This window comes from Scleropages formosus, chromosome 25 (assembly GCF_900964775.1).
Source record: "Scleropages formosus chromosome 25, fSclFor1.1, whole genome shotgun sequence".
In the NCBI taxonomy this organism is placed as follows: Eukaryota; Metazoa; Chordata; class Actinopteri; order Osteoglossiformes; family Osteoglossidae; genus Scleropages; species Scleropages formosus.
The window spans coordinates 8,239,318-8,300,265 of NC_041830.1; the positions used below are offsets into that span (position 1 = coordinate 8,239,318).

Below are 60,948 nucleotides of genomic sequence, written 5' to 3' on the forward strand. Positions count from 1 at the left end.
CAGGAAGGTCTACAATGAGTATAACTGCAGTAGAAAGACAGACACTGGTAAGATCAACACCTTGGAGATCAACTATGAGATGATTAACGCAGAGGAAAACAACACTGACGAGACAACACTAAGGAGAATAACACCAGGAAGATCATCAATCTGAAGGCGAACACTGAGAAGGCCAACATTGAGTACAACACCGGGTGGAACTGGTCTCCGAGAGCCAGTGAAGGAAGACCCGTGAAGACAGGGCAAGAGCTGCTTATTTTTTATTTAATATAAAATGTCAAAATGTTCCATTCAACCACTGTGAAAAACAGCCCGTTGAAGGCAGGCTGCGGTGATCCAGAGTCCATCGAGAAACAAACCCGGGACACGAGGCAGGGTCCACAACTGTCCATCACAGGGCAGTCACACACACACACACACACACACACACACACACACACACACACAGACACTAGGGGCAATTCAGAGCCACCAAATCTGAAGCCCATGTCTTTGAGCACAGACTAAATACTGATTTTTATCATTCATTCTGTTCATCTGACACCTCTCGCCACTGTGACTTACAATGTTAGATGACAACCTTTACAGCGATTTACCCATTTATACACCAAGATATTCTTACTGTATCAACTCTGGGTAAGTAACTTGATCAAGGTCAGTACAACAGTTGGGGGATTCGACCCCACAACCTTCAGACTGTACACTCACATCCCTCAACGCTACACTATCCAGTAACCATGAACCAAAATAATCTGGGGCAATGGCGCAAATCAGTGGCAAACAAGAAATAATGCATATTTAGTAGATGAAATGCACATGTAAGTCATGTAACACACATATAATAAATATACTGCACATGAATGTATTAAGCTGTATGTGGCTCCAGTTTGTTGTCCACTATGAGCCTCTGCCTATGAACTATTACCATAGTGAAGTTCTGCTGTTAAAAGGTCGCTCCGTGCCATGCGGTACCGTACCCCACAGAGAGCTGCTCGAGGGTTTTTTTACACTAATATTTCCGGTTACACCAGTGCGGTACTGAAGGTCAGAGGTACTGGAGCACCGGAGAAAATTCTGGATTTATAAACGTTAATTTATGCGCAAGAAAGGCTTCATTAAAGAGTGACCGTGGGCGGATTGGCACCCTGGAAAAGGCCCATAGTGGTAAACAAAGTAAATTACACTGAATTATACTGTGCATCACCAAGATCCTGTAGCCAGAAAATAACCAGAAGGGAATATTAAAGAACTTCCACTGTATTAAAAATAAACGTTAACGTCGTGTGCTGTGGCATCACCGGTGTCACGCGGACGTGGAATTTCATGGAATTATAGCATAATAAAATGCAAACATGGTTCATCATCTCTGCAATCAACTTGCCATTGAAAAGAAAAATATTTTACAGAGGGTGTTTTCATAAGGTATCCTGAGATCAATCCATAAACAAATAATAAATGGATTGTTTCACATTCAGAATATATACTATGGATCACATTAAATTTTGAGGCAGTTATGCATACAACACAACCACAGTCAATTTAAAGAGATAGATAGATAGATAGATAGATAGATAGATAGATCTGTATTAATCCCAAAGGAATAATAACAAAGCTACAGCAGCAAATATTGTAACAATTAAATACATTCTCATAACTGCCAACATATTAACCATAGTAACAATGTGTTTAAAGTTTAAATAATTAAATTGTTAGAAAACCTAGTAACAGGTCTACAGCTGTCTGTTATACACTGTTACACACTTGTTACATTCTAATAAAACTGAAACACTTGTGGAATCAATAAATAAATAAATAAATAACTCTGATGGGGGGGGGGGGTCAATCACAATTAAAAAAACAACTCTGGGATTGTCAGTATCAATAAATATTTAATAAATACAGATGTATTTTCCTGTAAATACACTTCTGAAGTCTCTTAAAAGACCTTTTCCCAAAATTTCTCCCTTTCTGCAAAAACGCGTGTTGATTTCCACATTTCCGGTGTTTTGTGTTGTGTCCCTCTGCCCTCAGGCCGAGACCAAACACACCTTGTACATTCCCACCATCTGGAGAGTACAAATAAAACAGCACGGTGTGATAGACACACACACACACACACACACAAACGCAAAGTCAGTCCTTCCTTCTGCATGCTGCTACTTTGTGGTACATAACTGGACTTGGTGTGTGTGTGTGTGTGTGTGTGTGTGTGTGTGCGTGCGCTCGCGCAATCATTTTCCACCCATGCAGGAGCTTCACGCAGAAACCCATCCGTCTGTGTGACGCGGAGATGGTCGAGAAGAAGCCTTGCGCAGGAATGAGGGGGTGGAGGTGACCGGGGAGCGAAGCAAAAACAGGAAACGCATTCCTTCACCGGGCTGCCAGCATGTGGCCCGAATCTCGGCCGCGCGGTTAAAGCGCCGCAGAGCAGCGCTGCAGCGGTGCAGGCCTCAAACATCACTTCTTCTGAAACGCGGCATTACGAGGAGCTCGTTCCTAGACGATTCGTAACAAGAGGACGGTGTGAGTGTTCATACTCCAGACCCAATGCTATCATAATAGAGATTACTGTACATTAAGCCATAACTTTTACGGCACACAAAACAAATAGGGAAAACAAAGGAGCAAACGGAACGGACCTTGAACACGTTCGTCACGCTCATTCCTTGGATGAAGGCATGAACCCAAATAACGTTGCTGCGAGATAATATTAAATTGCAATCATCAAATTGTACCTTTATTTGCACAGCCGTGTTCAGAAAGGCCCCAAATTCAATGCAGAAGAGTTCAGATGTGACTCATCGTGTAAATAAGTCTCCTATCTATCTATCCATCCATCCATCCATCCATCCATCCATCCATCTATCGATCATCCATCAATTCATCCATCCATCCATCCATCTATCTATCTAGTTCTCCTAATGGGGTTCCATGGTGGAAAAATTTTACCTCTTTCTGTACAAATAGTTTTATGCTGGTTATATTTCTAACGGACATACACAAGAACGTTGAAACAAAAAGAAGCACAAGAACAGAAGATATAAATTCAATAACAGTTTGAAGAGGCTGCGAAACACAATTGATCCTATTGCCTTTCCTAGTATTTATGAGGGGTGTTTAGTTGAGTATTTAGTGTCCTCATTGTGCAGGCCGGTTAAAAGAGAGCTGAAGCTTGGCAATCATTTTAAAAAGAATAGACTTTGCACAGTCATCTGTGTGGAATAATATTAAAATTTAGTATTATGACGCGTAATTAATATTAATGATAACATATCCTAGAATAAAGGTCATTTTCATATCTAGTGCCCTTTCACGCCTCGTGCGTTTTAAAAAAAGTGAGGGAGACGCGCCATCTAGTGGCCGCTGATGAGATTGAACTCCCTGTTTCAGGTTTCAGTAATAAAAAAATCATTTTACATTTACACACACACACACACACATTTTCAGAACCGCTCGTCCCTCACGGGGTCACGGGTAACCGGAGCCTACCCGGCAACACAGGGCGTAAGGCCGGAGGGGGAAGGGGACGCACCCAGGACGGGACGCCAGTCCGTCACAAGGCACCCCAAGCGGGACTCGAACCCCAGACCCACCGGAGAGTAGGACTGCGGTCCAACCCACTGCGCCACCGCACCCCCCTTTACATTTACATTTTACATTTATTTATTGAGCAGACACTTTCCTCCAAAGTGACATCCAATGAACTCTGTGTAGTTTTATGAGCCCACACACCTTATTCACCGCGGTGACTTACACTGCTAGATACACTACTTACAATGAGTCACTCTTCCATACATCAGTGGAACACACACACTCTCTCTGTCACTCACACACTATGGATGAACATGAACAGCATGTCTTTGGAGAGTGGGAGGAAACCAGAGCACCCAAAGACTTACACTGCTAGATACACTACTTACAATGGGTCACTCATCCATACATCAGTCAAACACTCTCTCTGTCACTCACACACTATGGGGGAACCTGAACAGCATGTCTTTGGACTGTGGGAGGAAACCAGAGCACCCAAAGACTTACTCTGCTAGATACACCACTTACACTGGGTCATTCATCCATACATCAGTGGAACACACACACTCTCTCTGTCACTCACACACTATGGGTGAACCTGAACAGCACATCTTTGGAGTGTGGGAGGAAACCCACGCAGACACGGGGAGAACATGCAAACTCCACTCCACGTTTTAATGCCCGTGGTCACTGTTTTACATGTTGTGAAAATACCTGTGTACTTACCCCCTTCGCCTGAAGGGTGTTTCCAAAATGAAAAACTCGTCCATTCCCGAATGAATGACTCATACACAGCAGAGATCTGCGTCTTTTAATTCATACTGTGTACTGTAGTTTTTTACATTCATCATACTGCACAAAGATTAAAAAAAAGAAAAACTCGGCACAACATTGAAGCGGTTTAAAAAAGCACAAGTAACACGAGATGTATACTGCGTACACTTGACGCCATAACCTTTCGACGCAAAACGTGAACATGAGACATGAAACAAAGCCTTTTTGACGCGGCAGATGCCGAGGCGTCACGCTGACATGTACGCGGGAGTGGAGATGCGTGGGTTTACGGTGTGTTTTGTGGCTCCAGGTTTGCATTCATCACCACTTGCTGCCCAGCAATGGCCTTTGACAGCAGGTTTCGCTCCCTGTGCTTTCAACGGGGGGGGCAATAGCGTTACCCTGATTGATGTCACTATAGTGAAGAGCGTGTGTCGCCCAGTGTATCGGGGGCCTCAACTGTAAGAGGGCGCTTGTTCGCTCCATCGAGCACAGGGACACGATTCAGTACCGCAACAAGGTGCACGGGGGGAAGGCAAACTGCCTAAACGTCAAAGCTCGCTGTGATTTTCTTTACACGCGCAAACTAAAGCAGCGTTTCGAAGCGCAAATGACTGATTTCGCTCAGCCGCTGGCCTCCAAAAAGTTTGTGCTTTCATCTTGTTATATTTTTATGTTGTTTATCATTTCATTTTAAAAAAAACACCACCAAGACGGGATGGTGCGACGCAGCCGTGACCCCGGCAATCTTTAAAAGGCCTTTCGACCGGGCCATGCAGCTTCTACCACCTCCTAAATCACTGATTGTGCCTAACATCATCCGATAAACCGTTCTTTCCTGAATCTAATTTTTCCTTGACATATTTAGTAAAAATACTGGCGGAAAATAGATGTGTGCAGCTTCACACACCTTTATACAGGGTGTCAATAAAGTCCTGGTGTAGCTTGAATTTTTAATAACCTCACTTGTATATAAGATGTAAGCAACGTGTACGACGCAAAGGAGAAGCAATTTATTCAACTTTTAGCACAACCGATTGTGGGAATACTAATTTTCAACACATCGATCATCACTTTGGATACAATTGACCTTTTTTTCCATTGATTCAGTACAGTGTGTGCTTTATGATCTATCATTTTTTTTTTAGAGAATTCAGCACCAATTAAAAATTTTAAAATCTTATTTTTTATTATATATATAGAAATTTATTGATATATATTTTTAATTTTATTTTTTAAATTTAATTTAAAAAATACATTTATATAGAAAAAAATATATATAAATAACTTTATTCTTAAAATTTTTTTAAAATTATTAAAATCCTGGATAAATTCCCTCTGCATTGCATTTGACAAATTGTTTAAATCTTACATCAAACCAATTATATTACAATTGAGCCTGCAGGAGGACTTCACAGACAACCTGTATTATTAGCCAGGATGCTGCTTGCATTTTGTTCATTTCACTAATTTACAGTGGAGGGATTTTTTTCCCCCACTATGCTACTTATATTTATTCATTTAGCTGATGCTTTTCTCCAAAGCAACTTAGAGTGTTAAGGTTACAATTATCAACCCTTTTACATAGCTAGGTAATTTTAGGGTAAGTACCTTGCTTGAGGGTATTAGAGCCAGAGGGATGGATCAAACCTACAACCTTGGGATTCAGAGGCAGGAGCTCTAAACACTACACTACCAGCTCTCCCTTGAGTGGGTGACCCATGTGACAGATGTGAGATCTACTCAATTCTCCAGGCTATACCTCCTCTATACCCTTTTGTTACATTTTGGTGAAATTAAAAAAAAAACACTGACAGCTGGTTATAGTTACACATCATCACGTGAGTCCCAAACCTGGACCAAGATGTAATGTGCCCACCTTCCCATGTGCGCATCACTCAGGGCGCCACGTTTATCTGTGAACATGTGAGTGCTCTGTGATACGTACCCCCTTATCTAAGCTCTGGTTCTTCCTAAAGGTCCCTCGTTAAGGGACGTTTTAGAGGTGCACACGAAAAGCAGACTCGAGGACAAGGACATTAAGGTGGTCTACAGAGGAGGCCATGAACCACGCACACAGAACATTCGGTACATGTATAGGCTTGGGGTTGAACCCGCGCCGTTTTAGAGGCACCGTACGTTGGGCGCCAGCCGACCGCGGAGCGGCGCGGCCGCAGCTTGTCGCGTACGAGCACGTGCGTTTCGGTGAGTCCGAGGCGTGTGTCAAGGCAGAGCTCGGAGGAGGGGGCCGGACGCTCCCCTTTATGTCTGCAGCTCCAGGAGAAAGTTCTTATTGCGCGACCGCTCCGCCTCCTCTTCCACGGCTTGATGTGCATCCTGTAGGTCTTGAAGGACTTTGAAGAATCTCCTGACCCCATCCAGCCTCTCCTCATCTGCAAGAGACGGGCAGCAAGTGCAAGATGTCAGCGCCGGCTCGTTACATTTCCCTTCCGCTCTGCTTTCCATATAATCCACAGAAGCTCATCCCAATGTCCTCAAAGAGCTCAGGAAAAGCACTAAATTCTCCTCGCACCTTAGTAGGGAATGTATCTGTGACATTAATTACTCAGCGCTTTCACGCCTATTACATACCGTACACTTAAATGCTCGCAAAGCATGCATAAGGTTCACGCCCAATGTTTATGTGTTAATTCAACCTTTAATGCAAACAAGATCAGTGAAGAGGTGAGAAATGAATGGAAAGAATGAAAATGAAGCGACACTAAGTGCAGAGGTTGACGTGGTGTGGAGAGTCCAAACGGGGACACGGTCGCTGACACTATGACGGGGGACGGTGGCACAAGGGCCGATGGAGGGCGAGAACTAGACAAGCTTTAACTCAGAAGGAGGCCCCACGATGGCGCTGGTCTCGAACCGTCCAGCTGCCGGGCGGGACGTAAAATCCAAATCCGACGAAATTCTCCGTATACCGAAGTCGGGGTACTAAACGAAACTCCCCATAAAGTCAAATTCTCATAACCCGGATGGATGTACCTCGGGGGGAGGACTGTAAAACGCTTTCAGCAAAGCCACGTAGAATCGGGTATTTAACTGCCCAGCTGGATCAAAATCATTGGATTTGTCCCTGCAGGCCCACAGGCTGAAGAGCCCTGAGATGCACCATTACCCACAAATTCCAATGTTTAAAAATTTACTGGGGAAAAAAAACTGTAATAAAGTAGAACTGAACCCACCAGCTATAAAATCCTTCTCATGGCCTTCCTCCGTCTTGATCTTCTCCAGGTACTTTTCCCTTAAGAAGGCCGCAACACCACAGTCAAGTCAGTATAAATCAAAGCACTTTCAAGAACATAATCGGCATTGATTGGACAGTAGGAAGATTTCGGAAGAGCAAACAAATAAACAAGTGGGGTGCGGTGGAGCGGCGGGTTCGGCCGGCGCCCACCGTGCGCTGGGCCTGTTCGAGCCCCGCTTGGGGTGCCTTGCAATGGACTGGCGTCCCGCCCTGGGTGTGTCCCCTTCCCCTTCGGCCTCGCGCCCTGTGTTGCTGGGTCAGGCTCCGGCTCGTCGCGACCCCGCTCCGAACAAGCGGTTGACAATGGATGGACATGGATATGCAAGGAGAGCCAGCGTACCTCATTGCTTGCCTGACCCCGATGAGGTGCCGGAAAATGAGCTGCGATTCCAAGTCGGGGTCCAGCGGGTCGTACCATTCCTGCAAGGTGACCCCGTGTCTGGTTTTGTCACATCCTGCATCTGCACGGAGAGGAGGTAACAGTGCCACGAGATACAGAGAAATGCAGACCCCCCTCGCCTCCCGCCACATCCCGAGCGAAATGCCGTCACTGCAGTACCGGCTTTGTCCTTTTGGTGGCAGCAGCTCCACCTGTCGCCCTTATAAATTCCCGGGTGGTAGGAGCTCATGGTGTCCGTGTTGTGGATGCAGGCTTTCCTGAGGGCCGAGAGCCACTGATTCAGCTCGTTGACGCTCTGCGGAATCGAGGGGAGACGTCAGCGCCGAGGTTCGATCCGACTTACGCGATCGCGGCTACGCGACGCCCCTCGTTCCGGACCTCAACGCTTCCCGGCGGGGTCTCTCATCGGTCCCTTCGAGAGCCTGACCTTACAGTCCAAGTAAAGCGTCTCCATCTGGCCGTTGTCTTCGGAGATGATCTGCATGACGTTGGCACTTCCGAAGCTCTTCTCCTCCACTTTCTCCACGGCTCTGATCTTGGGCAGAGGAATGAATGAGCTCTTCTGCAAAAAAAAAAACACACAAATGTTTAACAAATTTCAAAGGCAAATATAACACCTTCCTCGTGTAAAATTTAAACTCCACTTCTGACACCATGAAAGTATTTGATGGGCGTTTTCAAGGTGTTTACTTTGGTAGCTGCTGGAAAATGTATGATTTTTGGAACTCTGGCTTGCTTCTAATGTATGCGCCTTATTATAAAAGCAGATGCGAATACCAAAATCACAGCATTTTTTTTTCCTGAAAGTCTTTCGCAGCACATGAGGTACAAGAAAAAGCAGAGTACTTTTTAACGTATGGATGGACTGCAGTCAAAAAGAGCCAGATTTGACTTTAAACAGATTTGTAAGCAATGCTCCAGCATTCATCCTAGATAAAGGCGAGCCTAAAAACTTACACTAAACTTATTTAACACTTATTCAACAACAATAATATTCAAACTTCTATAAAACTAAGAAGTGAAAGGTGGAGTAGTGGTTACAGCTGCCCTTTTAACCCACCACCACCCACCAAAAGGACCAAAGTTTGAATCCCATCCTGCTGCAGCACCCCTGACCAAGGTACTTATTTTGAAATGACAGAGTAAAAATTACCCACCTTTATAAACGGGTAACTCACTATGTGGTTTAACACCTTGGAGAAGAGAAGCAGATAAATGAATAAACGTAAAACCAATATATCGCCTCACTTTATCCACACACCATGAACTTTACTGATTTCCTTCAATGAAATTTTTCTTAATTATAACGATTTTTTTAAAAATTCCACGGAACTTGATGGTGCCGTCAAGCGGGAGCGATCTCTTAACCCTGGCATTCTGGCTACAGGTACGCCAGGGAGACAGCGGGGGCCGCCTTCGATGGGCTTTTTCCAGGCCGGACACGGGGGATGGGCGGGGAGAGCGAGTTTTCATTACGCGCAACATTCAGGCGAGCCGTGATCTGGCACAGCAGCGCAACTCAGTCAAGAGCGGTACGCATCGTTAATCAGCAAAATAATTTCGGCAGGCGCAGCGGCGGGCCTACCGCGGTACACGCAAATGAAAACACTGCCCGCATGAACCAAAAAAAGAAGCGACGCAGACACACAGGTTAGGAAGAACAGGCACACAACTACACTCCTCTTCTTCAAAACAAGGCTGTTATGCCATCATCATCATCATCATAAACCGCTCATCCCATACGGGGTCGGGGCAAGCTGGAACCTAGCTTGGCAACACAGAGCATGTGACTGGAGGGGGGCACACCCAGGACGGGATGCCAGGCTCTCGTAAGGCACCCCAAGTGGGACTCGAACCCCAGCCCCACTGGAGACCAGGATCTGGTCAAACCCACCGCACCCCGCAGGAAGTTAAGTGAAAATGTAAAAATAAGACAGAATGGTGCATCATAGTTAAACAACATTCTGAACAATAACATCAGGGTCTTTGTGAAAATGTTTTTAGGAATAAATGACGAAATTAAAAGTCATGAGCTGTCAGCACAGAGCTGATTTATCTTTATGCCTTGATTCATGTTGCCAGGTTTACACTGTAATGGGTTATTTGGTGACATTGTATTAAGCGAGTGGTGGTGTGGTGGGTTTGGTTGGGTGCTGCTCTCCGGGGGGGTCTGGGGTTTGAGTCGCACTTGGGGTGCCTTGTGATGGACTGGCGTCCCCCCCCGGGTGTGTCCTCTCCCCCTCTAGCCTTGAGCCCTGTGTTGGCGGGTTAGGCTCCGGCTTGCCGCGACCCTACTTGGGACAGGCAGCTTCAGCCTGTGTGTATTAAGTTAAATTATGCATAAAACTATAGACAGTTATTAATGAAAACTTTGTTAGATGCAGCAATGTTTGGTTTGCCTGGATTAGTTTAAAGGGCAAAGCAGGTAAGACACGATACATGATGTGCAATTTCAATACGCTGTTTGTTCTCAAATGTCCAGACTAATGGAGGGGGGGGGGGTCCCCATCATATCAAAAACATGATTTTCAAAATCAGTCTTACCTGACAATAACTGTGTTATAAGTAAGCATTTTTTTTTATTTGAACAAAGTTTAATCTGATTTTTATGAATGTTTTACCGCTTCACTGTGTATTTAGAATTGTATGCTTGCTAATTACTTTAAATATTTAAATTAATTTCCCAGTTTGGCTTTTTTTTTTTTTTTTTGTTTATTCTTGTTTTTTTGGAAATTCTGGAAAATACAATTTGCCACACCTGGAGCTAATAACCGCTACGTCAACCCCTGTGCCCGACAGCGAGAGGCAGAGACGGCGAAGGAGAGAGAGACGGAAGCCAGACGCGCGCACTCGGAGCACGAATCACAGACGACCTCGCCCGACCCCACTTCAAGACCCCCTCTCGTTGTACTCGCTGATCCGTTGTCCGTGTTGAGCGAAAATAAAGGACGCAGGAGCACGCAGCTGCGGTCTCCGGCATCTTGTGTGTCACATACAAGTATATTAAAAATGCACCCATTGCAATATCTGGTCTCCTGAGGTTTCAGGCATGTGTGGATGACCTGTGTAGTGGAGTAGTGGTCAGCGGTCAGTGTCTCACACTGATACATACCGGGCTCCAGCGTTCCATGAAGATTATATTCCAGTAGTATTTCGATCCCATTCTTGACCTTAAGACTAGTTTTTGAACGAAATGGGCAGCACCAAGGAGCAGTAAGGCGCTGGGAAAGGCGACACGCTGGAGCTGGACTCACCTTGGAGTGCTGAGTACGAGCGTACGACAGGGTGTCCTTGCCCAGAGTGACGAAGTACTTCTTGAAGGGCGACGTCATGAGCATGCACTTGTCCTTGGTCCTGTGCAGGAAGAGGAAGCCCTCCTTCTCCATGGAGCCGCACTGAAGGCTCATCCTGGCTTGCAGGCCAAGGTCTAAAACCCACAGTGGCGAAGCACAGGGGTTAATGACTAACCCGAATGTTGCTCCAGTCCCCGGAGGTCTACCCTGCCAGATACCCTGAATCCAAATTGCTCCATAAAACATCCAGCTGAACAATCCCATAAAATTCTCTCACTTGTACCATGTGTCAAGACCCATATAAAGACTAGGGATGACTTCTGTATTCAGACAAATTGCAATAACTAATAATTGAAAGAAAGAGGATATATTTTTGACATTGAAAAAACTCTCACATGCCTTAAAAATAAATCCTGCTATAGATTACAAAATTAATATATCACTCCCAATGTTCATCATTTACTAAGTACTTCAGGCCTTTATCTAGTAAGACTTAAAAATATTGAATTTGCATTCCAAGCTACTTAGAATGATTTATCCATTTATACAGCTGGGTGTTTTTAATGTATTAATGTACCACTTCAGGGTCGGTACTTGATCAAGTGTGCTGCTGTGGGAGTGGGGAGTCAAACCCTGGTGGGTGAAGTGCAAAGTGACACCTTTAACCGCTATGTCACCTAATGACCCCAGCTACTGTATAACAACTAGGTTCTTCTGCAAGAAAAATACACTGTAGTATAAAAACGTGAAGTCAGTGGCTGTATCACGGAGGAAATCCTATTTTTCCTTGGGGTTTTCACAACACGGGCAGTTGACAGCATAGTGGCTAGAGCTGCTGCTTTAGGCTCTGAAGGTTGCTGGTTCAAGTCTAACCTACTGCTTTAGTACTCTTGAACAAGGTAATTTCCCATAAAATGACCCAGCTGTATGACCAGGCAAATAACTATAGGTCCCGTGGACGAAAGCATCGGCTAAACGAATAAATGAAAATGCGCCGAGCGGTCGTCCTCTTCGAAAGCTTCCAGTTCTTTAATTTAACCTTTGATTGTCGCATTGAACTTTGCGCACCGAGCGAGGCACGGCGGAACTTGGAGGCGCTCACCTTCGCTGTCGTCACAGCTCACGAGCCTGGTGATGAAGTCCTTCAGCTGGGCAATTCCCTGCTGGATAGCCGGCTGCAGGGGCACCATCCAGGGCTCTTTGGAGAAACAGGCCAGAGTGTCCAGGTTCCCGATGGTCTGGATGGCCTGGGGAGAAGAACACGAATGACCGGACTCAAGGACAACGCAAATGGGGACAGGTGCGCAGTGGGAGATGTGACTGTACGAGGTGGAGGTGATCCTATCCCAACCTTGGCCAGCAGCAGGAGTGTCCGGCTGGTCCGGGCATCGGCGTGCTTCTCTCGGAGATGGAAAAGCTTGGGGGACATGATGGCCGGAGAGATGAAGCGCAGACACAGGAAACTTGTCACAGCGATGTACTTCACCTTCTGCAGATATGGAACACGGGGAATTTCCGATCAGCATTTGATCTGAGATGTGATGATTTTTCTATTTAACCATTTTATCTACTTAACCATTTTTTGTATACAGAAATGATACACTCATCTCCTTTATTCAGTCTTCTGATGTCCAGGTTTTCGCATACCTGGTCCAAGATTATTAATATCAGTTATTGCTAATCAGTCCCGATTGTCATTTATATGGTCTGTTGCATCTGATGTGGTCTGCGGCATTCGGTCTCGTGCAATACACTTAAACCAATTTTAAAAACTGTCAGTTGCATTGTAATGAAGAATCACATGGGGAGAATGTATTTAAAAAGTGCTTCGCTTTAAATATCAACTGAGTGACTCCCGGTAAACTTCACCAAACTGGCCACCGGAAAGCGACAAATCACACAAATGTTCGTCAGTATCTGGTTAATTTAAACTTATTGTAAAAATAGAGTAATAACAGAAATGCACCTCTGTTTATTTGCTAAGCTGAATCTGCAATATGAGATAACAAATTAAATATGCACTAACTTTGTGTGTTCTGTGAAGCCGCCCCCTACCTTCCCTCCACAGCTTCAGATCGTATTTTGAGTGTTTTGCTGCCCTTAGTGGTAGAAAGTAGAACTGCGGGCTATTTTTGCTCTGCAGCAATTCTTGAAAACAGGTAAAAAATGCAACTAAAACTAAAAAAAATCTGTCAACGTCTGTCCATCCTCCCAATTTCAATAAGAGCTTCTCCTGACCAAGGTCAAGGTAAATCTGGAGCCTACTGCAGAAGCATTGGGTGTAAGGCTGAGGGGGGACACACTGGATGGGATGCCAGTCCACCACAGGGCAGCCATTCACACTATGGGCACTTTAACATCACCAATCCACCTGAACTGCGGGAAGAAACTAGAGCACTGGGAGAACATGCATGACTACATCTTCATATTAAGCAACATTTGGGGTGATTCTGGGGTGAATGTGAGATGGGCTTGGAGGAAATTGAAATTTCACCCCATGAAAAGTAATGGAATAATGAGGAGAAATAAAAGCTATCTGGGCACAACATACAATAGTTACAACATAGTAAAATAAACCAGCTTGATAGTTAGGGGACTTTTAACTTTAAATCTGCAGATTCAAGTCCCTTGAACTGTGCCGAAGGACACTGGCAGTTTCCTGAGTCACACGCTTACCCGATACTCCTTCTCAGGGAAGCGCTCCTGGACCCGCTGGTAGAGCTGCCGGAAGGTTTGGCACAGGGAGGTGGGGCAGTAGACGGCCGACTGAACGATAGCGTGGATCAAATCGAAGAGGTACGACTGGAGGTGGCCGGCACTCTGCTGGATCACGTCAGCCTCCGTCTGCACTCTGTGAAGCCCGGCACACCTGAACACATGCGCACACCGGAGGCATCAGGCAAGTGATAAGGGGACGTTCCAGGACAGGGGCATCATAAAGAAAGACTGTCATTATACAGAGGTGGACTTAAGAAAAGAAGGATGCAGATTCAAATACCAGAAGCCAAACTGCTTCAGACTGCAGAGGGAGGTATTTAACTATGATAACAAAAAACATGCAATTGTATATAAAGTTCCTCCTTGCATGACTTATCTGTTATAACAGTGGAGGTTGTATGGTTATGCGATCGACTGGTCATTGCAATGTATCACACTGACGATGACATGAATGATTTACGATTGCAAGTCACTTTTGAACCATATGGTCAAATCTGAGTTAACCTACCAGTTAGGGAGAAATATTACAGATGATCTTAATGCGAGAGACGGGGCTTGTGCTGAATATGCCAAGAATGTGGCAATTCCATTTCAAAACATTTTTTGTTATTTACTGAGAGCTGGATGCTTCAAAACAGCTTACATGATTAAACAACCACCTTTTTCATATTTTGGAATTTTTAATGAATTTCTTTTTAATTCTGGAAAATATAAAAAATAATATTATTATGCATTGGACTGTCCAGATATTCCAGTAGCAGCCATGGTTTGGTCGTGTGCAAATCAAGTAAATGGATTAAGCACGAAATCACATGCTATATGAGTCACTTTGTTTAAAGATATCAGCTGACTGTGGGAGAGAGATACATTGCAGTCCTTAACAATGGAATCTGAGAAAATCACATATGCGAACAGAATAACCAGCCAAAGTGAGTGCATTTTGGGTTTTCTTACACAGATCCATGGATATATTCAAACACTGATGAAGAACAAAAGGCAGAAAGCAGATATCTGTGTATCTGCATTTCACGTAGTGTAACGTCATGGATTTATGTAGGAGAAAAAATATATGTTTATTTCACACATAAGCCACCCAGGGACACCAGTGGTTAGAGCGGTCACCTTAAACTCGAAGAACCCCAGTTCAAATCCCAATTCCTACTGTAGCACCCTTGAAAAAGGTACAGTACTTACCCTGAACTGCTTCAGTAAAAATTATCCTCCTGTATAAATTGGTAAATAACTGTAAGTAATTTAATGCTGCTGCTTTAGAGAAAAGTGCCAGCTAAATAAATATTAAATAAATCCCCCATGCAGGAAACCTCTAGATTTGGATCTTCATCTGGACTTACAGTGCTATCCAGCACACGTGTCTTTGATTAAGTCTCAACTTCCTTTAAAAGTCGAACCGGCTTAGAGAAATGTACAGCAATAAAAACAATTTGACATACAAATTCATACAGACAGCACTTAAAGAGTTACCTGCTGAATGTGCAGATTGTACATTCACTAACGAGTAAGAAGCAACCTACAACATACTGGATATGTAGTATTCATATCTCTCTGTCTGATGACAAAATCTATTTGTACGAGTCATCGCGTCGGAGAAAAAAATCTGCTAAATAAATAAATGTAAGTAAATAAATGTAAAGGTAAACATGAGGTAATCGTTGTAGCTCCCAGAAGATGTGCTGTTCTCACCCTGCCTCCTTCAGCTCCACCTTATTGGGGTCCAGCTCCACATACTTCTTCTCTTCAAAGATCCGGTTGATTGTGGGGCCCAGAAGCCTGTGGAGATACTGCATTCCAGCCACCTGTACAGAAGAGCAGGTCATCTGTAAGCTGAAGGCCAAAATGGAGCTATGAGACCAAGCTGGGAAGGATGACATACCTTTAAAAATGATTCCATTGACTTTGAAGCCAGTGAGTTGCTACGGAACAAGGTGTTGGGCTCACCTGAAAGGGGTTATGAAAATGGGCTTACTTCTAGAAGCTGGAAGTTAGTTGATCTAGAGTACATGAAAAGGCCCCTGAACACTAGTAGAGACTTTTCTTATTCCGCTTGCTGTTACTCCACTGGTAATTCAATGTATAATTTACAAAGCTACGAATTGCTTACATACCCGTCTTGTCCAGCTCCAGTTTGAACAGGACATCAAGGAACTCCTTCACCAACCCCTGACCTAGGAAGAGCTTGATAAGGTTTGTGGCCACTTCCTGTCGACTTTCAGCTGTTGTGGTTTCATCGATGAGCATCATCAGCTCTGGCAAGTTCCCCTAGAAGAAAAAGAGCTTTTGGTCAGCATTCCGCATATACCAAATATGCACTACATATACACGTTACATTCATTTCTGATAATGGTCTTTAATGGCTACCATAGAGAAGCGAAATAGCCCAGTGTGCAGAAACACCACTCACATTCAGATGGGCACCAACAGACTGGCACAGCAGCTCCACTAAGGGTTGGTAGTGGCTGGACGGTAGCACCATCTCATCCCTGAGCATGAGCTTCAGCCTCAGGGATCCAAGAGTGCCCCTGTGAAAACATGACACTGTCACAACCCAGAGCAAGTGAGAAGGACACGTCCACTGGACTGAAAAACGATTCCCAAGGTAAACTTTCGATACTCCATTGGTCTGTTGAAAACGTGTTCCACAGCTAGCCTTGGACAAGGATGTTATTATCCAATGTGGGATGTTCCTCACAATCACATCTCAACGCCTTTCACACATGACTTGCTATAACACCATAATAGTGTGATGCTTAGATCAAAGAATGACCTGGTCCAAACCACTGGACTGTCTTAACGTACCTGGTTCTGATCAGAACACTGGCAGCATTTTCTTAAATTTTACAATTAAGTCAGTTTCACTGTGACGGCCATGTATGGGTAGCGTGAGATTACGGTAATGCGTCAGGAGATGCGTGCAAGCTAGTTAAAGCTACTAAAACCTTGCAAAAATCACAAAAACCTCAAGGTAGAAGATGACAACTTGGCAGCTAAAACCAGGGGTGAAGTGTGTCAGCTACAGGTTTAGTTCTCCAGCTTGCGTGTGGCATTTAAAACAGCCGACGTCACCTCACTGCCCATTTCCTGCTGAAGAATTACTACGCGTCTGGGAAGATGATATTCGGAGGACTCAGTTTCCCTGGCAAGGGACAACGACAGGCAGTCGTTAAACGTAGGCGGCAGATGGCGGACTGTCAAATATCCCATCCGGATGAAAACAGTGGAGCGAGGAAAAAAAATACCGAGACAAAATAAACAACAGCAACAGCTTGATTTGTTCAAAGCAAAGAAGGAGGATCGTGCGAAGAAGGGGGAGGGATTAGGCTAGCTTAATCGGGGAATGTTTTCTCGGTTTATCAAAATCATCCCTATGAGACAGGAGAGCTCTGAACAGCCTACTTATTCCTCCTCACAACATTCTCCACATCGCTCCAAAAGACGGTTCGCTTCCCCAGTCGTCCGATTTGATTGGACTTGCTTCGATTTGATAGCTTAATGACACTGACGTAAAAAAAAAAAAAAAAAAAAAAAAAAAAAAAAAGTCGACACAATCCTGTTATTTGTAGTTTGGAAAGTAAACTAGCATTGGAGTAATCCTTTGTTTTAAGACTGGCTGTGTTTTCTGTTTCTGCCCTATTTACTCATTTTTTTTTTTATTGGAAGGGGAAAACATGGTCACGGGATGATGCGGTCAGTACGGGTCAACAGACAGGCCTTGGTGGAGCTACACGTCCAAAATAAAAGAACGCACGACAATCACCGAAAACGATCAGAAACTACCTAAGGACACAAACGCAGATGTGCCGTTTTTTTCCATCGAACGGCATAACTGAACGACAGCGGTTTTAAATCTCTCTTTAAGAGACGCCATTATTTGAACCGAATGTATTTCGGTTAGCTTTTGCTGGAACTGGAAAAGTGGGTGTGTCGGGACAGGAACGTTTTAAATCTGCTTTAAATAGAGCAGTAAAAATAAGAGCCAGGCTAGAGGGATGTCTAAGTAAAGAAAGAGGCTGGCTTTAATCTAACAATCACAAGACTTATTTTGTCCAGAATAAGCCCTAAATATAATGCATTGGCCTTTTTCTGCTAAAGTCGTCACAGAAAATTCCCCTTTTTCCTGGACCCTTTCACAAGCTTATTATAAGCATTTTTACCTCTTAAAAGCCCTGGCCTTAACCTGAGAATGGAAGTGTGTGTCACGGTATGAGTAACCCTATGAGTAAATGTATGACTGTGTAGCATATGTTTATGCGAACGGATGATGAATATGGCTTTCCACCTCATTCCACTGTCACGTCACTTGAACAACCTCCAACAACTTGTTCCTATTCTTAATAAAGTCTTTTCCAACCAATATCTGCACCCCATCCTTTTTGACCCACCCATGAATATGGATATGCTGCCAATTTACCACCATACTGACCTCCTCAATTTCTTGTCCCCATGTTTAAATATACAAAATTATCTTAAACTTTCCTGAAGGTGAAGCGGATGAAGAACAAACGGAGCTCTCGATAACCTGCTGATCCGAATCTACTGATCGTCCTTAGGGGACCAAGTTTCCGTGTCCAGGGCGTTGACTGGGTGGGTCGTGTTCTGTAGGCTGGTCCTACTCTTCTGGGACTTCAACATTTCTCGTCTCTGCCCGAGCAGCACGGACCATCCGTCACATCCCGTTTTTTACGTAACCGCTCCCATCCCACTCCCACCCACCGCTCCAGTCACTAATCCCAGCCAAAAACGCACATTGCCAAATGATCTTTAACGGGTTAGAAAAACCAGGGATTTAGCCGCGGACAGGATTATCGCTTCCCGTCAGCACGCGGAATGGAACGGAGACACACTGGTCAACAGGAAGCACGCAGGAATCGGGGCGGGTGCTCTTGTCATATCTCCAGCCTTCATCCCCAGACAAGGTGAATCCTCCTACAGAGGATCACAGGTATTTCTCGTCAGCTCTGAACTCTCATTGAACCACAGGGGCTTCTGGGAAATCATACAGCTTCTGAGTGTGTAAATCCATGCTGTAATTGCCCCAGCAGGCTTGAAAAACAAGTCAAACTTGGAAGCTGCATTTGCCAAAAGAGGCCAAGGGAATGACGATGGTTGCAAGGTGACTCACTCATACTGGCTGTGCTTGGGTTTGTCTGGGCCAAGTCGGAACCAGCCTTCCTCTTGTTGTGCAGACTGCAGCCTGTTGATGTTGAATAAAACCTGAAAGAGAAGAATGAGCCAACATGACATTGTGCTTAAGACCATGTTATCTAAAAAAAAAAAAAAAAAAACAAAACAGAATTTTTGTCCAACTTTTAATTTAACGATTTAATTTTATGCACTTCTGCAGTTCTGTGTCTCTTTAGAGAAAACCATCTACTAAATGAATACAGGTGGTCCTCGAGTTATTACATATGCGGCTCACAATCAGCCGGACTTACAACAGCCATCCCATTAACCTTATTATGTTATTTTCGAGTCTCGAGATTTCACCGCAATTTCTAATGACAAGAGCTCCATTTGTTGTGCGATGACACTGGCTGGTCGCATTGCTGCAAGGTGCTTGTATTTGTTATTGTTTGGGTCTTATAATGTTTGGGTGTCTTGGGCAATTGTTTTTCTTATTTGTTATTCCATTCAAGTTAAATTTATTTATAATGGCTAGCAAGAGAAAAAGTGAATATTAATTATTCATTAATGAATAACCGCACACTTAATTAGAGAATTCATAAATAATTACCCATACTGTTTTTATTAAAAAGTCCTTTTATACAACTTAGTATTCACGCATGTTAATTGTTTATACTCTATATGTTTATGGTTCAATATAATATTAAGGGATTTTTGACTAACAACAAAATCAACTTACAATGCAAATGTAAGAATTTGGCGTTAACAAAAATCGCTTATAAGGCTTGACAAAATTCTAGCTTGAAACGTACACGAAGAGAGTCTGCACGAAATCGGCCTAGCGTCAGCACTACATTAACCCGAAAATCGCATTACTCCAGTATCATGTGGGTTCTTTAGCCCATGTGCCATGTTGATAGTTCTGAAGCTCAGAAATTAGAAGAATGACACCCTTTAACTCCTTACCCTGCCAAGGAAGTCATTCTTGCTGACCAGGTCCCAGTCCCACACCTCCACGCTCAGGGGCGTGTCAGCTGATGCTTCGTCCAGCTCAAACTCGAAGCTCTCGTTCCACCGAGGGTAACAGGACTTCTTCACCACCTGCTCATGAGACGAAGGCCCAAAGCGCGGGTGTGAGTCATCAGAAAGCGGTCCGCACCAAAGCCTACGAGCGTGACGTCCCTGGGACTCACCGCGGTCTCGTGAACTTTGCCATTGTAGCTCACCCGGACGAAAGGATCTGAGGCACCATTGCGATCCTTTTTGGCAAGGTCTCTGGAGGGCAGAGCACGCAAGGCATGTTGATAAGATGAGGCTGGAGGCTGCGGCTTTAATGTACACCTCATATCATATACTTTTGATGGTACATTCTATTTATGTTCATTTGAACTCCCTCAAGTTGACTACAGTTTGAGTATAAAACTTGCACCGGACAACTACTTACTTAAAATCGCTTGACTATGTCAACCGTAGCCCGAGCGGGCGGGAAGCTAGTCTAGGTTAGTCCGATTTATACACCAATTGACCGCAGCCCCCAAAGGTTTATATTCTCCAGTATGATGTCAGTTGGGAGTTTTTGTTTTCCTCTCCTCCGTTGCCAGCCGGCCACTTTATGATCACTTCATCGTCTCTTTGCCAATATTCGGTACATCAGGAAAGACCATTTACTTAAGTATTTACTTGTTTGTTTCATCTGTTAACTTTTGTCTTTATACTCCTAGCTGTTGTCCTTATTTTCCTATATAATGTCCCTGGCAAATTTGTGTTATATGTGACAGTCTATTTGTTTTATCTGTAGCCTTGCGAATGCGCTCTATCTGTCTTCAGGATAGAGTTCTGTATAAGAAAAAATGTATTTTTTTTGCCATGCAAAGTCATTATTTGGAATTTTACGTTACGACTGCACCAGTGAAATTATCATTTTAGCCCATCCTTGACCACAGATGACTGCAAAGCTACCGGATCAAGTTGCCGTTATACTGAAATTGTTTGCCAGATGTCTGATTTCCCTCAAGCTCCATTAAAATCGTTCGCAATTGTTAAAACCTAGAGAAAACGGGAAGGAAATCCCCGGGGAGATGTATCCGCGATGACAAACTGAAGGAGGCGGGGCTCTTGAGGAGAGCTGCGTGAGCTGTCGAAGCACCTACTCCCTGGAGTTACACAATGCCAGAGGCAAGCCGGTTAGCTCCAGCTGCCACAACAGATGGCATTTAATACTCGGCACGGAGGCCTGCGGATCGCAGGCTGCCCACCCCAGGGCCAGCGTGGCATATGCATCCTAATGTGCGCTCAGTACACGACTCTACGTCACGGGGACCAAGCCGAGTAGCGTTCGCTCAATGGAATGAACCAAAGTGTGTGGCATTAAATAAGGCAGGTATGACTCAAAACACCACGAGAGCAGTGAGATGAGCAATAAAGTAAAAGTAAGAGACTTTAATGAAGTAAGAGATTCGCCGGGCAGCCCCACACCTGGCCTCGAAGACGTGGCATCGCAGGATTTTTGGCGCGTATCCTTTCCCCAACACTGATACCTTCAGGTGAATCTCACCCTGGACCTCCTCATCTGGGTCGATCTCCGTCAGGTTCATCCAGCCGTCAATCCCTGTAACACACAAACGCGCGCACACATGTAATTAAATCACGTCCTCATGCCTGCGCATTCTAATTTGATTTAGTCTGGGATTTTAGAAACCAATATGGGTAATTATTATTATGTTATAAAATAATTTTCTTGGCATTTTAGTGCATATCACATGACTCCCTTCAACATTCAAAGTTCTGTAAAGGCAGCGCAAAATCAAACAAGACTGTAGTAAACAACCAGCAAAACTATGGAAAAAAACGCAGCTTATTTTGTAAAAACTGAGGTTTTCGTAAAGTACGAAAGTCGGAAACGGAGAATGAAGAATCACAATTAATCAGGGATTACGCCAACAAAAACCGGAGCAAAAAACAAAGCCATATGGTGCGGGTTTTTGAATCACGGTCAGCTTGTGACATCAGTAAAGACAATATTGTATGATTCAAACAGAGCACACGGTTGCCACAACTCACTTGTTTTAATGCCACACTGTCCCATGACACAGATGAACTGATGCACTGAGACATATTAAGACGCACTGAGAGACTTCAGTCTATTAATGATACGCATTTCCTGAACTCCAAGAACTTTCAGTGCATCATCGATTAAAAGTGTAATAAGTTTATTTGTAATTTATTTTTTGCATTGTTTTTTTTCCCCTGCCCTTTGCTGTGTAATATGCTGCTGTCTTGATGGATTTAAAAAAATCTGACTGTAAAGATCTGTTGTATCATATCGCCTGCACAGTACGTATTGAAAAAAATTCAACGGGACATTGTGTTTCACAATGATAACCAGAATACTAAAACGCGACAAAATTATCGATAAATTAAGAAAAACCGAGAAAGGTTGTGCATCGTATGTCAAGAGAAGGAAAATCTGTGCATGTACTCAGTTAGCTGACACTTTTCTGCAAAGCTTGCAATAAAGGTACCTTCAATTATTTACCCATTTATACAGCTGGGGAATTTCTTCATTGGAGCAGTTTCATGGTAAGTACCCTACTCAAGGGTAGACTCAAACCTCCAACCTTTGGGTCTAAAGGCAGCACTATTAACCAGTGCACTACAAGTTCCCCTCCTGAACTCATCTCTAGGTTTGGTCCTTTGAGATTTCTTCATCAGAAGAGCTTTTCGATGCACTTGACAACGGGTGAGGACTACGTTGTGACCGAACCCTTAAGCAACCAACCGTCCAACTGCCCTGCTTTTCGTCTCGGTTGCCTCAAGAGCGCTGCCTCTGCAGGACAGCAACAACCTCAAGTGCAGAAAAAGCCACTGAATTATAGATGCTGCAAAGCCCTCATTTATACTGGTGGTACACTTGACTGAAGAGCATGGGCTTTTCCTTAATTAATATTACTGAGTATTGCTCATGTTTTATTACCCTGCTGAGGAGGACAAAAATAAGCCCCCCCGTGTCCAGGCAGTTTTTCCACAAAGTTGGAGGGAAAAGGACAGCAGTGTTTGTGAATTAGGCACAACGCTTAAGCACAATGTAGGTGAGCAGATGTTCTGATGATGTCTGATTAATGCAAAAACTTATGGATAATTTGGGGCCTTATTACCTACAGCTCAGAGCTTTGGTGGAAAAATGTGTATATAATTCAATTTTCAGTTAAAGGTATTTTATATTCAGACAGCACGGCAAAAAAAAAAATGTACAGTCACCGATCCAGACAACAAACATTTAATAACCCGTATTTATTTATTTGAAATGATTCCACTCGTCTTGACAAAAATTGCAAGTGATCCAGTATTTTTTGCGAAAAGCCAATGATTTCTTCTTGGACATTCAAGGACATTTATACTTATTCTTTTAGCTGATGCTTTTCTCAAAAGCAGATTTTAATGTTACGTTTGTCCACTAAACTACTTACTATGATATACTCATTTATAGAGCAGGACAATGTTACTGCATCGGTTTAGGGTATTGGCACCTTGATCAAGGCTACTGCAGCAGTAGGTGAGATTCAAATCTGGGTCCTACGAGTAGAAGGCACATGAAGCTCTATTTAGAACAGGGGTTCTTAACCTTTGGTCCATGAACTTGGACGGGAAAAAATGTACACCTTTACGTTCACTAATCTCTAGCTGAAGTTTAGCATTTCCTTCAGTCATAAATGCAGGCAATATTAATACTTTGGTAACTTAATTTCAGTATAACTGGTTTCCTTTGTAATCATATACTGTACATTTAAAAACATTATTCTGATTCTCACTAACGGGGGGTGGCGGTGATGCAGCGGGTTTGATCGGGTCCCGCTCTCCGGTGGGTCCGGGGTTCGAGTCCCACTTGGGGTGCCCTGCAGTGGACTGGCGTCCTGTCCTGGGTGTGTCCCCTCCCCCTCCAGCCTTGCACCCTGTGTTGCCGGGTTAGGCTCCGGTGCGGTTTCAGATAGTGTGTGTGTGGCTCTCACTATTCTATCGAAGGGGTCCATGGCATAAACAGGTTAACAACCCCTGATAGGGTAATATATTAAAAACAATTCACAAACTAAATAGTTGAAAAAGTACTCCAGTTCAGTCGCCTCTTAATAACCTCATACTGCACTGCGAGCTGAACCCTTAGCATGCATTTAAATATACGGTGCTGCTCCAAAGTATGTGAACCCATCGTGTCCCTTAGTTTTACCATGAAATGGTTATTTGATGAGAATCAGTGTTTCTCACGTGACATAAGTGTGTAATGAGCAGTTTCAGTTCCATATGTTGCTTCGTGCGTAATGGAAAAACGGATGTAGCGCAGGTGCAAAAGTAAATGAACCCCCATTTGCATTGATTAAACCAAGTAGGTAAGTAGAATCAGCTGTGTAAATTATATTCATTTATTCTTACAATCATTTTATTTCATGATTTAAATTTTATAAATTCACTTCAACATTTTATACAGGAATAACTACCATCTCCATAGGGCTCACAAACCTTTGAGAAAATCTGTATTTTAAAAACATCTACTGGAGGTTTATTGATCATCTGGGACAATATAACCTACACAGTGCTCATTAACGTAATTAACATAATGCATTTAAATATAACTGTAGTCTACATTCACAAAAATATGGACGCAAATGCAGAATCTTATATGGGCAGGATTATGCCCAACTAACATTTTTTTAAGGGGAAAAGGGCTGTTTGTCTGCGCTGTTGTCCGTACCAGTTAAGGGTTTCTTCAAAAATATGTTTGACCAGAGTACAAGTCCAACACGTGCTGGAAAATAACCTTTTAAAGACGCAAACCGGTGGCTTCGACCGGACAACCGGTTAGGGTTAGAACCTCAGTGTATCCGCACACAAAGACAGTAATTCCACACACACACACACACACCTCTGACACTGCCAAAGCTCATCTTTATCCGTCTCCGTTTTTTTAACATTTATTTAATATTTATTTAGCTGATTTTTTTTTTTTTTTTTTTGCATTTATTCATTTAGCTGAAGCTTTTCTCCAAAGCTTCCAATTATTTATCCATTTATACAGCTGGGTAATTCTGCTGGAGCAATTTACGAAAAGTACCTTGCTCAAGGGTGCTACAGCGGGATCACGGGAAGTTTTAACGTTCGGGTCCAAAGGCATCAGTTCTAACTACCGCACCACCAGCGGCACCAGTAAGGCTTTTACTTGTATGCTACACCTCGTCTCTGGAGAAGCGCAGACAAAATTAACTGGGAAGAGAGGAAATTTCAGTGCCCGAGGGAGCTCACGGTCTCTGAGTTGGGGGGAAAAAAAAAAAAAAAGCCTAAAGAAACTTAATATTTGCACAGGGATTCTGAGATGAATTCTGGCCGCCGGTCTGCGAGAGAAATAAAAACAGAGTATTGGCTGTTTACACTGTGATAAAGCCGATTAGACGGAAAACAAATGACGCCATCGTGCAGCGTGACTCTGCGCGTGGATGGGGAAAAAAAAAAAAAAAAAAACGCAGCTCGGAGTGACTCAAAAGTCATCGTGAGCGTCTGCGAAAATGAAACGAGGAAGCGTAGCCGAGGGGGAAGGCGGAGGGACGTGCGCCTCGGGCAGCTGGCTCCGTCCTATGTTGCGAGAAGCGGCAAGGGTGGCTGCTGTGAGTAAGACCGTCTCCCTCCTCGCTCGGGTCCCGATAACAGACACCCTCGGTGCGCTTCGTGACTCAGCCCCCTTTTATATCCTCGAGAGTTACAGTTGGTCGATTCCCTGCCCTGCCCTGATGAGTCACTGCTTGTCCATCACGAGGAAGAGCCTACAATAAACCAGGACAATATACTCACATGTACTGGTTTTGAGACCTATATATATATACACAGACACAAGAGGCGTTCCTCAACTTATGACAGGTTCCGTTCCGACGAGCTCGCTTTAAGATAGCTTTGTCATAAGTCGAAAATCACTCACTCACACACACACACACACACACACACACACACACATTTTCAGAACCGCTTGTCCCATACGGGGTCGCGGGGAACCGGAGCCTACCCGGCAACACAGGGCGTAAGGCCGGAGGGGGAGGGGACACACCCAGGACGGGACGCCAGTCCGTCGCAAGGCACCCCAAGCGGGACTCGAACCCCAGGCCCACCGGAGAGCAGGACCCGGTCCAACCCACTGCGGCACCGTGCCCCCCGAAGCTGAAAATTCCCTTATGCTATATCAACCACAGAATATAGCGTATAAAAAAACTGCCATGCGTGAGTTCTATGTTTTATAATGGGCTTTGTTACATTTTCTCACTCATTTCACATGTTGTTCATGTTTAAATATTCATATTGAATAATAATAATAAAACAATAAAGGCTGGGGTTGCAGCGGCACTGCGGGTTTGGCCAGGTCCCGCTCTCTAGCGGGTCTGGGGTTCGAGTGCTGCTTCGGGTGTTTTGCAATGGACTGGCGTCCCGTCCTGGGTGCGTCCCCTCCCCATCGGGCCTTACGCCCTGCATTGCCGGGTTAGGCTCCGGTTCCCCGTGACCCCGTATGGGACAAGTGGTTTCAGCCAATGTGTGTGTAAAATAATAAATGCAGCGCAATATTAAATTTTCATGCTGCAACGTTTTCACTTTCATCTCTAGATGCGTCGTCCTCTTACTCGGCACCGCCGGAACACTCACTTTTTTCACTTGCTAGTCATTTTAAACAAAAAGCAACCTGAAGGGAATCGCAAACGAAAAGTTTCATAAACAAAACGCAGTTGCTCCCAGACACCGTAAGGGTTACCGATACGCACACAACAACAGATATGGTGATTCTGTGGCGGAGTGACCAGCCAATGTTACCCTGCAGCAGATGGAGCGGTTCTCATTAGACGTTACAACCAAAAGTCAGGACTCCACAATAATATAATAAGGTTAGCGGTTAATATGTAGAAAAGATGAAGATTGCGGCCGACGCGATTCCCATTTCGAGAAGCCCGGCCGTGATCGAACTACCATAGCTGGATGAGCGTTCGGCTGCGCGACGATTCACCAGCATCCCAGCGGCAGCTCGATGGGATCCTCGGATTAACAGGCGTCTGACAGGAAGGACTTATTTAGCGATCCTGTAAACAAAAAAAAAAAAAAAACAGTCCTACCGCTCCTTTGCCTTCCACCTCCCTGGGAGAAGGCTCTCACCTTGGGGCTTGGCAGCGAGGGCCTCCTTGCTGATGGACACCTTCCCGATGACATCATCCCGACTGCAGGGAGAGAAGAGAAACTGGCTGAGAAAGACCCCCCCGGAGACTTCCGTCTGAGAAGGCGTGCGAGACTCGCGGCGAGCATTCACGGCAAGAAGGTGTCCCAGCTTGAGAAGAGGCTGCTGTACCTGAGGGAGTCTTCATCCAGGACGTGGAAGGACACATTGTGAAAGGAAGGGGGTAGGTGGACATTGTACTCCTCACCCCAGAAGGGAGACAGAGTCTTCCAGATCGTTGCTGTCCTTAGTGAGGACATAAAGAGATTAAAATGCATCTTTAAATGATAAATGTTAAATTATGCAGCATTTTATCCTGGCACAGTTTTTCAGCTCTTCTGTACTTAACAGCTTTAAACAATGTCTTTTATTATGATTATAATAACAATAATAATTATCATCATCACCATTATTATTATTATTATTATTATTAGTATTATTACGCAATTGTGGTGTGATGTGATGGAGTTCACAGCCCACTCACACTCCTGTCCTCATTTTATAACATTCTCTGAAAATCTTAGCGTCTCTCGTTAATCATTTACATCGAGTGCACCGAATGTGTTATTAAAACGCTGCATTTTCAAACTTCCTGACAGTCAGCAGCTGGGTGACAAAGCAAAGGTCGTGCGCTTAACCGCTGCGGGAGCCCGTGCGACACGAACCAGGTGCTTCTTCTCACACCTGCTCTGCTTATTTTAAACGAAAAAAATACGCACATTCTGGTTCGTCCGCACAGCACGGGCCCCAGAAAAACTGCAGGGCCGTTAACCGCTCGGATAAACGGGAGAAAAATTAAAGGCTCTCGTAAGGACTCGAAAGATGAATTCCCTCCAAACTGAGAGCAGCCTTTGTTCATTTAGAAAATTATTTCATTTCACAGTGTTTGTTATAATATAGGGGGGCTGCGGTGGCGCAGTGGGTTGGACCGGGTCCTGCTCTCCAGTAGGTCTGGGGTTCGAGTCCCGCTTGGGGTGCCTTGAGATGGACTGGCGTCCCGTCCTGGGTGTGTCCCCTCCCCCTCCGGCCTTACGCCCTGTGTTGCAGGGTTAGGCTCTGGCTCCCCGTGACCCCGAATGGGACAAGCGGTTCAGAAAATGTGTGTGTGTGTTATAATATACTTTACACGGCCTATTATAGGTACCCTGGCGAATATGCTGAGAGTCAGATAAAGCCAAGAAACGATGGAGCGCACAAAAATAAATTGCGGTTTTCACTTTAGAAGGAACAATCCGCAGTGAAACTGTGACCACAAGGTATTGAGGTATGAAAGCAGGAAGCATAAACGGCAGACACGTACCTTATAATGGCCTCGTTGTCTATCCTGACAATGCAGTACGGATCGCTGCTCCCCGTTCTGCAAAAGAAATCAGAGTTAAACAGCGTAATTTCCATAATGCATAAATACTTCAGCTCAAATAAGGGAAACGCGAAGAAAGCACTTTAAGATTTCCCAAACAATAATCATGCTTCAAGATCCCGGATTTAAAAAAAGGGTTTTCTTTTTTTCTTTTTTTTAACAAATAGTCCTGACATTTCATTTTAACAGATTAATTTCATTCCCCTTTGTCGCTAATTTAAATTTCTAAAACATGTCTAATTCAAGACATGCAAATTGGACTGGGGGGGATGATTCAGTGTCACAGTGTGTGACAAATTCAACCGCAGAAATAGAATCTCCATTTTTACAAATACCCAGATTCGGTTTTATTTATCCTTCCCTCTGTGTGGTCTTTCTTTATAATACACGCACCCATAAAGAGACATAGAAATTGTCGAAATTGTAAAGCCGAAGCCAACGTGGCGAGCTCTCCAGAGGTGTGAAATAATGGCCCTGAACAGAGGAGCACGGAGAAAATGCAGTCATTAAAATAGATAACCGCATTATCCCGTAACGCTGGTTTGCGGGGGTTGCGGCGGCGCGGCCGAACTTGCGGAAGAGCCGGAGCGCTTCGCCTTGCGGATCCTCGGCAAAAAAACGCGAGCGTCTCATTACGAGGCGGGCGCCGATAAAAAAGCGGTTCAAAACGGTAGGCCGAATTTCCCTTCTTTTATTTTTTTCTTTCGCTCCCTTTTTCGCTGGAGATAACTCGCTTTTCTTTTCATGGAATATGCCATAGGCAGCAGTCTGGCGCAGAGGAGCGCCTGGCCTCCTTGGGTGACTCAAAGCCAGAGGCAAAGGGCAGCCGACGCGTAAGCACGTCTCTGCGGAGGCTTCGGGGCCTTTGGGGCTGCGAAGTTCAAAAGAAGGATTCCGTTCACAGGTGGACTTCACAACCCGGCCGGGGCGCCGTCCAGACGCCTCCCTTTCAAGCCCCCGCCATTGATCCCCCACCCAAACCCAAAACCAGGTCGCGCTTCAGCTCACGAGCCCTCCGACGGCCCCGTGTTGTGCCGAGCTCAACGCCGCTCTCGGCGTAGGGACGGATGTCGCTCTGTCGTGTCGAACGACTCGGCAGCCGCCCAGATTAAAACAGCCTAACTCCAAATGATGTTGAAGTAAAGGTTAAGGAAAACGGCAGCTGTTAAAATGGAGTCGGCCCACAGTTTAGGAGGAGTTGGCACAAACCGTTGGGATCCGGCAGGCTCGAATCAGGAGCGCTCAAAATGACGACTTTGTTCCGTTTTTATGGTGTTTGCAAACATTTTCCTTACTTCCAGCGTGGTCTTACCAGTCCTCTCTATTACGGATGGGGAGACTGACTGGCTACGGCAACAGAAGAGAATATGGAACTCGATGACATCTTATCCCAGATGAAAGTCTGAATTCATCTGGGCGTCTTGGGGAATGCTCATGGGGGAACAACATGCGTGCGTCCTAAATCTCTGGAAACTGCTGTAGAAGAGCCGGGAAGACATGATCGCTCGCTTCCTGCTCGGATTTGTTAACCGAATACCTCTCTCACTAATTCACCATAGTAAATTGCTCGTCCACATCAGAGTCACGGCAGTACGGAGCCTACCCTGGAAGCAAAGGAGGCACGGCTTAGAAAGGTACACCCAGGACAGGACGCCAGTCCATCACGTGGCTAACCAAATGCTTCATAAACAAAAAGTAGTTTCCAGCAAACGTACTCAAACTTTTGACTGGCACTTTAATGCTTCAACACACTTGGAAAAATACAAAATCCTAATGCTTGCAGCAAAACATGCATTTTATTGGAAGCTTTAAGACCACTATATTCATTTACATTTATTCAGCAGACACTTTTCTCCAAAGCGACTTCCAATGAACTCTATGTAGTGCTATCAGCTCACACACCTCATTCACCGCGGTGACTTACACTGCTAGATACACTACTTACAATGGGTCACTCATCCATACATCAGTCAAACACTCTCTCTGTCACTCACACACTATGGGGGAACCTGAACAGCATGCCTTTGGACTGTGGGAGGAAACCAGAGCACGCAGAGAAAGCCCACGCAGACACGGGGAGAACATGCAAACTCCACACAGACTAAGCGGGGATTGAACCGACGTCCTCTCACACCACCCAGGTGCTCTGCCTGTGCGTCGTACAACCCGACAGCACTACTCGCTCTGCCACCGTGCTGCCAAAAAATCACTCAAAACCCAAAAGGTTTCACGAGCCATGCTTGGCACAAGAGAACAAGTTAATGTTGTCCAGACTCAAGGGTGAAACGTTAACTAACACCCAACACGGACAGAGGGTGAAGGGCATATTTTACGAGAGAAAAATGTCCAGCCAGTATTCCAAAGTGGCACGGTTGAGTTCCCGTCATACCCCGCAGAGGTTACTCATCAGCACTGCAATTCTGCACACAAATGCTCTTAACCGGAGCTTCCAACCACGTTCACACTCCTTCGCAATCACGCAGCTGCATATTCATGTCAGTAATTCACCTTAAGTACCTCTCCTTTACTAGGATTTCCACTTGCAATCATTGGATCAAGTCCAGTCCTGCAGCCACCCGCAACCCCAGAAATATTCTGCCCTGAAAATATGCGGCATTATCATATGGAAGTCTTGTAAATATATAACATATAAATACATTATGCAAATATATTTACATTTATAAATATATAAAGTATATGTATGATTAATATATTTAATATAATATATCTTTATGCATATACATTGTATATCGCTTTGGGGAAAAACATCCGCTAAATAAATAAATGTAAATATAAATGAAAAATACATAGAAGCAGGCTTTTATCTGTCCTTTCAAGCTCTTCATTTACATAGCTGTTTATGGTTTTGCTTTGATGACGAAGTATTTCAGTTCAGCTAATCAGGAGATGCGCATTGGAAGACTATACATATGACAAATTTGTTACATTATTGTCCCAGAAATTACAGAACGAGGAGAGTAAACAAAGCAAAAGAAAGGCTGATATTTCATGAAAAATTACGTTTCCCTTTCCGAATATGTCACACGCCGTGAATCATCCTCCAGTTCGGCTGATGTTTCGGGAAATGGGAAAAAAAAAAAAAAAATCAAGAACAATGAGGGGTAAATTAAACCTTGCGACAGAAAAAGGCCGTTACCGACCAGGCTCCGTCTCAAAGCCGTAACAAATGAAAAAGTAAACAAATGCTGTCGACGTGGAAAGACGTGAACCCTTTTTGTGATTCATCTCAACCCCCGCGTCGTCGCAGCGGCGGGAACTCCCGCGAGTGCCAAAGTCACACGCGACATCAAAAGCCCCGGCGGGTTCGTCGGTTTAACCACGTCCTCGACTGGGTGCCACCTGCCGTACAACGATAGCGGCTCCGAGTCTGAGTCACGGCAGACCGGCTCTTTTTATTCATCTCGTCCAAACAATCGAGGGGTTTCCGCGATGACGATCTCACGCGCGGAATATGACGCTATAAATGGTCTCTTACGTAGCGAGAGACCAAGTATTTCCACGTAGGCCTGACCGCTTCTCTCTTTACAGTCTCCTTCCGTTTTGCTTTTCACCAAAATATGCTATGTGTAAAAGAGCCACGTGGGAAAGGTGTGATAATGCAGATATAGGACAGCAAAAGGGGAAAACTCAAAGAGCTGAAAATTTCGTTGTGCAAGACTGCCTTTGAGCGTACGGAATGGGGCGTGACGTTGACGCACGTAAAGAGCTTTGGCCACGGCCTCGTCGCGTCGCCTTCTTGGGGCGTGGGTGCAAATCTGCATCGAATCGCAATGATTTATAACAATATTGAAAAACCCTAACGTGTGCCTACCGAAGTCCGCATGGAGTCCTACTACGCCGCGTTCAGTTGACAGCTACGGATCGGAAACATTTTTTTCGTGCTTTTCTCTTCTTTCTCGTATTTATGCGGGACAGAGGGTGAAGGGCAATGTCAATTATGTCGATTTTCGGAGACGAGATCCATGACAAAAGCATGAAACAGACAACTCTGAGGGCTGGGCCTTCTAAAAGCCTGCACCGGGGAGCTAGAAAGGGGCAAATCACAGCAGCAGCTCGGCGTGAATTGCACCGATATATCAGACTTCATAAAAGAGCGAGGAGTAAAATGGCCGGCAATAAAGGCACCCCCCTGTCCGTTCCAGCAAACAAATGGCATTGGTAATAGCAACATGAGGACTGTGTCCCAGTGACACCGGCATGTCAAGGCTGTACGGGCTTTATCATAAGAGCACCAGTTAGAGAACCAGTCCCTTGAATGGAATGAATAGAGGGGGTGAACCACCATGACCTTTGTTAGCTACAAGACTGACATGACCTGTTCATGCAAGAGCACCACCAAAATTGGTATAATATAAGTTTTTTACATTGTTTTTATAGTAGATGTAATAATGCCTTTTGGATACAGTCAGCCGGCACAGGGATCTGTCCTCACGACCAAATGAGATAGAGGTTTCCATCGGGGCGAACGGCGTTTTGCGGGTATGTAAATCTGAGGCTAGTTCTGTATATTCCAACAATATATTTGGTTTGTGGCCGTTCATAGTGGTACCGCTCTTCCTTCTGCAGCACAACTGACATATTTAAAACCAAGTGACATGTTTAAAACAACGCCGACTTCCAGACCGTTCTCGGCAATTGAACAAATTAAACAGAACGTTCTGTTTTGTTGCTATAGCTACGATCCAAGTCGGCCACAAATGAACGCAACCAATTAGAAGCCTACGGTCGCACGCCTGTGCTGAGAAAAAAGTGCAATATGGGTTTAGAAGTTGTGCTGCTTATGTTTTATACCAATGTCAACTTTGCCACTCGCATAGCGCTGGGCAGATAGCTAAAGAAAACCACATGAGTCATTTCAGAGTAGGAGAATTTTTTCACTGTTGTGCAGTACATGTGAAGTCAGATTTTGGACCGAATTCTACTGATAGAATAGGCAGTTGGATTCAGATCAGTTTTGGACCAGCTCCACTCTGCACATAGTACCTGACTAGTAAAGAAAGCGATATGAACTGCAGAAATACCTCCTTCCCTAAATACAGTGGCCACTTTATTGGGTACGCCTGGCGGCCAATGCAAAAGCCTTTCCTCCAAACACTGAATTAGGTGGCTGCAATTCGTGCAGATAAAGTTGAGATGTTTACTTGCAGTTGGACCAAGTATTCGAAATGAAAAGACCCGTTATCTAAGCAATTTCGAGCACTGGTACGACTGTTGGCACCTGAAGCCGTGGCTGTACCGGCTTGGAAACAGCTGCATTCCTGAGGTTTTTTTTTAAAAAGAAAATTAGACTGTCTATACTTTGCAGAGAGATGTGCAATGAACAGAAAACATTCACTGACCAGAATTACTCTGGGCAAAAACATTCTGCTCATTACAGAGGTCAGAAGAGAAGGCCACAAGTGCAAAAATAGCACCTTAGTACAACAGCTGTGTGTAGAAAGGAACCTCTGAAAGCACACCTCATTGATCCTTGAAGCTGATGGTCTACAGCAGCAGAAGGCCACACCTGGTTCCACTCAGATGAGGACAAGAAGATGAGATTACAGTGGGCACAGGATCTCCAAAACCGGATGACTGAAGCATGGAAAAACATTGCCTGGTTTCATGTATCTTGGTTTCTGTTGCAACAAGCTGGTAGTAGGTCCAGAATTTTGTGTCATCAAGCTGATCCTACGGATCTATCCTACCTTGTGTGAAAAGTACAGGCTGGTGGTGTTGCAATGGTGCAGAGAATGTTTCCTTAACACACATTAGGCCTCTTAATACTCAATGAGCATCATTTGAATACCACAGTGTGCCCAAGTATTGCTGCCGATCAGGTACATCCCTTCACGGACACAGTGTACCCTTTCTCAAATGGATACTTCCAGCAGGATAATGCCGCCTGTCTTAAACCATATGTCATCTCAAAGTGGCCTGCTCAGCCCCCGGATCTCAAGTAAATCAAATAGTCCTGACATGAGGTGGAGGGACAGGTTCGCAGCATCAATGTAGAGCTGAAAAATATGTGCAAACTGTGTAACGCTATTGTGTCAGCATAGACCAAAATCCATAAGGAACTGCTTCCAGCACCTTGAGAAACTCATGCCTTAAAGAATTTAGGTTTTTCCTGTGGCAAAACAGGGACTTACTGGGCACTAGGTAGGTGAACCCAATAAAATGGCCACTGAGTGTTTTTAACATGTAAATCGGCATGGATGTACTGAAATAATGGTTGTATATATTTTTTCAAATGATAAAAATGATCCTATAATAGTACCTACACATAAGTATTTCTATTAACAGTGGAAATGCAAAGGCTGCTTTTGTTAAAGCTCTTGATTTTATAATCCTCGGGTAAAGGCACTCCTTATTTTGACAATCTCAGCTCTCACCTTTGTCCATGTAAGAATAGCATGCATTTACATAATAAAACCATACATACTAGTTATAATAGACTGAGAGAGACTGGTGCTAGATTCCACATCAGGAGCCTTCAATATTTAATTGCAAAAATAAAAGTTGGAAAAAGCTTTGCAAACAACGAGATCTGACTTGATTCCATTTATTACAATTTTATTGTTTAACCAATGATTTCATATAAAGCTGGTTAAGCCATTCATGCGGCTGTATATTTCACTTGAGCTGTTCGAATCCAGAATCTTAAGGGTACTAAAGTTGGATCCCTCTGGGCACGTGAAACCACAGTCGTCGGCTTACCGCATTCCTGCAACTGCTGATGACATCATTTTTCCTTGGCATAATATATCCGCACCGATGAATAAGGGGAGGGGTAGGAGCAGCAGGTAGTACTGTGTTTAGGGTTTGTCTCTTCAAAATCTGAAGATCTTGGGTTCAAATCCCACTCCTGCATGAGTACCCTTGACAAATGCACTTACCCTGAATTGACACAGTAAGAATACCATGATGGATAAGTGGGTGGATCATTGCAAAATTCATTATCCCACATTATAAATCACAGTGGATTAAGGCATCAGATAAACGAAGGGATTGCTTCGGTTTTAGGTACCGATGCCTATTTCCCCACATGGGAAGAATGCGGCATTTCTATCACTCCTGCTAAAGTACCCTTCCTGTACCAGTTTCGATCACTCTGCGAGCTGTCACATTCCTGCTGTAACCCCCCCGACAGACACACACCCACCATTTAAAAATCTGTCTCATCATGTTTGTTTAGGCCTCTGGAGCACATAGGAGACTATGTTTTGCCGAAACAGACAGGGTTTTTTTTCTTTTTTTTTCGTTGACTTCTGCAGCATTTACCACTGTTCATCTGAAACAGCTTGATTTCTTAGTATCATCTCTGGTTACCTGCTGGTATTCCACCTACCGTGCAGTTTCGGCTTCACCCAGTCCGCACGCTGTCCTTTATTTTTATACGACTTTCCATCCTGTGAAATGATATTGCACTTGCAGACCAGTCCTTCCATCCCAACCCCCTGGCATTTCAGAACTGTCCACGCCAACACACCACTCTGCTGAAAGGAGCTGTGTGTTCACATATAAATGTTGCCTTTTCACCAGGCATCACAAAAACCCCAAAGAGCGTTTTACATATTTCAGCTGCTTGAGCACCACTATTTCTCCCATAATAATTTGTCAATTAATATGAATTCACACGTACAGTTTAAGATTTTCTGATCTGCTTTGCTAACTATTTATCAATGATCAATAATTTACAGCAACAATGATATGCATACGTCCCTGTGTGTGTCTGGATATGCCTGTGTGTATGAATGTGTGTATATCATATATGTGTATATATTTGTGTGACTGTTTATTTTTGCGTGTTTAGATGTGTGATTTAACCTTAATTTGAAAAACCAGGAGACATTATTCTCTGACAACAGCAGGAAAGCCACCTGCTGATGGCTTATATGTCTATGGAAAACATCATGGTGCAGTCATAGTAATGCCATACAAAATACAGATGTTTACGTTAAAAATCCAGAACAAAACAAAATAAGTCGTACAAATGTATTATTAAACAATGTATAAATATAATAAATCAAGTGAGGAGTTTCTGGAAAAAAAAAAAAAAAAGAGTTCAGATTTACAATTTGCCAAACCGGCGATAAATTAAACAGTAATAAAGCAAAGTAGGAGAGACATGATTCCAACATGTCATATTGGAAAAATAATAAAAGAAAATTAAAGAGAGCAGTAGACAAAAGAGTGGTCACTCACATGTCTTTGACAGGTAGGTTCTTGCCCTCCACGATTCGGATGAATAAAGTGCTCCGCTTTGCCATTCGTACAGATGCCACTGACTGACTGCGCGCTCTGGGAAACGTCCACTTTCAGTGGGTCAGCGGCGGTGTCCGCGTGCATGGACGCGCACCGTGGGCTCCATGTCGTGGAAACGGGCAGGCTGTTCGCGAGCCCACAGGGAGCGTGCGGAGCGCTACTCTCCCTTCACTCCGCTCGCTTCGCAGCCACGGCGCTGATTCAGTTGTGAAGCCCGGTACAGCGGTGCCCACCGCGACCCTTCAGCAGGTCCAATCAGAGACCACCCCTCGTCGCTCGCCCACATGTTATTGGCCAAATTTCAAATGACGTCATTTTAAGTTTTGTTGCCTCTTGGGAAATGAAGTTTTATAGAAATACAGTCCGGCGTCGGTTTATGGCACTGTGCGCCACACCCCATCCTACTTCTCACTGTGATAGACAGCATCTGCTAAATTAATGCTAGACATAATAAAGCAGAGCTAAATAATTCCATTGTCTGGGTATCAGCTTCACAATTGCACATTTTCAATGCTGAAGGTACACAGACAGACTGATAGAGATTTGAAGTTGACTAATCTTCATAGGAAATTAGGCTACAGCATCACATGTGTATACACACACACACACACACACACACACACACACACAAAGAGAGTGGTGGTAGGTAGCATTGTGGTTAAAGCTAGTAAAAGTTTACTAAAGGATGCTAAAGCTTTGGATCCCACCTCTTGCAGTAGCACCCTTGAACAAATTACATGTGCTGCTGCAACAGAAATTGCCTAATAGATTATCATCTGTATGTCTTGAAATTCTAGATTTTTTTAGAAAAAAAAGCATTAGCTTAATGAGTAAACAAAAAAATGCTATTAATTCCAAAACATTAGAACAACATGTCAGATTTAAAAGTATATTCAGCTTTAAATAATTATTAAGCATATATTTTGTTCAATGTGACTTACAGTACTAGACAACTTTACTGTGATTTCAGAGCAGGGCACTCTTACTACATAAAGTAAGGGTAAGTACCCTAATAAAAGGTACTACAGCAGGACTGGGATGAAAATTTGGAACCTTGAGGCTGTATACGTATACAAAAGATACAAAAAGGTATATAAAAGATATGATAAAATAAATATTGTATAAAATAAACTGCTAGCTAAATAATTCAGTTTGATGCTGTGAGGCATATTGATACATTTATTCAAAACTGTTAGATCTGTTCTGAAAATGCTTGATGGCTGTTGAATATTTAAAAAAAAAAAAACTAGGAATTTCTAAGCGGGGATTTTTTCATTTAATTCATTTTTCAGTCACATTTTTTAACCATGTCCAACAGGGTGTTTAGCAAGTTTGCTAGGAAGTGCAAGAGTTCAAAAAGTTTTAGATAGAACAAAAGACAAGCAGATCTCAGGACTAGAAAGGGAGATTTTAAGAGATTGGATTTCAACAGTCATATTAAACAATCAAAACATATTGGTACATTCTTGTCTTCGACAAAACAACTGGAGCATGTCGAATCATATTCAGGTGTTTTAACAACCTGGTTGGTTTGGCAACCTGCAAACCTCAACCTTATTGCGCAACTTGTCTACGCGTAACCTATTGCACTGCGGTAAAGTATAACACAATTTTACCGCCCTAAACGGTTCACAGCTGCAGATGTTAAACCAGCTATACAAACCACTTTTTTTTCCAACTTCAAATTCAAAATCTAGTCAAAATCCACCAGAACAGGTGGTGCTTGCATGAAAAAGACAAGCAGCAGCAAACAGAAAAAAAAAAAAAATATTGTTTTGCAAGACATGCTGGGAATTAATGAAGTTCACCTTAAAATCCCATAAAAGATTTTTCATAGTTACACGTTTTTTCCTCTTACAAATGATTTTCACTGATGGCTTGCCCAAAAAAGTTTTTGTATGTCTTCAGCATCACAGGGATGTTCTTTCTCCTGATGACTCCAGAACTGTGGGGAAAAATGTCTAATGTTAAAATATTCCTCTTTTGCCATATGTCTGTTAATACATTTTTCCACAGATACACCTTTTTTTGTTTGACATTAATCAGGGATGCTTGACTGTCAGTAAATGCCTCTGGTTTTGGCTGTGAACAGCAGCATTCGGGTCCAGCAGGCTTCCAGTATTGACAGGGGCTGTTTGGCATGCAGTGGAACAGAGTGAGAAGCAGATGAAATGGACCGAGATGTCGAACCCCCGGGGCTGTGAGGAGGCTGCGGGGGGGTGACTCACCGGTCCACAATCAGCAGGCCAACCAGCAGCAGCAGCAGGGCTGCCATCAACCATGAGGTCACGACGGTGATGACAACCATCTCCGCCGAGTGCTCCTTGAGCCCGTCATCGATGATGCTGTTGGGCACGGCTGTGAGTCCGCACACAGATATAGGCAGTGAGGCCCTCGGACCCAGGCTGGGCTGCCAGCATCCCAGCCCCTGAGCAGCTTTACCATTGACTAGTGCCTCCCAGTTTATGAAGACAAAACACCACATATAATGTAGGTGCAAAAATACACACACACACACACACACACACACACACATTTTCAGAACCGCTTGTCCCTTACGGGGTCACGGGGAACCGGAGCCTAACCCGGCAACACAGGGCGCAAGGCTGGAGGGGGAGGGGACACACCCAGGATGGGACGCCAGTCCATCACAAGGCACCCCAAGCGGGACTCGAACCCCAGACCCACCGGAGAGCAGGACTGCAGTCCAACCCACTGCGCCACCGCACCCCCGGTGCAAAAATAATTTAATTAAATGCTGCATTGTATAATTATCAAGTAAGCATTACCAGTTCTAACTGTAAATTAATTGTGCTCGCAAATCATGTGCAGTTTTTTTCTTATGCTTAAAAGGCTTTGCAGTATTTAAGTTTTATCGTATAATAAATAATATTAAGTAGAAGAAAGCGTCCTTCCAGAAATTTCCAATCCCTTCATCCTGCACAAGTATTCCTGTAAAAGACCCTGATCAGAGCTTCATCTAGTGGTCGAAAGGTACAACTGCAGTAGCACCGCGCTCATAAAGTGCTTTTTGGGCCGTGTTAGAAATGGCCATATTTCCCAATATTGCATCAAGTTTAGTTTCCCAGAATTATGCTGTATTATGCAGGATTACACTGTAGTTGTGCAATTTCTGGGAATAAAATACTTTACGTGTTATGAGAGCGATGGGGTTTGACCACTTGGACTCCAAGACCAATCCTGCTGTCTTCGGATCGGTGAGGATATATTTCACCCTGAAAACAAATACCAAACTTTAGCTCTTTACTAATAATATATAATAGACATAACAATAAAATTCATAGTAAAAACATCTGAGTCTATAACCAATTTCACAAAGAATAACCCTAATATGTAGTGCTATAATTCATTTAGATACTTTTTGACACACACACAGTCTGAAACCGCTTGTCCAATATGGGGTCGCAGGAAGCCAGAGCCTAACCCCGCAACACAAGACGCAAGGGACACACCCAGGACAGGACGGCAGTGCAGAACAAGGCACCCCAAGGGGGACTCGAACCCCAAACCCACTGGAGAGCAAGACCCAGTCCAGCCTACTTCACCTCTGCGCCTCCCACTACACTGCTTTACATACAGCCCATATTTTCCTTAAAATGACTAATGGATGACATTTGCTCAGTAACACGCAGACATTAAACGACATTCTTCATTAGCTTTCTGATTATCTAAGCCTTTGAAATCAGATATATTCATAATTTTTCCACAAGTTCACAAAAGACAATGTGTAATTTTAAGTTCTTCATGCATAGGACTGTCAGGAAACCAGAACACCAGCCCAGTAGGCAGAGTTGTGGTTAGCGCTGCTGCCTTTAACCCTAAAGGTTGCAGGTTTGAATACCACCTCTGATGGTAGTACCCTTCAGCAATATAATTACCCTAATCATTTTAAGTAGTTTAACGTTTTAAGTTGCTTTGGAGAAAAGTGTCAGGTAAATGAGTGAAAGTCAACACTTTCCCAGAATCCTGTGCTGGCATTTGGGCTGCTCGGCTCTTTACTCCCGCTCCATGTAAGGGGAGTGCTGCAGGATCCCACACTGAAAGATATGTTGTCTTCGGTTTAGTGAACCAGTTCGATTGATCATCATCACCTGACGGTGGAACCGGGTGGTAGAATCCCGTTGCAGTTGACCAGAGTGCAGTTACCGTCATCCCCAACCCGGAAGTACCTCCCCCTGAACAGGGGGCTGCAAGGGTAGTCCCACAGGGGGCCCAGCCTGGTGATGTAAAAGCCCTTGGGTTTCTCCCCGGTGAAGGCGCTCGGGTATGGGGATGAACTGAGGACATCTGGATGCGACTTCTCTATGTCGAAGGTGACCGCACCTGATCACAGAGTGAAGATGTAGTTCCACGTGTGAGGCTCTAGATGGTATCATCACATGTATTCATATTTTTAGAACCTTCCCCCTCTATTTCTCAGTGTTAGGGGAAGACTATGAATGAAAATATGACATCTGAGTGATGCAGCTATCTAATTATTACCCCACAGACCTTGCAGTGCATTTCCAATCACACCAACCCTAACCCTAACCCTAATCCTAACTCTGTCTTGTTTCTATAAATTAAATTTCTGATCAGCCCTTGGAAAGTTAATTTACAGAACATATCACCGCTCTTCTGTACAAACTTTAAGTGGAACTGAATAAAAACTAAAATGAATAGTTCACATTACAATACAGTTTTCAAAATGTAAACAAATTTTTAAAAAAATGTTTAATCTTTTTTTAATTAATTCAGTGCATTTGCTTTTTGGGTCTATATCTTTGTCTTATGCATCTGTAGTGATATATGAGCTGCAGGATGAGATGCATGATGGCTTGCAAAGTCTTGTCGAGATCGTGACCGCAGGTGACCCGGTCGCCCACCTGGAGCAGAGGCAACGACGAGCCATATTTCACACATGCTCACAGCGCACGATGGTGGCAGCTGGTGACCGAAGCAACAGTGGGGCTCATTTAGCAGCAGGGTTGTGCTGGTGAGACGGCCAGCGAGCTCCCCGGACGGTACCTGAGGGACGTAGTTCACGGTGGAAACTGCAGGGACACCCAGCAGGACAAATATTCACATGTATACAGTATCTAACTGCAAGTGACATGAGCATCTTCAAAATCATAAACTGTGATCTTCACTGGCAGGACAATGTGAATATATAATACACACAAACACACAATATCTATAACCGCTTGTTCCGAGCGGGATCACGGTAAACCGAAGCCTAACCCAGCAACACAGGGCACGAAACTGGAGGGGGAGGGGACACACCCAGGACGGGACGCCAGTCCATTGCAAGGCACCCCAAGCATTACATTGGCAGGAAAAGACACTTAGATACAGACCCATGATTCTAAAGTGCAGTTTGTCTCTTTCCACCATATGAACCAACGTTCATCACACGAGTAGCTGTATAAAACTTCATCAGAATATCCACTATTCCTGATCACCCTCCTAGCAATTTATTTATTATTTTTGCTTTTTTTTTGTTTTTTAATAATAATAAAAAAGGGTTGTGGTGATGCAGAGCCTATCCCAGAAGGATAGGGCGCCAGGCTAAGTAGGATACACTAATCATTAGAACTATTACAGAAATTACAATAATAATTATTATGATTAAGTATAACAAATAAATTATAAACACATTAATATTAATTCAATCAAGTCACTGTTACCACTGAGCAATAGGTCTGGCTGCTTTTTCCAAATTCATGCTTATCTATGAAGGTGACCAATTTTATATAATACCTACAATACACGATACAGTACATATTATATTTCAGTGAAATAATCTGAGCTGCATGCCTTGCTCAAAAACAACAGGGATACTCTTATTAAATACTGAATAAAATGCTTTTTGGGTCGATAAATAGATAAACCGTACTGTATGTTGTATTCTCACATCGTTATAACCTTCTAAAATGGATTATTGTCTGATAAGTAACATTAAAATGCATTTTGATTCATGGGTTATGAAGCAGCTAGTATCACACAGACTGATGAAGTGAAGATGTAACCCGCAGGTTGCGGTAAAGCGATAAAGCTGTCGACTAGCCAGTAAAAAATGATAATAATAAAAAGTGCCTCAAAACAGTATTAGTGTAAAATTTAACATATGACAAGAAATGAGGCAAAGCTTATCTGTTTCACATTCAAACATGTATTGTTATTATTACATCAACTATCTATTATAGATGGTAATATTATAAAACTGTCAACTACCCAGTAAAAATGATAATAATGCAAAGCGTATCAGAATAACATTGGTTGGAACCTTTAACATACGAAATGATGCAAAGTATTACTGTCTTCTTCAGATTCAAATATGTATTTTTATTTTATGAAATGTGTGTATTATTATATGAGATATGAATATTTTTTAAGTTAGTTCTTTAAAACTGAATGTTGCTAGGTTTCTGAAAAAAGTGTTCTGAGAGGTGTGATCCTTTCCGTTTACCCTAGTGAAACAGGAATCCCAAAAAAAGGTACCTTAGGAAGACGTACAGTCTAAATGCAAGAAGACCACTCATTTAGTTTTTTCTGAATTTTATTTGTTCTGACACAAACTATAAATAAGAGTAATAAAACAGGGGTACGATACTTTTGAAACCTATATTTCTGAAGAACACATTATATGGCTCGTAGATGAACCTCAATTTTGGAAGAAGTGTATTTGAATGAAAGTCTTTTTCATTTTATTTCATTCAGCTTTCCAGATTTTTTCTTTATCATGAGTGCTGTATGCTTTATGAGGGTGACAATAATTTTGGAGGCCACCATACATGGTGGCACAGCGAGTAGCGCTGCTCTCACAGCGCCTGGGTGGTGCGAGAGGACGTGGGTTTGATCCCTGCTCAGTCTGTGTGGAGTTTGCATCTTCTCCCCATGTCTGTGTGGGTTTCCTCTGGGTGCTCTGGTTTCCTCCCACACTCCAAAGACATGCTGTTCAGGTTCACACAGAGAGAGTGTGTTCTACTGATGTATGGATGAGTGACCCATTGTAAGTAGTGTATCTAGCAGTGTAAGTCACCTCGGTGAATAAGGTGTGTGGGCTCATAACACTACATAGAGTTCATTGGAAGTTGGAGAAAAGCGTCTGATAAATAAATAAATGCAAATGTGTGCGATAAGCATGAGATCCAGTTTCGCCCTTGTCTGGGAAGGTGGAAGGACAGGAAAGACTCCTTCTCTGAGTTAGTTCCTGAAAAACCAGTTCACCCTATTTTCCCCGTCAGTTCCCAGTCAGGAGCTCTTGTTTGCCGAATGCCTTTGCCAGCATGACTGTAGGTGTGAACCGTTCATTTTTCGACATTGACAAACTGCCACTTTTCGTTACCTCCATTTCTTAATGTTTTCCCCATTGCATCAGCACTTCATGACGCCATATTATTTTTCCCTATACAGTTGACCCTTGAACAACGCAGGTTCGAACTGCGTGGGTCCACTTATATGCAGATTTTTTAAAAAAAAAAAAAAAAATTGGAAAATATTTAGGAGACTTGCAACAATTTGAAAGAACTTGCAGATGGACCGTGTAGCCTAAATACCGAAAACACTGAGAAAAAGTTAGTCATGTCATGAATGCATAAATTATATGTATATACTAGTCTATTTTATCATTTAATACCATACAAAATATATACGATAGCCCTATAACATCTACAGTGTTTTGAATGATATAAGACAATATTGATGTTGGTACTGACTGACAGACAGACAGACAATTCATCTTGTAAACAGATGACTAAAACTTACGGTATCAATAAATACAGTATAGTACTGTCAGTATATTTTCTCTTCCCTAAAATTTTCTTCACTTTTTTCTCTAGCTTACTTTATTATAAGAACACAGTATATAATACATATAACATACAAAATGTGTTAATCGAATGTTTATGTTGTTTATGTACGGCTTCTGGTCAACCGTAAGCTATTAGTGGTTAAATTTTTGGGGAGTCAAAAGTTACACGGGGATTTTCAACCACGCGGGGGGTCGGCGCCCCTAATCCCCGCGTTGTTCAAGGGTCAACTGTGTTTTACACATTACCTCTCGGCTTGTTCAACACAAACCTTGACCAGGTATCACAGACCACTGAAGACACACATAACAAATATCAAAAAGCTACATCAGGTTTTTTGAGTTGCTCTTTAAATAAGGTATTATTATTATTATTATTATTATTATACTGCATTTCACCATAACAGTGGAATTTTTCTATTATTTTCAAAATGCAGGATTTCTTTTAAAAATACCTTTCTTTGATTACTGCACCCTGTTATACAATTGCCTCCTAATGACCTTCTCTCTCAATTTATAAAAGCTTGCTGCTTGCCAGAGCATTATTTTGAAAAGGCTGTCAAGTTAACCCACAATTTAAAATCAAACAGAGCTGACAACTGCTTTTAATACCTCCCCCACCTGACACATCTTCATGAAGGAACCAAACTGGAGCTATACTGTTCGGATTATGAGGAATGTTTGAAGGCACAGAGAGCGGAGGTCAATGAGAGCAGCGCTAGAGCAGATACCCGTCCTCTCCAGTCCTGCCCCCTCCAGGACTGTGTTCAGCATTCAGAAACGCTCATTTTCAAGGGAAGAAACAGATCGCTTACTTTCTGCCTGGACCCAGGACACCAGGACACAGATGAAAGGAAAATAATGTAGAGTCATGGTATGTTATTAACACCTCTCTTCTCTTCTCTCCAACATGCATTTTAAGTCCAAAGTCAGATGGACGAAGACCTCTTACACATCTATCTGCTCATCTTTACCTTCTTCCTGTGTCATCTGTCCATAGCAGTGATCAGTGTTTTAAGGGAGGGGACAGTTTCAGTGAACTGTAAACACTGTAAACACTGTAAACGCAACAAATACAGTAAAAAAAGAAATCAACTGCAAATAGGGTTTGGAAAAACAAAATAGTAAAACATTTAGAATACTGAACATTATTCCTATAGTCTTAAAGAGTAAAGTTTTAAAAATTGTCATTTGATTTTTTTTTTCCATATTTCTCATAGGGTGTTTAGTGTCACTAGTTATGCAAACGTAGACTTTTCGGTATTTTGCGATTTAAGAGACTTTCTTTTTGCAATCTATAACCTACTTCAGTGGGACAGAAAACATACGAGGATAAGCTAGTTTTCCTGTAAAACAGCTTAAAAAAAATCAGAACACCATGCGATAAAGATGTGAATATTTTATTTAGAAATGGTTGAGATTTTATTCATTCAAAATAATGCATAAGCTCTCTATCGTTGAAACAAACTTGTGAGTCACTGGTTTTTGCCTGTCGGTGTAATATTCATATGTAGCCAAAACTTGAATCCTTATAGTTAATTGATATGTTAGTTACTATTGTTAATCTTATGAGGGCAGTATTACGTCTTTTATTGCAGTTAACTCTATATCTATATCGTAACGTAATGATATTCTGAGTCTCATCCAGAAATATATGTAACACCTTCTTCCTCCCCATTTAAGGATATCATTTAAAATAAACAGTCATTTTTATGTGCTTATCAAAAAAAAGATTAGTCACAGTAAACACATCCCAGCAAAAGGCCATGGAAGAAATGTTACACAATCGACACATTATACAATATTTTCTATCGTTCGTTACACTTTTTGCAGTTAAAGAATCTTCCAAGCTACGAAAATAGTCGACTGACCACTTTCACTGAACGATAGATAAACAAATAAATGACAAATGTAAGTTTGCCTAACTCAAAGACAAGGCATTAAATTTGAAGGCTGAACATTTTCCCCATCTTCTCGTATTTTTTGCAGAATACTTTTCTGGTAAAATTTATAGAAGAAATGATATTCTAACTCTAGGCATAACATTTAGCAGATGCTTTTCTCCAAAGCAACTTACAATGTCAAGCTACTTACACTTACTGACCCATTTATACAGCTGGGCAGCTTTACTGGAGCAATTTAGGGTAAGTACCTTGCTCAAGGGTACTACAGCTGGAGGTGGGATTCAAACCTGCAACCTTTGGATCCATAGGCAGCAGCTCTAATCCCCAGATTCAGAAATCTCTCACAATTTACTGAGATTTGGTTTTTGCTGGTTCAAACACACAATAATATATGACATTATAATAATATGTGACATTAATGTGCAGTGTCCTCATAATTCGTTAATTACAGGCGTACAGGTGTAGAGCATTTCCCAGATCATGCATGGCTTCAGTAGCATGGTGGCAGAACAATGACTAAGCAAAATCCTGATGGGAAACTTAAAAATGTCTCTTCAGCACATAGCAATGGAAATTCAAACATTAAGCATTCTTTCAAAGACATAACTTTCCAATTTAATGATAACTCAGCATAAAGTAAACATCAAAGGTAGACAGTATGACTTTATGTTGAATCAACACTCAATTAAAAATACACACTTTGGGTAAGATGTGTAAAATTTTTACCCCAGTGCAAAATCAGCATCTATTTCATGAAAGAAAAAAATAATTAAATTAAAATGCTTTAAAAAAGAGTTGCATAGAATTTCTAAGAAAAGGTGAGAGAAATTAAAATGTAGGGATTTTTCTGACATCATTACCTTCTGTTGCATTGAAGCAGCTGAAAAACTTAAAGGTCCAGTTCTTCCATAAAAAGGATCAGCAAAATGCCAATCAGCACAACATGTCCCAGATAGCTAATAACGTATTAAATCGCTCTTACAAATAGTATCGTAAAATCGGAATTTTTCCCACATTTAATTTTGTGCGCAATACTGAATTGGTGGCATTCAATATAAACGTAATGATGCAAAAGGCAACACATTATAGTAATTGAAGTGGAATTAAAAGTCTGCTTAAGGGAAAACTGAGGACTAACATCTGATTATAAACTCTACTTTTATTGTACTTTTAGAGAGAAATATAACTTTCCTGTCACTGTAGACCTGCTCAATCAGAACGTAATCCGACTCTCCCCCATTGCAGTCAAACATTGATTGTCTGCAGAGCATGTGTCTAAAGGAGGATATTGTGTCAGCAAATTCCAGCCCAATTTTTTGTATGAAAAATTAATATAAGTTCAGTTTTCCAAAGACTCCATAGTAGGTAACATAGAACACTGCAGATCATGCAGCTGTCTTTTACCTTAGTGTTCCCTATGATACATTTGTTTTATTTAGTTACATAATGAATATTGTCAGGTATTAATGGATTTCAGGAGATGTGTTGGACGTAGTACAGCTTTTGAATTGTGATTCTTTACGAACTGTTAGGTGACACATCGCTGACATGAATTTTGCTTTTATGTCCTACTCAACCATTCGCGCCTGCGTTATACCAACGTCTAGAGTGCTGTCCTTGCTTTTCTGATCCACTGTATGGATGAAGATCAGTCAATTTGAAGTATTGCCTCTATAACTCAGTAAACTGGGTTCATGCAACCCAATGTGTTTTTCAGCCCGTCCTGTGCTGAAATCAGTCATTTTAATTAAGCTACTATTTTTATTGTGTAGTTAATGAACCTCGACCGTAAAAAATAAGAAATTGTGAAACAAAGCCTCTGCCTTTTTTCTTAGACATTTTTTCCCATTGAAGCGTTGAAGTACCCCATACGAAAGGGACTTCTTTGATGTTCATTGTAAAAGTCAATTGAAGTAAAAGAGAAAGGGTGTAATACTAGACTTTGTACACTTTGTCCTGAGGTGTTTGTTGTTCTGTTTGCTTCTCTGTGTTCTTGTCCTCACTACTTGGGGGATCATAATTCTGATACCTCTTGAGCTTTACAGAGTCACCGAGGTCTTCAGAGATCTTCAACTGAGAGGGCAGCACCTCCGAAGAGGCGTACCTCTTGGTCTCATCCACATAGCCCTGGTTGACATACAGTTGGGGCTGTTTCACATTGTGAGTGTCATACTTCTTGACGCGTAGAGACCCCAGGCTGGGTAACGGCTCCTTTTCAGGGGTGTAGCGACTACAGAACACACAGAAAGTAGGAAGAACCTCAGATTACTATCTTCTGGAGCACTTCCAGCAAAGGAAAGAAAGTATGGAAGATGCAAGATATACCTACAGGCGGTCCCCAATTTACGATGGTTCGACTTATGATTTCTCAACTTTACGATGGTGAGCTGGCAATAGACATTCAATAGGAACCGTACTTTATATTTTGAATTTTGATTCTTGCCAGGGCAAGCGATATGCGGAGCGATACTCTCTCACGATGCTGGGCAGCGGCAGCGATCAGCATCTCCCAGTCGGTCACGCAGAGGTGTGTATTAAGTGTATTAAATGTATTTTCAACTTACGATATTTTCGACTTACGATGGGTTTCACGGAACATAACCCCATCGTAAGTCGGGGACCACCTGTACAACAATCGTAAAAAAGGAACACATCAACCAGAAGCTGGTGCCCAGATGTGCGAAGAGTAAGAACAAGGGAACAATGGAGGCGTGACTATGGCCTACCAGGCGTAAATCGATAAACCAATCAGGAGCAACAACAGCAAAGCGAGGAAGACACTCAAGATGCTTGTGATGACTATCATTCCACCAGACCGCCGCTTCATGCTGTCATCAATAGTTGCTGGGTTTGACACTGGAAAAAGTAACAGAGGGTAACGCATAACATGCTTCGCTCCTGATTTACAGTATATATTCATGAAACAATTTCAGATGGAGAGTCTTACAAGAATAAAGAATGACTTCTCCAGACCAGTTGGTCTCCATAAGAAGGGCTTGAGTTGCCGAGTTAAACAGGAGATACTTGAACCTGAAATTGCAGCAGAAGGAAAGTTTTGTTCAGAAGATCCAATCACCAACTTATTATTACATTCATCTATCTGACACTTTTTTCAAAACATCTTAAAATGTTTTGTCCGTTTATACAGCTGTTCTTTTTTTTTACTTGAGCGACTTAAGGTAAGCATTTTGCTCAAGGGTGGGATAACAGGAGATGTGATTCAAACCTACAGCCTCTACGTTCAGAGGCAGTACCTCTATGCACTATACCACACACTGCCCTACTTCTGAAAGACTCTTCAGTATACCGTGTTATATACCAATCATTTTACATTCATTCACAGCTGGAACATGAAAGGTCTTAATACAGACCGTAAACTGCCATCATCTGTCAAACGTCAATGAAACCGGTGAGCACGTACCTCACAGTGGAGCCGGTGGGCAACGCCCCGTTGCAGTTAGGGGTCGAACAATTACCATCTGCCCCAGCTCTGAAAAACATGACCCCAGGAGGTACCACGCATGGATAGTTCGAAAGAGGGCCTACTTTAGTCAGGTAGTAGTTCTTTGGGTTGCTTCCTGTGAAGGCCGTTGGATATGGGGACAAGCTGAGAATAGACGCCTTTGTTTTGTCTGCGTCGAAATTATTGACCCCTGTTTATGGAGGGAAACACTTTATTGTTTCAAATGACAGTCTTCAGTTAACGTTCGTCTCTTTACAACTCATACTCATTTGAAGATTTTGAGGCGTTTTGTCATGTAGTCAGGAAATACAGTATATCGATGCTGGGGAAATAGCTGGAGTTGAGTTATTAGAATTATTAGAAATCATTAAAACAAACTGACGCCAAGAGAATGATCTGGAACAAAACACTATAAAGCAGCTACACAACTTTCAAGATTATATTTCCTTTCAGAAAGATTATTTAAGTTCCGCTATATCTGACAAATTTTCGTTGCAGTTGCATCCATGCCGCTACAAGCAAATTAAATAACGTTGGCAACGTAGCGTATTTCTAGAACTGCTTAAGTGCTTCTGTATGTGATCGCCGCACAGAAAACACATCGTACCTGAGTCTACAGCAGGAACGAGATACACATCACACAAGAAGTTGCACAGCGATGGAGCGCTATTGAAGTAACACCGTGGGAGCTGCAACACAACGGTGTTGGCTGTAACTCTTCCAGCCATTTTGTAGGAGGATACCTCGGGAGAGTAATTCACCTCTGTAACTGTTTGGAAACAACGAGAAATCAAAAGACAATTGATGCGAGATGTTTCACGACACACCCTTTGGAATACCTGCCCCATCTGCTGCTGGGTAACATAGCCACCTGCTGCAGACACCTGTTGTCTCTGGAGCTCATGTTGCCCAATCCCTGCTCTTAACCGAAGGGAGCCAGTTGTGTGCGTGTGACGGTCTTTTATGTAAACGCGTTTCAGGTCGAGACAGGTGCACGGCAGTCAAGTATAGTCATGTCAGGAAGGAATGAATGAGCAAAAACGTCAGAAGCACAGACACAACCCATCCTCACCCATGTTTTTAAAATAGCGGGCAGCGCCAGTCAAAGGAGCATAAAGAGCCTGGGCACAGAGCGGGTATGGCAGCGAAGGCCTGCCGTTGACGCACGCAGGCAGAAACATACCAGCATGGGAAAGGATGGAAGAAACCAAAGAATTTACATGAGTCGGAACCTAGATTTAGCACAGATGGCAATCCACATTATTTTTTTTAAATATTGCAATAACTGGGCAGTGCATCAAAACATTATATATAAAGGTTTTATATATATATATATATATATATATATATATATATATATATAGACACACACACACATGTATATGACCTTATATAAATAAATATTTAAAAAAAAAAAAACAGAAGAAAATCAAAACAGTGGATCATAGATTGTTAGGAAAGTACACATTTCCAGTACTAGAGGGACATATCTTGCATAGATGCAGATAAATGAAGATTCATTCCCAAATTTAGATTTGGTAAGAAAGTATGGAAAACGCTGCGCTATCTTCTGTCATGTCATCGTGATCTTGAATAGTTTTCCTTCCGAGTACAAAAATGCATGTCACAAAATATCACTACCATATCACAAAATTAACGTAGCTGCTGTGATTTAAGCTACCGGAAAACTTTCTCACTGTCACACTGCACTATAGTATTTGGTTCGTAATTATAAACATTTAAGTGTTTTAAGAACTCCCAGCAGAAAAGGGTGCAAAAGTAGATTGACAATGAGAGGCTTGAGGGTCAATCAGTGGTGCCGAGTGCTTCTGAGTTAATATAATAAATATTTAATGCAAAGGACTGAAAAACATCACATGCATCAAAAATGCAGAACTATGTCGAAAGGTTTGCATTTCAGAATTTTGCTTGCCTTGCATGTCCCAGCTACACGTAAGTTAGATTAGAGTCACACTCTTTGGGATTTTGCACCGAGCCATGCCGGACAGGATGAGAGGAAGGATGACGGTTACGGTACTCACTCTGTGAGGCCGCGATGCACACGCTCACGATGAAGATCACACAGCTCACTGTGTGTGGAGTGTGTGGAGCCATGGGGGGCCACCGTACCTATGGTGCGATTCTCCCCCTCAAAAAGTGTCCTGGTCCTGTAAAGATGCAGGGCCCCAGCTCGCAGAAACATCAGACTGAAGGTGAAGTCTGAAGCTGGTGGTTTTTAAAAAAAAAAAAAAAATCAGCCACCACCCATCCCATAACAACCTGGAGAGAATGTATCCAGTAAAGGGTGGGAAGAGCCAACGGCGGGTGTGAATAACAGGCCGGGAAACTCGTTCCGGATTTGCACAGATGACTTTCATGTGGGGGAAAAAGAAAAAAAAAGCCTATTGTTCCTCTGCGAGCTGAGCGATGTGCAACTTCTGCTGTGTTTCATGGAAATGAGATGAGTTAAAATGAATGAAAAGCAACTGAAATCGGAAAGGGTGCCATTTAGGAAATTATTGTTGAAATTAGATGGTGTTATATGGTCACACCTATGAAATATTGCAGTCCGGTTTTTCGGGGCACTGCTTCTGTGACCCACAGTTGATCAATCGATATCAACCTGAGGTGTCAAATATGCTAAGAAAATAAACAACAGCATGGTTTATACAGTTTCTCAGAAATATAAAAAGGAAATCTGTCTTTATGAGTAAACGTGCTACGGCACATTCTGAGAAACTGTTATAGGAAAATCTGCTCATGTTAAGGCAAGTCAAATGTTTTAATCACAAAGAGGAAGAACTGGTTTTCTTCAGGGACTCATAACAGCATGAAAAAGGTGTTTTTATTTCAGAAGAGAGTTATCATTAAAAAAATAATAAAATATAAAATGATCCACTGGTATTGATTCTCAAGTGGAAAATAAAATATGATAAACAGTAAGAAATGTGTGATGCCTTATTTTGGTGGTGGCACACAAACACAGAATGAATATAATAATGTGCTATTTTGGAATAACCTCATCAGAGACAGACAAATAAGCAAAATCAATATTTGGAAACATACATGTTTATATTGTGGTACAAACACAGGGAAAGAAAAAGGGGTTTTGCATTGTTGTACCAGGAATTGATGGAGTAATGGGTAAAAAGTGCTTAAAGCATCAACATTTAAATGAGTATGAAGAGACTGCAAACCATCAGAGTACAATTTACCTGCTTTTAATTAGGCAAGTTCAGTCTAAGAGTTGGTAGTAGTGACCCCAGTTAATTATACCGGTGCCACATTAGTTGTTTTATAAGGCACATTTTTTAAAAAAAAAAAAAAATCAAGGCTGGTTCACAATTTCTTTTAATTAATGCTTGATCCGCACCTACACCAAGCGGGGTGACTCACTGGCCAACCAGTTATTTCTCTAAAATGAATAGGTGACAGGCTGATAAAAAACTAGCACACCCTGTGGCTCCTTACTTAAGTCCAAGGTTGGCCAACCCTGGCATCAATGAGAAAGAAGAAAACTCCCCAGAAATAGGCTCTCTACAGATAATACAAATAAGGGTGGGTAAAACTGCCACCTCAGAGTGCCTGGGTGGTGTGTGAGAATGTAGCTTCAATCCCTGCACAATCTGTGTGGAATGTGCATGTTGTCTGCGTGGGTTTAATCAGGGTGCTCTGGTTTTCTCCCATAGTCCAAAGACATGCAGTTCAGGTGGACTGGTGACGTTAAATTACCTGTACTGTGAATGAGGGAGAGCGACTGTGTCTGTGTGAGTGGCTGCCCCTTGATGGACTGATGTGCTGTCTAGGGTGTGCCCCCCTTCAGCCTTGCACCCAGTACCTCCAGGATAGGCTCCAGGGTCACCTTGATCCTGCTAAGATACCTGAAATCTCGAACCAACTGGTCGTACCTCCCAAGCTCAGTGAACACATTTCTCAGGATTTCACACATCCTCACATCACATCATCTAAAACCGCTTGTTCCATACGGGGTCGTGGGGAGCCGGAGACTAACCCGGCAACACAGGGCGTGGGGCTGGAGGGGGAGGGGACACATCTAGGACGGGACGCCAGTCCATTGCAAGGCACCCCAAGCGGGACTCAAACCCCAGGCCCACCGGAGAGCAGGACCCGGACCACTCCACTGCGCCACCGCACCCCCCTCTTGTCACACTGATTTTTTTTTTTTTTTTTTTTTTAAATGGAGAAGACAACAAAAGTACACAAAAAAAGTAAATACTGGCCTATATATGAGATATTAGACTTCACATATGGATCTATATATTATTAGAAGTTAACTGATGTTCAGGACAAGTGTTTTTTTTACTTTTACTCATTAAGGGTACACATCTCTCCAGTGATTTACAATGGTAAGACACCTACAATTAGTTACCCATTTAAACAGTTGGGTATTTATTTCCTGAAGGGTACGCATCTTGCTCAGAAACAACAGAAACCAAACACTTATTCTTGGGTGCAAATAATTTTGTCCATGCCTTTTTCTCTACACAGAAATGCTAGGTGCCAAACTTTTTTCATTAAAAATTTAAATTAATTCAATTGATTTTACTATGACAACAAAACTACTGAAATGAGGAATACTTTGTTTATTTTTAAGAGATGTGGTTAAAACTGGGTGTCAGTAACTTTGACTACAATTTTGATATACAGGAATATTGATGTGATTTTTCTTTTTGTGGTGCAGAATACCATTTTGAGAAAAGCTGGTCCAAATGAAGCTGACATGGTTTACAACTGTACACATGACCCACTTTCTTTCTGCCAAGCCATTCAGTTAAGCACCTCTTATATGGGTAGAACAGCAGGATGCCTCCTGTGTGTTCTTGATAAGGAAATAGCTTTCAGAGAGACATCTGTGACCAAACAACTTGAGATTCTGACAAATGTCTATGTCAGCTTTGGAGCAATAGAGCAGAATATATCAGAAACTGCTCAATACATTCAACAATCACTTGCCACATTGATGATCACACTGGCTACAATTGTCACAGGACTCCAGCAGCACAGTGGTTAGAACTGCTTCCTTACACTGAAAGGACCCAGGTTTAAGTCCTGCCTTCTGCTACCATACCCTTGAGCAAGGTATTTACCCTAAACTGCTCCAGGAAAAAAAATACCCACTTGTATAAATGGGTATTTAATCACTGAGGTTTAATCCTTGGATTTTGATGTGTTTAAATGATTGTGTTTCCTCAATAAAACAACAGATTTCAGTTAGTTCAGAATAGTGTTTGAGTATAATATCCCAAACAATTTGAGATCACTGGTTATCCATGCAAAATCCCTCATAAGCTCTGGTAGAATTTGGGGTGACACAATCAAGTGTTAACATACATCTACACACAGCAATTTTGGTGGTGGGGGGGGGAAATAGTACAACTTCTGGAAATTCTGGCCAGAAACTCAAGTTATGGAACACTTTAGAATTTGTCCCTTGCTGCCCTAGAGAACATTACCCTTCACCTTGTCAGCATAAACAGGATCGTGACAAATGGCAGAAATAACAAAATGTACAGCATAAATAACATTCTCTGTTGTATACAAGTATCACATAACAACACAGGTAGAACCCCAAAGCTGCCAATTTCATGTCATAAACCACTAAAGCAAAATCTGGGCTGTTGGCAGTAAATCCAGATAAAATGAACACTAAGAAATTTAACACTGAGAAATTTAATATCACATTTGCTTATAATTTATTAATTTAGCTGAGTCTCTCCTCCAATGCAACTTAAATACTGAATTAGAAATTATTTACCCATTTATACAGCTGGGTAAATTTTGCTGGATCAATTTAAAGTACCTTGATCAATGTTACGAAGGCAGAAGGTGGGATTCAAAGCAGGGTCTTGTGCAAAGCAGCAGCTCTAACCACAACACCATCTGATGCCTCTTGTACTGTTTACGACATGAACTTCATGGCAGCGAAACCCAGCTCATACATCTAAAAGACAGAAGCAGTCATTTGGAAATCAGTCACACTCCTATAGCACCCAAGGCATATTGAGAACAGGATAGTATACTTTACAAAACCATATTTCAGGCATCTGGAAGAGCCCCATCATGACAGCACATTTTAATGCTTCCTGTAAGATGGGTGTATTTCAACTGCTGAGCTTTGAAAATGACTTTCAGATGCAAGTGTAGAAGATAAGAGTATTTATTAACCATATGGAGCATGACACCCATACCTCAGAATGTCAGGGAACAGCAGGATTCCTAACTGCCTACAGCAGAAATGTAGTTATGAGTTCCATGCATTCGGCATCTTCGGGGCTCCTTCCTCAAATTCCTTCCACAGCAGAGTCAATGATTATAGTTTTCCCAAAGCATTAATATTCACACAATCTAAATTCCAGTGTGAAACTATGGAAAACATAACTAGAAAATAACAACTGAAACAGTGGAAGCTACAACTATGGATTTTAACTCAACCGGATACAGAAGAGTGTAAGACCTGCACAAATAATTAAATATTGCTGTTAACTGTGCTGCATAAAGGTTAAAGAGCTCTGCTTCTTTGCCATGTTTTCCTCAATCACTGAAAACCGATACCCTCAAGCTTATTAAAAATAAACATTTATGCAAATGAAAAGAGGACGGGGATCCAAAAATTCATGTTAAAACATAATGTTTACAGTCTAAAAAGGCATGTTCAAAGTGCAGGAATACTGAAAATTAAGCAGATTTCAAGACAATTTATCATGAAAGAAATGCCTCCTTCACCCAACCAATGCAACTGAAACTTTATGCAACAGAAATGATGTCCAAGTCCAACCAAATGGGGCCTTAAGCTGCATCCAAAAACATGCTGCAGATCTTTCCTTCGTAACAATCCTTGTAAGTGGGAAAATTCTGGACAACTGCGCGGGTCACAGAGTTGGGGGTCACCTCCTCCCCATCACAAAGCTAGGAACTTCAGCATCATCTTCAGCTTGTTGCTCCTCCTGGTCACTGCTAGAAGACTCCTCCTCAGATTCTATGAAAAATTACACAAAAATAAAAACTTTCAAACAGACAAAAACACTATAAATGTTTAGACAGCACAGGTGAACTGAGATCTTCAACTCCACGTGAAATGATTCATACAACTTAAAAAAAAATAATGCACAAGTTATATGCTATTACACACCCTACTCCATCAAGTAAGAGGAACAATCAATCAGTGTATTAACTGGTAGTCACTTTATTTTTATTTTACACACACAGTAAACTGAACAAAATCAAAATAGGAATAATGCATTTTAATATAATAGTTATTCCTTGTGCAAGCTATGCTTTACCTTTGACTTTATTCTGTTCCTGTTTGGCTTTCTTGGCCATCTGCTTCTTCTGCTTGAGCTTTTCCCTAAAACAAGAATGTTAGACTTTACACCAGGACTTTTAATCAAAAGTCACAACCAATTTTGGGTTCCACACATATCTTGCAAACTTAAACTTCTCTGAGGCACAACCACTTTGATCAATCCCTGTTTTTTGCTCCATTGTAAAGCCTTTGATTTGTACTGCATCCTGTTCATGTAGTATTTTTTGTCTTTCCACTCATTAGATTTCTGGGGAATGTGCAGAGCATCTCATGCTATTGAAAACTTTTAAGAATTTTAAACAGTTTCAGACACTAAATACATTAAATACCATGTCTACTATGATCAAATGTAACACTTACTATTCATTAGCAGACTGAGAAAGTGAAAGTTGAACAAGGAAACACCAGCTGCCCTAAGAGTGAGAGCACTGCTCTCTCTAGTGGCTCATATGCTAACAGCAGCTACATAACGGGTAAACGGCACCTGATGTGGACATGCACTTTTACCCTCATACCTTTTCCATCAATTTTTATGGATGGAGGAAGGGAGTTTGGTCATAATACTTTATTACTATTATGACTGAAAGCGTGTGTGTGTACTATTATGACAGCAGAAATCTTGCTAAACGTAAATAAAATGTTTTAACAAATTAACTAATTTTATCAAAATAGTTTGTACAGTGTATTTAGTTCTGTATTAAAAAAAAAAAAAAAAACCTGAAACACTGAAATAAGTGGTAAAGAGAAAAATTATCAGTGATTTCAATGAGAGAGAGAGAGGAAGGTGATTCAAAAACTCTGACAATTTCTTTCAGTCCTGCATTTCCAAAAAAAAAATTTTATGTTCTGTATTGGGTTGTATGCATTGAACATCATTTGAAATATTTACATTAAGTGACTTCTTTTTAAACAATTTCAATTTGTTAGTTAACCAACCGCCTTCTCAGATTTGTTTAGAAAATTCTGGAAAACTATTACAGTGCAATAAAGGACTGTTCCATTCCAATATCTGGTCATCTGAGGCCCAGACACACTTCACATGACAAGTGCAGCACAACTCAAACTAGGGTTAACACAGATTTTACAATTAATATTTTCATCTATCATTTGAAGGTTTGCCTATGTATTCACCAATCCAGCAATTTCATAATGTATTTTGAGGAAATGTCTGAATAGAAGAAGCAATCGTTAAAGGTAGGGGAACAGGTTTCATTTGAGAAATGGCATAAGCAGCACCCATGAGGAACAGCAGCATCTTGCATGATTCACATGAAAAGTTGTGAAAAAAGGTTTTTTTATTTCCCCCATCTGCCACCTTTACCTCTTCTTTCTGCGTTTAGCTGTTCTTTCTTCAGCTATCTGTTGGTTTTGCTGAAGCTTCTCCTGGTAATCCTCATCCAATTTTTGCTATGAAAATAAGGGGAGAATCAAAAGCATCAGATGCTAACAGGGACTATAGAAACATTTTCGGTGAACAACTTATAATGCAGTAACCTAAAAGGAATCAGTGTTGATGACATACTTCTGAGTTGGTGACATATTTAAATATTTGGTCAGTCCCCTCAAGTACATAGAATTCTGGAGATTTATTAAGGTCCCACCTGCAGTCATTCAGTGGCATTACAAAACATGTGATTAACAAAGGTTTTCTAACAGGGTGTTTCAGTGTAATCACCCAACTGTCAAGGGCAAAATTACAGCTCTATAAAATCAAGCAAAGCTTTTTTTAATAAGAAGTTCAAGCACCATTCAAATATCTTTTTATGATTTAATGCAGGGGTGAAAAAAAACCTTCACTGAGGCTGACCAAAAGAACTGGATTGGTGGAGGTGGTGCAATCAGCCTTACTTGCCATAATGTTTGTTATTTAAAGTGAGTTTTGTAAAGTTTATCACATTCAAGTACTTTTTCACTTATTCGGTCCAGGAAGTCCTGTCTCTGATACTCGCGGCGGCGCAGGTGTCTGTACACATGGAACTCTCCGCTACCTGCTCCTGCACTGGACCCTAGAACACCAACATGTTAAGTAATTAAAAATGCCAACAAATAAATTTAGAAACAGAAAAGATGTGACACACAACGGTGGCATTCACTAAACGTAATGAGGGGACATAGTTCTGGATGGTCACTCATTTTCAGTGCAAAGCTGTCTTTTTGCTTTTATTATATTGTCAACAATGTAAAGTGAAGTTTGAATCCAGCACAATGAAGATTATTATACTAAAAGCTAAAAAAGGAACACTGCTGAATAATTTTTAGGGCTTTAAAAGACATACGATATATGTCTTTTGTTATTTTAATGCAGTTTTTAGCTTTCTGCAATCCATGTGCGTGAGCAGCTGCTGCTGTGTTGTCACGCGCGACCAAAAACAAGCGAGCGGTACTCACCCATGACGTCACGCACGAACTCCGGCGGCGCGCGCGGGTTCCACTCTTTGGGTTTTTCTGGAATGGGTGCGGGCTTGTCCTGCGGGTCAGGATTAATATTTGTTTTAATAAATGTTTTAAGGGCTTATCCTTGCAGCCAGGCATATATCAACAAACATCGGGATAAGAAGTAAGTCACTGAATAAACAACAAACGCAGCGGGCCACTATCGTGTGGCGACTGACAGAGAGAGAGTGAGTCAGAGTCAGTGCCGCCTGCAGTGAACTAGTAGGGTGTAAAATTGCGATGTGGTTCACCGGACGCTCACAGGGTTGCGCATCAGCCTCTCCAGTTTTAGTCGCTGCTCCTCCGCCGGGGTTTTGGCTATTATCAACGGCTGGGGCTCCTTCCCTGAGGATTTTCCCGGGCGCCCTCCCTCCTTCACAGCCGCCATGTTCAACAGCGCGTTCCAACCACGGGTCGCGCTTTACAAACGTCACAGGCAAACAAATCGGTCAAAGCCAACGAAACGTACCACGCAGCCGCCTCAGTTTGTATGAGCGCCACCGTCAGGTGTGGCGGACACAATGCAGGTCGGCGACCTGCCCGTCTACGCCATGCGCTCCATTATTCAATTCAAGTAAAAAAGTGTACTGTATAATTATAGTAAACATGAAAATCGCCCATGTGCTCAGTCTGCCTCAAAAAAATAACTCTTACACTATTGCACCAATATTGCTGTCAAGCACTGTATATATTTTCATTACATTTACTCATTTAGCTGATGCTTTTCTTCAAAGTGACTTACAATGTTAAGCTATTTACGCACTGATAGAGCTGCGCAATTTTACCGGAGTAATTTAGGATAAGTACACTGCTCAAGGGTACAACAGCAATAGTGAGATTCGCACCTACATCCTCTGGGTTCAAAGGTAGCAGTTCAAACCACTGTGCTGCTAGTTGTCCTTGGCTGATTTCTTTATTTTACATAAAACAGCTCCACTGCTTCAGTACTGCACCAAATATGCAATACTCGTATTCAAATATATATTTTTCAATATATACTTATACTAAAAATTTTTACAGTAAAGAAATAAGTAACATAAGTTGT

The 60,948-nt window shown here is 42.5% G+C and overlaps 4 protein-coding genes across 5 annotated transcripts; all 4 read right to left on the minus strand.

Annotated features, from left to right (window-relative positions):
- Positions 1 to 6,001: 6,001 nt before the first annotated feature.
- On the minus strand, positions 6,002 to 37,168 carry rasa4 (RAS p21 protein activator 4). The gene is made up of 21 exons (XM_018741849.2): positions 36,910 to 37,168; positions 28,642 to 28,698; positions 27,474 to 27,587; positions 27,284 to 27,345; positions 21,587 to 21,719; positions 20,305 to 20,386; positions 20,078 to 20,212; positions 19,110 to 19,201; positions 16,392 to 16,509; positions 16,096 to 16,249; positions 15,864 to 15,928; positions 15,674 to 15,786; positions 13,931 to 14,123; positions 12,606 to 12,743; positions 12,357 to 12,501; positions 11,216 to 11,388; positions 8,389 to 8,523; positions 8,121 to 8,256; positions 7,902 to 8,022; positions 7,500 to 7,558; positions 6,002 to 6,698 (listed from the first exon to the last, which is right to left on the minus strand). Exons 1-21 carry the CDS (start codon positions 36,972 to 36,974, stop codon positions 6,568 to 6,570), a joined length of 2,421 nt encoding a protein of 806 aa, XP_018597365.1. The 5' UTR covers positions 36,975 to 37,168; the 3' UTR covers positions 6,002 to 6,567.
- Positions 37,169 to 38,764: 1,596 nt separating this feature from the next.
- On the minus strand, positions 38,765 to 41,595 carry LOC108928098 (uroplakin-3a-like). Its single transcript, XM_018741880.1, has 5 exons — positions 41,589 to 41,595; positions 41,082 to 41,313; positions 40,123 to 40,205; positions 39,198 to 39,327; positions 38,765 to 38,914 (listed from the first exon to the last, which is right to left on the minus strand). The coding sequence occupies exons 1-5, from the start codon at positions 41,593 to 41,595 to the stop codon at positions 38,824 to 38,826; spliced, it is 543 nt and encodes a 180-aa protein (XP_018597396.1). The 3' UTR covers positions 38,765 to 38,823.
- Positions 41,596 to 47,409: 5,814 nt separating this feature from the next.
- Positions 47,410 to 52,438, minus strand: LOC108928070 (uroplakin-3b-like). 2 transcript variants are annotated; one of them, XM_018741847.2, is made up of 6 exons: positions 52,189 to 52,438; positions 50,754 to 50,915; positions 50,105 to 50,336; positions 49,631 to 49,713; positions 49,410 to 49,539; positions 47,411 to 48,913 (listed from the first exon to the last, which is right to left on the minus strand). In XM_018741847.2, exons 1-6 carry the CDS (start codon positions 52,259 to 52,261, stop codon positions 48,619 to 48,621), a joined length of 975 nt encoding a protein of 324 aa, XP_018597363.1. In that variant the 5' UTR covers positions 52,262 to 52,438; the 3' UTR covers positions 47,411 to 48,618. The 2 variants fall into 2 exon arrangements, with proteins under 2 accessions (XP_018597364.1, XP_018597363.1); XM_018741848.2 differs by lacking the exon at positions 50,754 to 50,915 and having other exon boundaries at positions 47,410 to 48,913.
- Positions 52,439 to 55,516: 3,078 nt separating this feature from the next.
- prkrip1 (PRKR interacting protein 1) lies at positions 55,517 to 60,309 on the minus strand. The gene is made up of 6 exons (XM_018741853.2): positions 60,166 to 60,309; positions 59,859 to 59,937; positions 59,376 to 59,476; positions 58,792 to 58,877; positions 57,448 to 57,512; positions 55,517 to 57,143 (listed from the first exon to the last, which is right to left on the minus strand). The coding sequence occupies exons 1-6, from the start codon at positions 60,289 to 60,291 to the stop codon at positions 57,052 to 57,054; spliced, it is 549 nt and encodes a 182-aa protein (XP_018597369.1). The 5' UTR covers positions 60,292 to 60,309; the 3' UTR covers positions 55,517 to 57,051.
- Between the last annotated feature and the right edge of the window lie 639 nt (positions 60,310 to 60,948).

What these genes read in the sequence shown, in the direction of transcription:
- LOC108928070 (XM_018741847.2), bottom strand. Translation starts at nt 52,261, where the DNA reads ATGGCTCCACACACTCCACACACAGTGAGCTGTGTGATCTTCATCGTG. An exon ending in CGTTCCTGCTGTAGACTCAG is followed by an intron (nt 50,337 to 50,753) that starts GTACGATGTGTT and finishes CTCCATAAACAG; the next exon opens with GGGTCAATAATTTCGACGCA. An exon ending in AGAAGTCATTCTTTATTCTT is followed by an intron (nt 49,540 to 49,630) that starts GTAAGACTCTCC and finishes TACTTTTTCCAG; the next exon opens with TGTCAAACCCAGCAACTATT.
- LOC108928098 (XM_018741880.1), bottom strand. An exon ending in CCCCATCGCTCTCATAACAC is followed by an intron (nt 39,328 to 40,122) that starts GTAAAGTATTTT and finishes GCGGACTCACAG; the next exon opens with CCGTGCCCAACAGCATCATC. An exon ending in GGCCTGCTGATTGTGGACCG is followed by an intron (nt 38,915 to 39,197) that starts GTGAGTCACCCC and finishes TTTTCCCCACAG; the next exon opens with TTCTGGAGTCATCAGGAGAA.
- rasa4 (XM_018741849.2), bottom strand. Translation starts at nt 36,974, where the DNA reads ATGGCAAAGCGGAGCACTTTATTCATCCGAATCGTGGAGGGCAAGAAC. An exon ending in CTGGATGAAGACTCCCTCAG is followed by an intron (nt 27,346 to 27,473) that starts GTACAGCAGCCT and finishes CTCTCCCTGCAG; the next exon opens with TCGGGATGATGTCATCGGGA. An exon ending in GCAAAGTTCACGAGACCGCG is followed by an intron (nt 20,213 to 20,304) that starts GTGAGTCCCAGG and finishes TCTCATGAGCAG; the next exon opens with GTGGTGAAGAAGTCCTGTTA.
- prkrip1 (XM_018741853.2), bottom strand. Translation starts at nt 60,291, where the DNA reads ATGGCGGCTGTGAAGGAGGGAGGGCGCCCGGGAAAATCCTCAGGGAAG. An exon ending in GTTCGTGCGTGACGTCATGG is followed by an intron (nt 59,477 to 59,858) that starts GTGAGTACCGCT and finishes TTGGTGTTCTAG; the next exon opens with GGTCCAGTGCAGGAGCAGGT. An exon ending in TGGACCGAATAAGTGAAAAA is followed by an intron (nt 58,878 to 59,375) that starts GTACTTGAATGT and finishes TTATTTTCATAG; the next exon opens with CAAAAATTGGATGAGGATTA.